This window comes from Trichoplax adhaerens, genomic scaffold (assembly GCF_000150275.1).
Source record: "Trichoplax adhaerens TRIADscaffold_1 genomic scaffold, whole genome shotgun sequence".
NCBI classification, from domain to species: domain Eukaryota; kingdom Metazoa; phylum Placozoa; class Uniplacotomia; order Trichoplacea; family Trichoplacidae; genus Trichoplax; species Trichoplax adhaerens.
The window spans coordinates 8,103,310-8,168,711 of NW_002060943.1; the positions used below are offsets into that span (position 1 = coordinate 8,103,310).

Below are 65,402 nucleotides of genomic sequence, written 5' to 3' on the forward strand. Positions count from 1 at the left end.
CATAGCCCTCACTTACCAGTATATTAGTATTCATTAATGAACTCGTCATAAACGGATAATCCTATCTTGATCACTAGAAATTATCGCTGTACTGTAAACCAAGAGATTGCAATCATTTTCAACACAATGTGAACAAGGACGACATTCGGTAGGCCATAATGTCACTCAAAATAACAGTTATGATAGTAGTCTTGACATGACTATACCGCCTATTCATTATAAATTATGATCATCACTCCACTTCTACCTTCTTCATAACTTTATATATACAATACTGTAACATGTTTATGAATAACTGTAAACAGATCTTGCTGACGTTTCCACTCCAGTATTGATAGAATGGAAATGACTCATCCTATCTTGCTAATGTTTCTATTTTATACCGATGTACTAACTTGTTTATTACTATCCTATTAGAAAGCCCATCTCGATCCCGAGATAATATTCACGAAATTAGAAAAGATTGGTAGAGGTTCTTTTGGTGAAGTATATAAAGGGTAAGAAAATTCTCTCTTTTATAACATGACGTATCTTGTAAGGTAAATGAATAACAACACTACGCTTTTTATCGATGTACGCCTATACAGTGTTTAAAAGCAGTTGATAAACTACCATAACACAGGATACATCTACACTATCGCCATCGTGATATTTATCCACCGTCAAATAGCCAATGGATACACTACGATCCTACAGTCAATGATACATATTGATGATGTATGGATACTTGTGTTTACAAAGCCAGTTATAAATTATTATTGCAATGGACTAATTTTTTTATACTATATACCGACTCAAATAGTAGATGAATTGGATAAATTAAGGCAGTAGAGAATTCCCTGCGCGGTAATAATATCGATATTGATCCGTCTATTTAGCCTTAATTAGTATCAGTGCCAATGTTCAATATATACAACTTTTTCTTTGTATTGAGATATGTTTAGTGCGCTCGTTATGCTATTAAACCACCATTCATAAAAAGTATTTGCCGCAAGTTTAAAGCTGCAAAATGACGCAATAATTTGTCAAGCTAGCTACCAATCTATTGTCAGGCTTATAATTGTACATTAATTAATGTAATTGATAATTGCCTTTACTCATAGTCTACGTAGCATAAGATAGTTCGCTCAATGATGACAATGGATAATCCAAATTGATTGATGTGAAATTTTCTTATTATAAAATTGCAGTACAATCCAACGAGCTGACTTTCGTAACACTAATCGAAATCTCTGTGTATACTACTCTATTAAGCATTACGTAATTCTCTATCACTGCCATACAGTAAAACCTCTTGGATCAACAGTAATATCTGATTCCTACAGTTTTTATAGACTTTAAGTCAAGATTGCAATTAAGCAATAGGCAATGTGCCTTGACGATCCAGCTCTTACTGTTACTGATGATGTCTGCTCTATAACTATAGTAGGTAGAAAAGCGACTACCAAATAAGCTTTAGACAACCCATTTTCATTAACTTTCCATTATTATTGAATGGCGACGAATTTATACTCTCATAGTATCAACAGTACGAAAATACTATCCAAGTCTATCAAAATTGTAGGAGTCGGATATTACTGTTGATCCAACCCCTTTTATAGATTAGTTGACTATAAAGTTAGGATACATTCATAAGTCACATTGGATATGTTCCTTTTTACTTTAAACGATTGGGCCCGTAAATGCACTAATGTCATGCTTGGGTACTTCATTTCACTACTGGTACGCGTTGCTATTTTTTTACGCTCAATCTTTCTTATGTGATTTATTAGGTAATCAATACACAGTATTGCCACGACAGTGTGTACTATAGTGTATTTGTGAAACAATTTTAGATGCTTGTTGCTAAAGTAACAAACATGTATTTGCTCAACAACCGTAGACGACTTGTGCTAAGTTAAGTAATCAACATGCACAGTGCAATACCTAGATAAGTGATGCGATGAAATAACTTCTACTGTACTGTAATTTATACTACTATCATCAAGATAGCTATTATTGGCTTATATTAGCAAACATTACAGCATACAATTAGTATCGTAAAAGTGGCTGCAAGATATCGACAGTTCGATAAATTAATACTTAAAAATACACCAATAGTATTATATCGGAGACTTTTAAGAGAAAATTTCTCTGACAAATCCCTGATTTATATTATGACGGGCATGGAATTAATAAATATGACATCGGTAACAATAGACCCTACTACCGAGACTTTGTTGATTTGTGATGACAAAAGTTCTTTTATTATACCTATTACGTATGGTAGCAAAAACTCTACATATTCTTTGCATTGTCAATATTTTAGTATAGACAATCGCACAAATGACATCGTTGCTATCAAGATTATTGACTTGGAAGATGCGGAAGATGAAATCGAAGACATACAACAAGAGATCACTGTTCTTTCGCAATGTGACAGCAACTTTGTAACGAAATATTTCGGTTCCTATCTCAAGGTTTGCAGTATAAACTTATTCATTTATTTATTCAATTTATAATTCACTGTTAGAAGATATACATGTACCTGTATTCATTGAGATCAAAATCAAGTAACAGCAATATAATCAGCATTGTACTATTAACATTTATTCATCCAAGGTCAATGACATAAATAGAGCACCTGCCGATAGGTGATGCTTACAATCTACTACAGACAGCTTTATATAATACAGTATCTCTATTAATTCTGGTAATCAAAGTAGTCATGCATCTACGTAGAATGTTAGATCGAACGAAATGGATGTGATCAATCCATGTCATGTAGTGATAAATAACCATCATTCTCTGTATTATAATACAGAGAATTGAAGATAACGTAGTAATTATAAGAAGGTAATAACATGCGAATACTATAATGTTGCGTGATTGAAATGCGAAGGGCATTTCCAATTTTAATCCTATTAGCTTATGCAGTATGTTCAGGCAGTTGATGTCCTATTTATGAAGTAATATCACAAGTTATTAATCTACATCGATCGTTGATAACCCTTTGCATAACCGATATCATTCACTACCTGATTTTGTTTTATTTTTTATTCGCAATTACTATTAATGCATGTTGTTATACGGCTATTGATGTACCTAGTAGCACAAATGCAGTACGTATCTTGATGATATACCAAAAGCATAATAGATAATTTTTGTGCATTGTACGTAATTTATGCTCTATTACGATACTCCTGTTAGCTATTAATCGTTATACCTATGATATTGTATAGATTTTGCTTATGATTGTCCTCTGATGATAGAAGACTGTACAGCATATTTGTTACTATTCATTTTAATTGTATTATACTACTTAATTTAGGGTACCAAATTATGGATTATAATGGAGTACTTAGGCGGTGGTTCTGCTTTAGATATGGTAATACAATTAGTTCGATTAATTATATGCGCAAAATATAATTACTGCTGTAGCGGCTACTCATTAACCATGAACTACTTAATTGCTAGCGATTATATAGTTAGCCGCTTTACAAAGTGGGAATCATTTCTTGCTCACATGTTTGTTCTGCGTTTAGATGAAAGCTGGTTCTCTCGAAGAAACTTATATAGCATCGATCCTACGTGAAATACTTAAAGGTTTAGACTATTTACATTGCGAAAAGAAGCTTCATCGAGACATTAAAGGTTAATTTATAGGCTCTCTTATACGATCGTTTAATCTGTTAAATACGAATCTTCGTTAAAAACTAAACTGATATATATATATATATATATATATAGTTAGTAAACGAGTCTTACACTTGAAAGATACTTTTATAAGTTAAATTTTTCTACTTTGAGAAAGTTTTGATAGTATCTAGTGGGTAAAATTGTTTAGTATGCTGTAATCGCTTTTAAATAGAGCGAATATAAAATTTTACATTAAGTAGATTTATAGTGATTTACTGACTACACAAGAGAGCTTACTTGTTTCTTATTGTATCACCTGATTGATAAGCGACTTAGTATTTTCTATGTGATATTTTACTTTAGCCGCCAATGTACTTATGTCCGAAAGCGGCGAAGTCAAATTAGCAGATTTTGGTGTTGCTGGTCAACTAACTGATACCATGACAAAACGGAGCACGTTTGTTGGTACTCCATTTTGGATGGCGCCTGAAGTCATCAAGCAGTCCTCGTACGATTCTAAGGTGAAATTTGGCAGCTTTTTACTGCAATTGGCCTGTAGATTGTAATACTACATTTACAGTGAATGGTATCTCATGCTTTTTTAACTCCTTATAGGCGGATATCTGGTCTCTAGGTATCACTGCTATTGAATTGGCAAACGGAGAGCCACCACACTCAGAGTTGCATCCGATGAAAGTCTTATTCTTGATACCGAAGCATAATCCTCCAGAATTGGAAGGAAATTACTCAAAAACTTTTAAGGAATTTGTAGCTGCCTGCCTAAACAAAGATCCAGCTGATGTAAGTGATTCTATATAGCTTGAGGACCTTGCTTGAACTTGCATATGATCATCCTTATATAGTAATACAAAATTACTACAGCACAGTTATTTGATTCTTATGATTGATAGCGGCCTACTGCTAAAGAACTTTTAAGACATAAATTTATTAAAAGCGGCAAAAAAGTATCTCATCTGGTTGAGCTCGTTGACAGGTACAAAAGATGGAGAGCAGACGGAGGAGATACCAGTAGCTCTGAAGATGATGCTGAGCCGTGAGTTATTTTGGACTATTTTACTTTGTATATATCTAGAATATGTTACTATCGGAGGCATAGCTTTATTCAGTATTGAACGACTATTTTATGGATGTATGATAGTAATGAGGATGGGGATGATGTTGAAGAGTGGAATTTTGGAACTGTTAAAACCCAACGTACTGTTAATAATGACGCCACTCAAGCCGCTGCGGTTATACGTGGCTTGTCCCTTGAACCTAAAAAGAAGGTATATCTTTATTATAAATATTCATCCAGTATAATGAAAGATCTATCATGAGATTAATAAACATAATGCGATAATCTGATTTATTTTCAGGCCTCAGTTCGATTAGACTCTATTGTTATGCCTGTTTTACAGGAGGTGTGTTTATGCTTTTAGAATTTGGAATAAAATCATTATAATATCTACGCTACATTTCAACTATTCTTATATTTCTTTTCCCTATTTAGCTCAAAGACAAATATGCATTACAAAGTGGCACCATTGAGACCTTAAAGGCAGGATTTCGTGAAGCTGAAGCGGCTACTTGCGGTATAACTGATCAATTTATAGAAAGAATTCTTGTAAGAGTTGGACGGTAATTGGAAACATCATTTGGAAAATTTAATAAGAAACTGATATGCTACTTGAAGTTTTGTCTTTACCAATGTAAATATATCTATCAATTAAATTATTATATAGCCCTTGACCGGATGAATGTTTTAAAGGAAGACACACCAAATGCATCATCGTTGGATAGCTACTCACGCTCATTTTATTTGACAAGTTTATTATATACTGTACATAAAAATTGGACACTTCCTCTCTTTGATAATTGCTGAATCATAATTAAGTATGTGCTACACTATTAAAGAATTATAACATGTTATAACTATAATCACTGGTTATAATACCAATTTTTACGATTGGGGTAAGCACCTGCTGTCTATAGTTAATATGTCTGTATCTTAATTATACTGTATTAAACAACATTACATACGGCAGTTTTCTAAAAGATTATAATTGCACTCGTTTGCAATCAAAACTTAAAATTTTTCTACCCAATTCTCAATTAGGCTGATATTTTGTAGAGAAATTTTGGGATTAGTAAATTATTTGTTACATTTATCAGATTGGATTGATGTCTCTTCTAGTTGACTATTATTAGACTTGTTACTCATCACATTAAAGTCTTAATGTCTAATACAACACATGGCATATCGCTACCATGAATAGTCTTGATCACTATGACTATGTTCCTCTTTTGTATTCGCTCTTAAGTATATTCGGTAAATGATAACTAAAGATTTCTATTTATCTAATGGTAATCCATTCATAGTAATCTATAAAATGGACTAGCAAGCGAATTTTTGAGCATTGTACCTGTTATAATGAGAACTGTGTAGCCTAATTGGGAACCTTCATGTTCAGCACAATTTTACCCCACTTGATTTTAGATAACGCAATCAAGACTCTCAATCGAGCTTTTAAAAGTATAAATCTCTTAATACGAATTTTCACCGAGAATCATAGCTTATGTTCACGCAAACTACGCAGATAGAAGAACAGCATAGAAAATAAAAATCTTGCTGAATTTACGGCACTGTATGTTAACTAGAACATTGATACTTTCGAAGCTGTTAATACTAAGGTGACCCAATTTTTAACAGAGAATAATGCTGTTACTGATAGCAGTCAGCTCGAAAGACGATTACTTTAGGATTGTACAGTACATTAGTTATCATAGCGAATTTCATCAATTGCGTTGTGCTATAAATACTAGCTTAAAAAATTTGATTTAACAAAGACTATTGTGCAAGCGCTGCGGTATGCCTAGTATCGTAGTAGGCGATATACATTTTTGAATGAAAAGATAAGTACAATGGCACCATCTATAAAATATGTCGGTAAACACATGACAGATTTACCGCTGCTTGAAGTAGTAACTTTATTGTAAATAGTAACAATGTACTGTAAATATCATCCGTAAGACGTTTACCAATAGTGTAGGTAAATTGAAAGTCTTCGTATCGAGCTGGGTGCAATAAAAATAGTTTGATATATACATGTATACATACATATATTATACACAGTACACGAGTATATTCGTATATATTGTATGACTTCGATTAACCTTGTTTCTAGATTGCAGCTGCTAAGTGCAAATTAATTTAGTACGTATAGTTATAATGAACTCGCTTAACTTATTTTTCATTATATAATGTCCTATGATAAATGTAATTGTATACTATCACGCGTTGCGATATGCCGAAAGATTTAGTAGAAAGTAAATTCTAACATAAATACTGTACGTGTATAAACATACCGTACAAGCAGAGTCCTGACTAGTAAAACTGACTAAATTCACTAAAAATAGTTAGCGATGTAAACGATATAGATAAGTAGAGCATGGACTCCCGTAAGTAATAGAGGGTGCAATTAAATAAAGAATAGATAGTATTTCCCCTACTTGCGTAAGATGAAGTAAAGGTGCAGTTTTTAATTCACAGATATAACAATATCATCAAAAATAAATTCGTTTTAGAATGCCATCGATAAAATAAAGATAAGAAGCAAGTTGATCTCGATGTACAAGTTTGTTAAGGCGTATTTCAAACGAATTAACTTATAATTATATCCAGTATTTCATAATAACTTGAGATCGTATTACCATAAATGTAACACAGTATACATGGATTGGACGTTAATACAGAAACTGATACTTAATTACGCTATTACCATCTGAAAAGCAATCATTTGAAAAAATTGCTAGTATCAGATATGATACGCACAGGATCTACAGTAGTGAGATAAAGTATACCTGAACAGGCACTATGGCGTATACTTACAAGTCGCTATGAGTTACTTTTTATTACTTTCATTGCAACATCTTTTTGTCGAGTTAAGAATAAGATTCCATATATATACTTACGTATACTATATATACACAATGGGAGAACAACTATACAGGGTAACTATCTAGACAAAATAACTAAATAGTTATCATCTATGATCTAGTGCAAAAATGATATTGGCAGTAAGCCGATATACAGAATAAATAGAATAAGCCGAAATTTGTTACTATTGCAGTAGCCATCAGTAAGCGTTTTACAGTGAGAATAAGCAATATCTCCGCGATAATATCAACCTTTTAGGAGTTCTCTCCACTGAATACAGCTCCAATTCTTCTACAGCGTTTATAATCTGATATTGGAAAGTAATCGATGGATAGTCTGGAAGCGTTAAGATTAATGCTGGACGATGTAGTCACGACGCGTACTATTAGTATTGTAATTTATATGTACATACAGTACATCGATTTTATTAATCTTTCAAAGACCTGATAAAAAATTGTTTGATGATCGATCGTATTTATTTTTAGGGATTATTACCTTGATATTAATTTTGCCTTATTTTTATATGTCCTATTCGTATGCCGTATATATATCGTTAAAAAAAATTGAACTAAATATCCAATATACCACAAGACCAGTAGTAAGATAATGTCTATCTAAAGCTATTCGAAGACAGGGGCGTCCTTCAATATTTACATTAACGAGTTGCATTGATTATTGCTTTGAGTGAATTCCATCTACGTTTAAACAACTTTAACGCGTAGTTATATAATTGTATATCCATAGAATTAATTTCTCGTATTTTATGTATAATCTCAGGGCTTAACTTATATAATACTTCAGAAGCATATGTTTGATTGAAATCATATTGCATGAATGGTTGAATAAACTTCAATCCAAATCTGTGCTCGAACATTACCTGATTCTCACGTTGATACTCAATTAGGCCAAAGTAGGCCATTCGTTTCAAATTGAACTTAGCACTATTTAAAAGTATCCTGTTACGTTGCTGCAGCGACATAGAACTATTTTCATAACAATTGACCAATCGAAGATCAGCTAACATTCTGGTTTGGCGATTATTAGCTAAATTATATTTACAAGCGATAAAATCCTTCAAGGTAACATAATTCCAGTTACTACCGTTATAACATGGTGGTAATTCCTTCACGGTTGGCAATCTGCCATTACATTTGTGGCGCGATTTCTTCCATGTAGCACCTCTTGTGACATGTTGATATTCACTAAGATATCGATTGATAGGATTGCGCAATTCTGTTATAAAGTGATATCTTCGATTTGAAATTTTATGACTACGATTATTATCGAATTTTCGAAAATAATGAGGCAAGCATTCCATTAATTCAGTATAGTCGGCATGAAGTCCACATTTCCAACCAGTCGAATAGCGTGAAAATAGCCAAATATCGGTTGAATTAGGTCGATGGCATTGGCAACGTAATTTAGATCTCTTTTTGAGTTTGCCTTTTTTATTTCTATTGCTGGCATTTTGTTTCTTACCCCCTTGACAATTGCAAGGCTGTTTCAATGACAGGTTTTGTACTAAATGTCGACCAAATGTGGTACCTCCAGTTTTCTGAATATGTAAAAAAACAATGACATCGCTATCACTGATATTAAAGGTTAAATTGTTATTCCAGAAATCGGTTGAAATATCTTCTGTCCGATCATCTTGGTCATTACTTGCTAGTGCGGTTGATAAGACAGCTTTTAAAGTAAGCCGATGATGCCATTCTGGCGCTACCATTAATCGACGATCGACAACAAAGCGATAAAAAAGTAAAATACTGAATCCAATGACTAGTAAAAACAAGAAGCTCCTGTTTAGCGCTTTCCTGGCCATCGAATCATTACCGTTGCGTACTGCTGTAAAGTGCTGACCCGTTAATAACGGTAAAATCACCAGCTAGACGCTTGTGAAATTCAACTAAAGATACTCGCAATTGGATAAAATTGCCTCACTTGACCAAAACCAAGGGTTACACTAGGATGTTGTTAAGAATGAATCAAGAGAGCGCTCTATCCTATTCCACAACAACAACAACAACTAAAATCGCGGGTTTGAAGTGATTTTTTAAAGCAAAGAGATGAAAAATTGATTAATTAACGGATGGATGCCTATTCAATTGGACACTATGTACAAGGCAGCAACGGTTATCCTCCAATGCTGTCCAATGTCGTCGTCAGTAGTTTTACTGGACCGTAAGCAATTTTCCAGTGTCGATGTCACTGGTTTTCCATGAGGAGTATTGTACTCCAGCGACACATACTAGAAATAACAAGTTTATGAAGTAATTTTTTCCCTTGACAAGAAAATAGATTCAGCTAAGTGGATTGGAAGAAAAGAGCTGAAAGAAGAATGGAATGTAGCATGGAAGCAATAGCGAATTTCAATGAATTTCAAGGCTAAAAGATTGATGGATATCCAATATGGTGTGGATCAGTTAGTTTGGTGAATTGCAATCCTCAGTAAGATATTATTCGTCTTACTGTCGCACGCCAGTAATAATGAGCAGGTAGTGTCTTGCACTGTTGCCGTGATTACTTGTTATCCCTACACAATAACAATCCTTATTTCATTCTACATAATCATATTGCAGCTTCAAGGATGCTATGCCATCTATTTCTCTTGAATAAATACAACCTTTTCAATCACGATCAATTTCACTAATGACTGCTAATTAATTGATTGGCGTAGCTGCTTGTATTATTGAACGGAATCGATTTGACGATCAAGGGCAGCAACAGTGTTAAGAGAAATTGAATTTCTTCAACGCTCAATCATTTCATACCATTCAGTCGAGTTGAATAGGCCAGTATGAGACACTGCGGTACGCTTGTCCGTCTCCACCTCCTTGCGATTGCCTCCTGGACAACTGGACACATGGACATGCGTGTCCAAGCATGGGCAGTAGCATTGATTTCTTGTTGGAGTGTTGAATATGGCTACACAAACACTCGCCCGTGTCGAGTCTAATCTAGAGTACAGCGCATGACACCCTGATAGTGTATTGTATCGGTTACGAGCTGGCGGGCCAAGCCCCTTCATCTGCAAGTGCGTACAGTACACTAGTGACCTTTTTCAGAGTCTCTACTGTACACTGTACACTCTGAGTGTACGTGCAGTGTCCTGCAGAAGGCGTTGGCTGTGTTAGGGTTAGGGACAGACAGACACTTTCCACAGTGACAGGATACTGTACTTGTACTGATTACAAAAAATGATGTCACCCATGGCGATCGACTTATGACTGTAGACGCCACCCAGTCGACATGATTTTTGCCAGCAATGCTTGAATTGCAATCCCTGCTTCTTCCATACAGTATACAGTACAGTAATGTACAGTATACTCCTTTTACTTCTATGGTATGCAGTAGAATGTGCCAGCAAAAATAGTGTCGTCACGACCTCTAGCCTACAGTACAAAGGCATCGCCAGGGTGACATCATTTCAAGCACTACACATACTGTACTGTACATGTACACTGTAGTTTCCAGACGGACTTTTTCAATCCCGTTCTGGACACGACTGTACTGTGCTCAGTGTATTCGCCTCTCCAGCTAGCCACCATAGTAGTTACTATACCGTCTTACCATCTCATCCAGACTTTTAAGAACAAGTCCATCCTCTTGAAGCGAAAAATAGCCGTTGTCTCGATTGTCTGTGAGAGGAGCTAACGTACTGGCTCCTGGCGTTTCAAGTTTCACAAGGAGAGTAGACGGCATTGCTTGGGCGAAAATTGAACTTGGGTTGAATTTATAGCGATCATTCTAGCGCTGACAAACTGACCATCTACATTAACTCATGTCGAACGAAGAAAAAAGCAAAGGTCATGGCCGATCGCCGGCGACAAAAGGAAGCTCTGGTGAAGAAAAGAAGACACTTGGCACTCGAATTGCCAACTTTTTCAATCCTAAAGATCGACAAGATAGTAAGTTCAACCATTTCAATGAAATGCCATTTGTAATAATATACTATACTATTGGATAGGGCTATCAAGCATTGATAAATGGAGTTTTATTGGATCAATAGAGAGATCTGTTACGGCTTGTAAATGATGTTATTACCATGAAGGATCGTCTTGCCTTGGATTTAACTCAATGATATTGTCGTAGGTGGTAAAAAAAATAAATTGAACATCTCGTATCCATCGAAATTCGAACATACAGTCCATGTTACTTTCGATCCTACCACTGGCCAATTCATAGTAAGTCTTGATCATTCCAATTTGAATACAACCATTTTCTTATACATGATACATCATCTCTTGAAAGAATAGAAGATTTAAAATCCAACTACTGTAGTACAGCCACAGTCATTTGATACGTCTACCTACTCAGGCGTTCTACACTATAGTCATACGCCAACCTAGTCGACATGTTTTATCGCTAGGGTAGTTGTATGGCGATGACTGAAAATGTACAAACTACATCTTATTATTCTACTTTGTTGGCTAAAGTAATAGTATACTGTACATGTGTAAATATTGCCGGACGAAGTAGTGCGGTTCACCTAAACTCATTAGGCCACAATAATTTTACGCTAATAGCTGCCGTACTACCAATATGACATCAACCGTACTAATACTTACAATCGAATATTGCAGTAACTTCTTCATCGACTATGTTACTTACAGCTGTCATAGCCAGTAGCATAATACATCATACCATAAACCTTCGCTTATGTAGTTTATTACTGACATAGTTTTGGGTATTTTTGTTAAACGTTTCCATTCTCTTGCTATATATTTCCGGCCAGGCCTGTGCTGTACATACATTGGTACAACCCAATCTTATTGTTTTGCTAAACGCTTCATCATCAAAAGGGGGATAACCGCAGACAATGTGAATCACTACTACTTTATTACTTGCTCGTTAGCCATCAGATTCATCACTAGTTATCAGCATCATCATTTCATGGACTTACTATGAGTGATCTGTAACGAAATTTTGATTATTCTAATGCGTAGATAATGCTATCAACCTATACTGTACAGTGTATAGTATAGCGACCATAGTCTCAATATCCACTTCTACTAGCAATCATTTTCTGCAGCCACAGTAATAATAACGTTTTAATATTGATGATGTACAGTAATTAGTGGCATAACAGTGTGATACAATTCATTCATCATCCTAACTCACAAGAGGAGCCTGCAAAAAGATCACAACTCATCGATCTTTTCATCTGTACAATATACGTACTGTTCGAGAATTGATTCTTATCGTAGTTCATAATAATCATTTTTACTTTGGACACCCAGAGAATATTTTACGTTGGGTATAAAATTAAGCAAACGAATGAACTAATTGAATATACGATACAATACATTACAAATTAAATAAGTTAATATGATAACCTTCAGCAAACAGGGATTGCTGTAAGCTGCCCTTTAGTCGTATACGTAACTAGTTCAAATCTTGACTGCACCTTATTAGTAGCTACGTTGTTTTGGAGCACTCCGTGTCGATTTAATGAAGATGAATTGAATTTAGAACAAAGATGGTAGAGGCCCCTCGTTAAAGTCTTCTCCCCCACACGCACAGTATACTGTATCTACTTTATTTTTATATGAATCGTGCACTAAAGTAGCTAATCCATTGCGAAATTGGACACATAATAACTTCATTCCATGATGGTGTTTACAAATGAAAGGTTGTATACAATTTTAAAATGTCAAGAGAACAGTAGCCATTAGTAGTACCATAAGATAGGAACAGAAACTTTTGCAGTTTGCGGCACAGTATCATCCGTCGTTTGCCATGAGTTCTTGGAAAGTACCATGCCATTGAACCAAATGGACCATGGTTAGTTGAGGTGTCTGTCTGTACGCACGTATGTGTCCTACAGTGCAAGTTCATGTTACAATAACTACTATACCGTTTTGTACTCTAGCATCGAAATGGAAACGAACCAATCACATTGCTGTACCGATGCACGTGCATCACCATCTACAGTGTACAGTACTATTGTAGCAGTGATTCATCAAGGAGTAAGAATCACTGGCTAGCTTGGCCTTTTTTGGTCATACCGTACAGTAATTTTACAGTCAATGAATGACTCATGATTGAGTCATAAACTGATGACTCACAGCAGTTGTACTGTGAGATCTGCGTTGCGAAACCATTGACTTTCGCTCTCTTTCTTTCTTGTACCTACAGTAGTCCCTGCAAAAATTGCACCATCGATTTACCTCGATGATAATTGTTACGCAATATTGAAATTGAATGGGAATATACAAAACGTACATCTGTATACTAAGTGCTAGATTTACAAGGCTTTAAGCAGTGTCGGCAATATTGCAGGCCAAAGACAAGGAGTAGTACTGTACTCCAATTGCAAAGCACAACTCTAGCCTTGTCTCACATGCGTCGATATCATACTTGAAATGAAACCTAATATTGATACTGATAGCATATTAGAAGGATGTTCATCAAATGGTATTCTTTACAAGGCTGTAATATAGAGTACTGTACACTGTATAGCATCCATAGTCCTACAGTATATTCGATAGTACACCTCGAAGGTACTTTCAATGATAAATACAGTACTGTACTTCTCTGACATAGAGTCTAATCGAACAACAACATCATAGCAATGTTTTCAAGTTAAGAGCTAAAATCGTGTTATCTTAATAAAAGTCACATTGTCTACAAAGTTGAAAGAGTCGGATATCGACAATACCAGTACAGTACTTTATATTGATCCTTCATACATCATCTGGCTGTATCGTATTATTCTACACATATCCATCGACACAATAGAAAATTCTATGTATACTTGCTGAATAGTTTCCTACTAAGAAAAACATCATAATTGCTTCAAATTATCTTTCAAAAGAAAAATAGTATTAAATGAGTACACAATGAAAGTAGAATTGGTAAAAATCTTTGCAATTGGAGCTAATTAGAAAAGTACAACCTTTTAATCTATTGCGGCACAATACATCTAAATCTTTAGACCCTCTGAACTCACAGAGGCCTCTACATTTTGATGACGCCATCGTAACAGCGATTGTTGATTTATTGTAGACGTGATAAATATCGAATATCACTTTACTATATAGAACAGTAGACTTGTTGATATCTGGCATTTTATTAGTTACGTAGTTAGTATGACTTATTAGGTGATCAATGAATTCGGTTTGCATCACTTTGTGCACCTTTAGGGTATGCCATCAAAATGGTCATCATTGCTAAAGACTGCTAATATTTCCAAAGCTGAACAAGAAAAGAATCCACAGGTACAACCCTTCATGACTAATGTCTCAGGAATATATCAATTATGCCTTCATTTAGGAGAAATAGTCAATATTCACTGCAATTACTTTTACCTGATGTGAGATTCGCCTTCATTAAAGCCATCAAACGGCGATTGTTCATTAAATTTTACGTAAATTTATTGAAAGCCGGACGTAATCTCTTTGATATCTACCCATGAAGTGCCCTTGACTACTTACCTACTAATGCTCCATAATTCTCAATAGGCTGTCATAGATGCTCTAGAATTCTTCGATGCAAAAGAAGTGAAAAATGATAGCAGCAAGTTCATGACCATTGGAAAGAGTATGTATTAACTGTAATTATATCTAAATTTAGAAAATTTATACAAACTATTGTCTCTCATAGCTCCAAAATAGTTACATAGTACGATTGTTATTGATAAATTTTTATGAACTATTGCTTATTTTTGACTTATTCCGTCATCGATACATCTGGTTTATTGCCGGTTAGTAATTTTTCGGGAATTAATATTAAGATTGCTGTAAATTTATAATATCTTACGTGTAATTATTCGTTATTGTTCTTCTTTAGGACTCACATAGAATCTAAAGTTAAAGCAGTCGTAGATGCAGATGAAGGGGTATAAATACTTAAATGGATCACTATCAATTCATTAAATTACTCTAAAAAAGAGAGGAAAAACACGTATTTGATAACCGTCAGTTTAGACGCGATTGTAAACAAGCAATAATTGATTTTTCCTAGGTGGAAAGCGCAGGGCCAGATGATGATGAAGAATTATCAACTTCATTGCCATATAAATCGGAACGTTCGTTAAATGAGACACCAGCGGAAAACGAAGTATGCGTCGATCTTATTTTAGCTTTAATCAAAGCTATCGATAAATATACTAGGGATGTTAGTTTCTATAAATATTCATTTTCATATTTTAAGAAAATAATTAAACAGCTGCCTGTAGAAGTCAAACCTAGCCCATTAGCTAAAGCCCCTGCTCCTCGTGCTGTTGAGCAAGCAACACCTGAAGCCGGTAACACTCGAGATATTCTTTGCTGTAAAGAGATTCATTTAATGCTAACTTTTCTGCCTTTGAATCAAATATTTCATTGATAGCTACTCCTCCAGCTCGAGTACGTGAAAAGAAAAAGAAAATGTCAGATGAACAAGTGATGGTAGAATTACGTAAGCAAAAATTGACGTAAATACTGTCTTATTGTTTCTAACTTTTCCCCTTTGCTTGCGGATAGGTAAAATTGTAAGTGTTGGAGATCCGAAACAGAGATATAAAGAATACAAAGAAATTGGAAGAGGGTATTTTATCTTTATAATGATAATTGACTGTCGATGTCTTTTTATTGATAAAGTATGATGTATTAATTTTTGCTTAGAGCTTCCGGTGTCGTTTACACAGCTGTAGAAATAGTGACGGAGAATCAGGTATTTCATCCTAATCTAAATTTTATCATCTAGACTTTATTATGATCCACTGATTCTTACTGAATAATATCTTTAAAGGTTGCTATAAAGCAAATGAATATTACGCAACAACCGAAGAAGGTATGTCTCGTGTGTTTATCTTCAAATCTTTGAATTGTTTTAGGCGTACAAAAACATCAAATCAATATTGCATCTAATAGGAGCTAATCATAAATGAAATCAAAGTCATGAAGGACAATAAAAATTCAAATATCGTAAATTATTTGGATAGTTACTTGGTGGACAACCAATTATGGGTATGAAGAGCTAGTCATGAGATAGAAATTATTCAGAAAAAAATAACTCTCATTGATTGTATTCAATCGCTATTGGCAGGTTGTTATGGAATACCTAGCTGGCGGTTCCTTAACAGATGTGGTTACTGAAACCTGTATGGATGAAGGCCAGATTGCCGCCGTGTGTAGAGAGGTAGTTATGCGCCAGCCAAAATTAATATGAACTTACAAACCTTGATGTGTGTAACGTACTCTTTTCAGTGTTTGCAAGCCCTAGAATTTCTACATAAACAAAATGTCATCCACCGAGACATTAAGAGCGATAATGTTTTACTTGGAGAAAATGGCAACGTTAAATTGAGTGAGACTTGCATAAATTTTAACTATTATATATAAACCAGTGTAATTGATAGCCTTACATAAAATCTACGTTTCAGCCGATTTTGGTTTTTGCGCTCAAATTACGCCTGAACAGTCGAAAAGGTCGACCATGGTCGGTACTCCGTACTGGATGGCTCCAGAAGTTGTTACTAGGAAAGCTTATGGACCCAAGGTATCGTATAGCCAAATATAAGTAAATTAAGATCGAAAGTGAAGAAATTGGCCATCGCTATTACTACAGTTCAACAGAATCTGCATTACACTGTCAGTAACTTGACATGTCGTTCGAAATTACCGGTTAGGTCGATATATGGAGTCTTGGAATAATGGCCATTGAGATGCTTGAAGGAGAGCCGCCATATCTGAATGAGAATCCCATACGTGTATGATATTTGATCTACATACGTACTCAGTAGAGTTATTTATAGCTACGCTACTTTATTCCTTATTATTATAATTAGTGTAATTTCGCAAATTTTTTACAATGCTATTCTTATAAAACAAAATTTTTTCTTAGTTAAATAAGTTTTTGTAACCGTCGTTTTTTTGACTTTAATGTACTTACGGAATGAAATCTGTTAACAAGCATTTTTTAAATTATGTAATTTCCTAGGCGTTATATTTAATTGCAACTAATGGTACACCAAAAATTGCCAATCCAGAAAGACTTTCAGAATCATTTAGAGACTTTCTTAACAAATGCCTTGAGGCTGACGTAGATGAGCGCGCTTCTGCTATGGAACTGCTGAAAGTAAACAATTGATTACTTATTAATAAGAATGACATCCAAATTAACACTCTTATTTTTTATAGCATCCTTTCCTTAAGAAATCAAAACCTTTATCTACTCTTATACCGCTTATTAAAGTCACTAAAGAAATAATTCGAAAGCGCGATAAGAATTATGGCAACTAATACTACTGTGTACATGCTCTATCAGGTCTGCCTTAAAATTTCACTGCTCCCTTCATCGTAATCAGTGCAGTGACCATTTTTATGTTACACAGTTTGATTATGTTGTTAAGGATTTACGTGTATAATACTTCTTCAGCAGTATAAAAACGCTTAATAATTCATATTCCAGTTTGTAAGGACTTTGAGTTATTTGTATTGTTAACATGATGATGAAGTCGGTAAGATAGCTATTTTAATTCAATTCGTGGGTCACTTTGAAATATGTGATTTTCCGACATAGCAATATTTTCTTGTGTTTACGTACCGACCGTTTTTATATATTATATCCTTGCACTCAACATATCGTATATTTTTAACTATGTAATGCGGTCATATGTTGGCCAATTTACGCTAGATTTAGTTACTTCTGGATAGTATCTTCTTTTGTAGCGCATAGTTTCTTACAACTTATAACTTATAGACTTGGAATTTATTTAAACCATATTCATATCCATCAACGATGAAAACAATAGGCAACTGGCAATATTATATTTGCTTAAGGAAATATTATCTTTTGAATGTGTTGGAGAGTTAATTGCGGTATTGTAAATAAGGTTGTTATGTTGCTGTTCATTGAACGAGCAATGTTGGTAAATACTGTATACATAGATTAGAATTTTTATTTTAGACCTTTCATGGTCACTGCAATTTTATAGTACAATCGTATACGTGATTATGAAATTATTAGCTCTTTGATACTACTTTGCTTAATTGCTTAGAACTTTGTTATTAAACCATCACTTAGGTAGTTAAACTCTTCTGTCCTACGCTTTAGAAAGATTAATCACGTTTAGAACCTGTCATTTTCGACCATAACAACATGTTCGTATCCATGATCAACTGCTCCTTATTCACGTTTAGAAAATAGAAAAAAACTTCTTTGATCAAACAATTCGCCTAGCTTTGTAATACTACTCAATATATAATTATCGTAATTGCCTTACCAACTGATTTCGTCTAACAAGACTAATTGCTTATTGCGAGATAAATCTAGTTCACAATTAACGCCATCTTAATTCCAAGTTAGTACAAAAAGGAAATTGTATGTTTCTAGCTACAGTAATTTATAAACGTACATTTGTGAATCATATGCCGTTGCAAGGGTAATGTTATCCTTACTTTGATAAAGAAAACAGTTTAAACTACTTGTAATTTCTTGACTGCAATTTGTACGTATGCTAATATTCACTATGGGACGCCATCAAAATATCACATTTCCAAGAAATTTATTATGTTTTACCAATGCGTTTGTACGATAGTAAGCGCTGCATTTGCAAGAAATGCAGTAGAAACTGTTTGCTTGGCTTGTGTGTAATATGACTATGTTGTGGAAACGTAAAATGATATCCTAATCCGTATTTGTAAACATTTATGTACGTAACTGGGCAATATACTTAGTTCTGATGAGTGTTAGACATGTCGATGTAATAACTTTAAACTTTTCTGCGATGTAAATGTTTTCTTACTTAGTAATGTGGTATTCTTATGATATGCCGGGTTATAGAATATTATTAAAAATTCATGTCGTAATATATTACGTCATCGAATATGTCAACTTTGAATCAACAGCCCTATACAATTCCTACTAATGCACAAACACTATCTTTAGTGAACTACTTATGCTATATACTGTGAGCTATTACTGCTATAAGTTGGTCCATACGTTACGCTGTACTGATCTGATCGATAAAATTATCAAAAGCAAACATCATTTATGGTACACAACCTGCATATACTGTTTGCCATGGATTGTAAATTAACTGGCACACGTATTGGACTTAACAGATGGCTAACGCAGCAGGCAACGCAGTATTAAAAAAATAAAATTTAACTAATGGTATGAACGACTAACCAACCAACAAAAATGTTATTGATTTGTATCACATTTATACGTAGCTGCGAGCTACCTAGATATACGAATATCAATATTCGTATAGCATGGCTGTCTATAGTTGTAAATATCAAATGTTAGCAAAACCTGCGTGCTGTCTGTATATTTATCTTGTGGGTGTGTTACGAGCTGCCGCATATGCAACTTCTGGTTAGTATTTGAGAAAAGCTCTTAAAAGATATACATTAGTAATTCAATTTACAGCTAATTAAACTTTACCGAACCTAATCAGTATCTATAATCAATTTATTGATAAAATTTACCTACCTCGATCGTCCCCATGATTCAATTTAAATATAGTAGCAATTTGCCCTCCCTTTGGTCGCGTAAATAATGTTTTAATACACAAATACAAGTACGAGCGTGATACGAGTACACGTAATTACTGTAAAATAATAGACCAGTATTATATATTAAATTATATCATTGCTCTCTGTTAACATTAACGCAATGTCTATTTAAATTATCTAAATTGCATTTCTTACGTTCTTTCATAATACAGCATACTCTCAGATTTACGAGCACTGTATATACGCATGTACTGTATTGTATTGAAAAATTCCCTTTTTTGTACAGTATACGTACGCTATTCCTCTTGATGAAATCAAACGAATGGCCTTTCAGCTGAACAAATCGCCGATTTTGTGCCAATTAAGGAGTAACGATATCATATGCTATTGTTACATGCGTAAAGATAGAACACAACATTTTGCATGCATACTACATCGTATTAAAACGCTTGTTTACCTAAACCAAGCTGGACGTACCTGACATGTCTGAACCGAACACCTAAAGTCCATCCTTTAAATATAATAGACTGCTGACTACGTAAAAACACTGTAATGTCATATAGTCTTGTCTTAGCCGATTTTTTTTACCTTCTATCACGATATGTGTATTTATTTACAAGCTGCTATAGACTGTATATTGTATAATGTCTAATTATACGGACAATATACATTAACAAATTCATGAAATGAGAAAATTATTATCGCACTAAATAGTAGGCAATCGACTTTGACTAGTAGAGTCCAGTCACAGCGCCTATTCGTTATGTTATTAGTTATGTTTTTCAGAATGCATAATTACCGTAGGCGCTGGCATAAGTAAACTACTGTAAGAATAACTGATTATATCAATCCCTTTTTTAAGGGGCTGACCGGAGACTTTGATAATAAAATATACGGCTATGCAGTCTTTTTTTATTTAATTATACAGATAGAAACGAACGAAGTTCGAATGTGTACCCAATACTATCAGGAACTGTATACAAAATAAAAAGTTTGTAAATATTATTTAAAACTCGAATACGGGTTTATACTCGTCGTTTATATCTGCGTACTACGTTGTATTGAATTAATTTAAATTGGCCATAAAGACTACGATATAAACTAAGAAAAGTATCATAAAAAATTATTATTATATAAACTGTTGATATCAATTGGAAAAAAAATTACGGGTGTGTTATAGATTTAGCATTAAATCAATCAATTCAATCTCAATTCATCCTAAATTGCATATCTGTATAGTACAGTGTACAACTATACATCTTGTGCAGGCGATAACCTGGTGGAATAACACAATTATATTTGTTGTTGTTCCAACCCGATTTTCGTATAACTGTTATGGGATCAGGCTGTGGCAGGGAAACGCAACGATAATTTGACCATTGAAATGCTGCGAAAACATTGCATATGAATGCATTGAGGGTGTGCTTACCTTTCCCCCTCCCCCTGGAAAAATAAAAAAAACGTGAAGAGCACACGTAATTGAATCATTTTGGCTGTGGACGTCAATTTTTCGTCATCAGCTCCTTTAGTCCTACGGGTAATTTTTGATGAAATTATTCTACAGATGGGCCTGATTGCTAGTAAGTCAATAACCAATTATAATTCTCGTACATCCAATTAACTTTATAATACGTGTATTTATTTTGTACGTTAACACAAAGCAGAGATAGTCAAATCATCATCGATGGCAGTAAAGTATATTGTACGAGGATAGTCATTGCATTGCAATTTGTATAGAATTCAGCTTCTGTACCAGCGCTTGCAAGCATCGCTCGTTCGCGATCATCGATGTTCTTATACAAACAATAGAAGGTAAAACCGGGTATACTGGTTCTGCAAATGACAATAAGAAAAAAAAAAGTAAGTTTGTACGGCAGACCGACGCACGCTTGTGGAAAGTTAACGATTTTCTTTATAGCATGTCCGCTAAGCTATTAGCAGTTCATTGCAAGGGCTACGTATGAGTCAAAAAGAAAGAAAACACTTTATCGTCTTGATTTTCAAGCCATGCAGAGTTTAGCAGCATGCAGACATGACGACACAAAGTTACCTACCATCTACGGCAATCGAGACCATCCCACCTGATCAAGTGATTAAAGCATTATTCGTACTGATTGATTGATTGATGAAAGAGGATAAATTAAAAAGACGGACGCAAAAGAAACGTATTGTGTATAAAAATTATCTCATTTATCATTGTTCGTCCAAGTACTGTAGAAATAATGCATGGTAAATAGACGTTATTAAAGATGTCGTATACTTTATCTCGATCGATGGGATATCCAGTGCAGTATTCAGGTCGTGAACAACCTACTGTAAAGTACAATGGGATATTTGCAGTGTTGTCACCTCAAATACTAATGTAAACCTTGGACGATCAATAATTAATCAAACTTCTGTCAAAGAGATGTTTAGGGAAACTTCTTTGCTCGCTGATCGGTAACGGCAATGCGCATATTGTGCACACACTACTAAGTCAAGGACATCACTACAAATCCCCACTGTGGGATTAATCCTTGACTGAAGGATCAATTCAACCGTATGATAAAGAGAAAATAAAAAATTTCAATTCTCATATCATTCAATTTCATCCAATGCTGTACTCTGCAGTCTACAAACTCTACACTATGTACAATACATTAGCACAGCTTGGCAAAAGCCATCGTCATTGGCTAGTGCCATACGATTCCACTGTATATCCGTACGATCAGTGGCATTATTTTTTTTTCATCATAGCGATCCGCCGTTGTTATGCACTATTATAATTACAGCCCAGCTACTAAGTTGACATCCTTCACTGCTTCTGATAGGCTCGTGCTTGTCGTCAAAATAAATATGTGCCCAACACCTGACCTCAGCATAAAAAAAAAAATTGACGTTATCAATCATGTCAACATGAGCAAGTACAGTGCAAAAAAAATAAAATAAAACATAATAAGGGTTGTACAACACTAGGCGATAGTACAGTACTTGTAGAACTGAAAGCTGTCAGTCAAGCACTGTACCACCGTCCCATTTCATCTCTAGCTATAGAGTGTAGCGCAGGTATAAAAGATCTCTGCAATTTGAGCTAGTTCCATTAGCTCATCATTGACTATCGTGCTGGTGAATTAAGCTGGAGACATTGAAAGTTAATCTAATTGGATCGCATAACATTCGCCTTGGCATTTATTTTGATACTTGATTGCATCTTCGATAGCAAACAACCTCTTTCCATTAATTAGATTACAGGACTGTCTTGATTGTGTCATTCTTGTTTCGTCAAGTTATTATATTGGATCACCTCAAAACATCATGGAAAACGGTAAAGAACTTTCCATCGTTGAAAGAATACAGAAATTCAACAAAGCTGTTAATAACATGGACTCAGTGGTCATGGTCCCTTGCCAGCTACTCGATGAATCGACAAAATGTCTTAACAGCGGCTCATATCGAAAATTTAGCACGACAGAATCGGATATGCATAGATGCTTTACTCTTCTAAAAAAAGCCAAATACTACCTGAACCAAGGCGATGCCCTTGGAGCGAACAAAGACAATTCCGTCGATGAAGAACTGAAAGACTTTGTCAATCATCTAGAAGGACTGTACAAATCCTTAGATGTTCTCACTGAAGTTGCAAGTGGAGTTGCCAAGCACTATCAAAATGAAGTTGTCAAATATTAGAAATGGGTTCAAAAGCTAAAAAAAAAACTACAACGGTTACCACCTGGGTCGAGGACAGTATCATATTATAAACTCTTGTCGCCTGTAGGCACAGGTATTCTAGATAATTAGTCTTGCGATAGGCTAGAATATTTGCCGTGGCACACTTGCATACACGCTTACAATTGATGAAATTTAAAATTTTTACTATTGGTACTTCAATCTAGATGTCACTAAGACTATAATCTCTCTCAAAATGTCTCGCAAGTTTTTTCCATCAATTTTTACTTTTGTTCATTCAAGCTTTATTATTGAGTAGTGCGAACTTTGCTAGTTATTGCATTACAATTCCTCTATTACGGTAGGGTAGAAGATTCTACTTTTGCCGGGTAACATTTGCATCCATTTTCATGACCTTGATGCAGTTTATTCTACACTTTTACTGTATTAAATCGAAATAAGTAGCTTAATATGCAATGTATGTAATTTAAGATTGATTTCACTTGTTATTCCATTAAAGCTGTCTACCATTACTGTATTGACAATGAACTGGTGAGCAACTCTGAATACTGAACGTCTACTGTTAGTACAGTAGACGTGGAATGAAATTGAATACAGTATCTAGCACGATTGGTAATTTAATTGAATGACGAGATTGAAATGTTAATCTTCAATCTTGACATGGTATAAATATTTCCGGTAAGATTAAATAAATTTTATAAAATTAGCCCCTAATTTTTTGAAACTTGCACTAATGAATTCATAGATCTACGCGTAGTTTGCGCTACTTGGTGTTGCATTGCACGTAATGCAGTACATGCATTTCTAGGATACAGTAATCATTCGTCGATTTTTATCTGTAACAACGCCTGATTATGTTCAACTGTTTTATTATAACAATTATTAATTAATGAATTCATTGATTATAATGATTATTATTGATTCTGCATCACTTACTGGGCGTTGAGCCTTTTTTAGACTGTCAATCTTGCTCAGTTGTTACTGTCTCTTTATGTTACTCTCTACAGTACCTGTATGTTCTGCAGATGCTGTAGCGACAAAATCGGGATAAGACGACTGCTAAACAAGCTGATACGATATCGATGTTGTATGTTATCTCTCTAGATATAGTATATAATAATACATCAGCAATAGATCAAAGTAAGGATGCTAATATAGTAGTAGTTTTAATGAATAAAACATGGTAAATAAAATGCAAAAATGGACCTAAAATTGAGTGATAATTGGGTATCATTGATACAGGACATGGCTAATGCTGAGCTCTTATATTGACTCTAGTAGTTTATTGTGTACGTCATGTCTTGACAGACTGACATGCAGTAAATCACAGCTCAGCATCAACAAAAGAGCTATCAAAAAGAATCACGAGCACGAGCACGGGTCACCCCACTAGCTCAACACAATGCCCCCTGGCAACAGACAGACATCGTATGGACTAGCCAGACTGTAATGGCTAGTGTCAGAGTGTCGGTACTAGGGATTGCACTGATGGCCATTTTGGGGCCCAGGACAGTACGGACTACAGCTACTCACAGGATCATTGGGGGCTAACATGCACGCCAAAGGGTCAAGCTGCCTATTGACTTTTGCCAATATGCCTGCAATCGGATTGAAAAATGGAAAAATATTTTCATGCATTTGATATAACATGCACAAATCAGACTATCGATAGTCATGATCCATTCTTGAAGTTGAATTACCCTGTGCGTAGTTGAGAAATTCCTCAACATGACAACAATCAGTTGGAACTACTATTCGTAGAAACATGATTCATTTTCAATAGACGAGTGCCTTTCAAAAATGGACAGATAATCAATCATGAATTGCGGACAAGAGATTGTTGTGGCCCAATCCATAAACATTCTTGCATGTTCAATCCAACCAGTCAGCAAGTCGCTGTAAGATCATGACCTGGTGGAAATGCTGTACAGTCGAGACTGTGTATGAGCTCGACTGTAGTGCATTTCTGCACCCTTTTTGGGGGCAATGATGAATGCCTGTTTAAAGCCATAGAGGAGTGCCAAGGAGTAATAGTGAGAAAGTTTATCAACAAGCAAACGCACAGTTTGAAGTCAACAACTTCCATTTAAATCTTCACTTATAACCTTCGTCTGCTGAAAATCAACACAACTCGCTCATTCATCTGGCCATCTGGCCCACGCACTTCCTTTCCCTAGCTGTCCATATGTGTTGCCAATATCGTCCATCTTTACAATAAAAACTATTCATTTTCAAAGCATATACCTTTCAACACTATCAGACCATGGCCTAAGACGCAAAAGAGATCATACTAATCTTACCATGATTCTTCTTTATTCAGCCGGTATACTGTATGATACATCAGTTGGGTCAAAGCATTTTGTATTTGTGGACAGTCGAGGCCAGCGTAGACTACCGTTGAGCATCCTCTAATCTGCCAGAACTATTCTAGCTAGTGGAGCGCGTTAAAGAGCTCAAAGTGCAAACTAATCCTGCCTAATAATTCAACAACTCTTACCATTCATTTGATCGCCATACTATCGTCATTGACCGCCATCATGAAGGTGTTTGGGATCGATTTTGCGCCACTCAATATTCCATTTCAACGACGTATTCAAACTTTTGCTACCTTAGTGGCGGTGGTGTTGTTCCTATTCGGTCATTCTGTCGGACTAGCAATGACCATTTGCGGTTTACTATTTCCACCATTGACTGTCCCTATACTATTCTATCTCGTCTGGATTTACTTCTTCGACAGTCAATGCCCTCGTCGTGGTGGTCGACGAATCGAGTTCTTTCGCAATTGGTCATTTTGGAGGTATTTTTCCGACTACTTTCCTTGTAAGGTAATCAAAACGTGCCAATTGGATCCTAGTCGAAGTAAGTACAGCGTCGATGCATACGGATGAAATCAATTTCTAGCCTGTGATGCATCGCCCATATCCCTTTCACGCAACCATCTGCTTACCTTACAGTAAATTATCTCATGGACGAGTTCGTAAATTTGTATCTATAATCTCCAGCAATCATAGCCATTCCTCTTCCTATACCGAATATACGTATAAGTTCTAACACTGGGTTCTCCATTTGAACACAGTATCATCATCATCATCTTGATTACTATTGTAAACATTCCTACTAAAATTATGCTCATACTCTATTGCTTACAATAACATAATCTTTGGCTTATGACCATCAGTTTCTTAATTGTACACTATTCTACGTATGGAAGATACGCTAGGTCTAGCCTTAGCTAAGTGCTAATTATATTATTATAAAAAAAGCAACGTTGCGACCTCATCTATTAATTCTAATGTAAAAATGGTGCAAAAAGCCTCTCACTGGATACCGATCCAAATTAAATCATATATAATCTATACTGTAAGGGATGCCATACAAAATACCTTTAGCACTGTTAGGCAAACAAGCGGAATATGTTGAAGAGAAATTGACAGGAATGAAATAGATGGTTAAATTGCAATACATCCTTCTCACACCTACAGTACCACCATGATAAATGAACGTATAGATAGCCTGATGCGATCAACCAATTCAGCTTCACTTTTAGGTGGCACATTACTATTCTACACCTATAATATTATCGCCAGATACAAATGCAACTGTACTTATCAAAGTACTACTAGTATATGTAGAATCGAAATGATCTCATTGTTATCACCGATAGCCTTTATTATATTCCTTGATGAAGATGCCTTGCTGCTAATTTTTAAATACTCTCTTTCTATATTTAACATGTTAAATTCGCCGCTTCCACCTGGATGAAAACTTATCCGCACCAATACACCTATTGTATCCAAAAATATCTTGTGCAACTCCAACACAACACCATTCATGATCCGTAAAGATTACTTGTTCGCCTATCATCCACACGGGTAAGTACTGCACCGTACAATTAGAATGGATAATTAATGAATTAATAGAACTCGGAGAATGATAGTACTGTATAGATTTCTAGAGACAATATTGTGTAATACTCGTACGAGTATATAGCCATTTCAGAAGCTACTACACTAGAACATTAGGACTAGGTCTAAATCAAAATTTTGCTACACTAGTAATACTGTAGAGTTAATTCTGTAATGACTAAAGCACTTGTCATTCTGCTGGCAATTATTCCATACAGAGACGAAAGATGTCATAGAGTACAGAAGAAACCTTTTACCGCAATAGCATACAGAGAATGAAAATAGTACTTTATTTACTGTCTTACAGCCTGATTAGTTGATTACTTGTTTATACATACAGTATTAATAGAATATTCAAACTATTCCCTTTATGAAATTTTCATTTCCATATACGAGAATATACCGAGTAGTACCAAGGTATCCAAAATATATCATACTCGATACTATACCAGCTGATATTGAAATACTATATAGCAAACATTTGCACCAATTATCATCACAGGTTGTACATTGTACTGTCACTCAACGAACTAAACTACTAAAAATTTATAATATTGTAAAAACGTAATCTATTGCATAGCACTGTAGTAAGTTATTGATTATAGGATACAATTCTTTCCAGTTTCTGTTGATGCTTTCAAATTAGAAATTACCATTTTCTCTCTAATATTACAGTATGTCAACCCTTGCAAAATCTTTTTACGTATTCCTTTAGCACTAAGGTACATTGATTATAATCATATACAGATTAATAAGCCTAGGGTTTCAGGTCACTTTTGTCGCCAATGGCAATGACTTTCAAGAGCAATTCCCCGGTATCATCGTACATCCTCTCACACTTAGCTTGGTTTTTCGCTTTCCGTTTATTCGCGATTTTCTCCTATCTGTGGGCGTCTGCGATGTAAGTCGTGATAGTTGTCAATACATATTGGAAAAGATGGGCCCTGGACATTCGATTGGTATTGTCATCGGTGGTGCTGCAGAAGCTTTAGATGCTCATCCGGGCTATTCTAGGCTAAAATTAAAGAATCGACGAGGGTTTATTCGCATTGCTCTTAAATCGGGGTACACGTGTTAATTTTGAACAATTTATTCGTATTATAGACCACTGGGATAAACAACTATTAAATTTGTGTAGTAGTCTCAGTTGTCGTTGCACTTCTAGATGATTCTTCATTATTAAAAGATTTTCCTTAGCTAAACTACAGTCCGTCCTTAAATACTAAGTAAAACTAACTATCTATATGCTCATAATTGACTGAACAATTAATTTATAATAGTGCCGATTTAGTGCCTATGTATTGCTTTGGAGAGAATGACTTATACGATCAAGCGAGTAACCCGCCAGGATCATGGTTAAGAAATTTTCAGATACGTTTTATGAGAGCTACAACGTTTATACCACCATTATTTCATGGGCGTGGTGTTTTCAATTATTCTTTTGGTTTATTGCCGTATCGCAAGCCACTGAATGTCGTTGGTATGTAACATTATAAAGCAATAATGAGATTAATAACTTTACTAAGAGTTTATTTATTATGCGTATTAGATTCAACTGCTAAAGGAAACTGCTACAATAAATCATATGTTGATATCATTATTAAATTGCTATAAATTATAAACTAATCATAAGCAAACCCAGTAAATGGACCATAAAGTTACATTCTATTAGTTTAAATAACAACTCGCGCTATTTTTACTACATTTTTACAGTTGGAAAGCCAATTTGCGTAGAAAAGGTTGAAAATCCAACGGAAGAGCAAGTTGCTGAATTACATCAAATCTATATTAGTTCACTTAAAGAACTATTTACACAATATAGAAAGGAATACAGTACCAATGAAGTCGAAGAAATAAGCCTAATATGATCAAATCGCAAAGTGGAAATACAAGTGTATGCATTGGAATAATATTTCAAGCTATACGTATAGTATTAAATTGCGTTTAAAGCTTTCATGAAGACAGTATGATCGTCATCATTGCACTACTGTACATTGCATAGAAAATACTGTTCTCTTCAGCATTGATAAAATTGACCCATTTTTTATATCTATGCATTAAAATACAAAAGGATTACTTCTATTATATTCTCCTGATCATGCTTACTATTATGGTATTCGATGCTAATTGCAGATAAGTTTTATTGATATATAATATTAAAGACTTAAAATTAGCTTAACAAGTTATCACATAGTTACTCCGTTAGAATTCTTTACTATACTGTACATGCAATAATGAAGGAAAAATACAAGGCTAATAAACTTCATCAATTATTGTTTGAAATCGAAAATTAAAATTGATGTAGATGCTATCTATTCTTGATTAATTAAATACTAGTTAATAGCACAAAATTTATTAAACTGACTTGTACTGTTCTAGCAAATTAGTTATAACTATCTTACTCAATAACATACCTGTGCCATGCCTATCTAAAAGTGCATTTTCTATTCTAGTGTATCATAATCAGCGTGAATAAAATATCATAGAATATTCAACTACTTAAGCAGTTTCTGTATTGCTTGAATTTGAATTATTCATCAGCTTTGCTATCTATACCTGTCGTAAATTTTGGGACTCTATCTTTCATTAGCTTATGTTAGAGTTACAATATTGTTGCTAAGAAAATATCACATTTATTGAGGTCATTAATATTGAATTAATGATCAATAAAGACTATTAAAATTTGTTTTTATCAAATTGGAGCATGGCGACATATCAAATTTCAGCATATCATTCATAGAATAGATATATTATGATCAGAATCATAAATTTATAACGTATACGTAGTCTACATGGTTCAAAATAGACCGTCCTATAATAATAATACGATTTTTGCTTTATAGAGATTAAATTTACGATTTACTGTAACAATTTTATCAGCAGATAACAATAAGAATAATAGCAATGGCTTGTGATTCAATTACTCATAGTTGTCACTTTCACTTGTTTATGTCAGTTTCCAACCTGATTTAACGTCATAATGTAATAATATGTATCATCAAATGAAATTAACTTACTGTATTGTATTATCTCTATTTCAACACATAAGAATTTTCAAATCCTTCATCACCATATTGTAAGAATCATGAAATTATTAATATCATTGCTTAAATTAAATTGTCTTCTTATCTTATTTAATATCAACGACTTAGAATACTTAATTTTTTAACAATAGCGTTCACGGCTGTCACAAGATACTGTAAGTTTCCCTATAGGGGCATATATATAAAATATGTATCCTTCTCTTTCATTTGGAAATGAATTTGAAAAATGCATGTTCAACTATTAACAAAAATAAAGACGTCTGTGTATAATAGTAAAAAGGGTTAGAAAATTACATTAAATTCACTATTTTCTGCTTCAACGACAAAGATGATTTTCATTTAGAATTTCTGAAAATTATTATCATGTAATGTTGAATCGATTAATCCAATTTCAACTACTATCTCGATGTATAAAACCCAATTATATCAAGTTAAAAATATCAATAATATCAATGAATAATAATGACCTGAAGTGGAAAAATTCTTCATCCGGTAGAAGAATTTATGCAAGTAAGAGAACGATATTTAAGCCTGGATAAGCTTCATTTAGGTACTGATTAAATTTATATGTAATATTGCGTGATTTATGCTATTCATCCTTAAGTGACTGACGGAATCAAAATTATTCGATAATATCAATGATTTTTTAGTCATGTACTAATAAAGTTGACGATAATTTTGGCCCCGTAAACAATTACGTACGGGTACGTGCGATATAAAAGCAAAATTGATCATTTATAATATGAAAATAAAATTAGAAAGAATGAGATCATACTGTACCACTAAATATAATTATTATCAAATATTACATTCCTTCTATTCTCTTATATATTATCATGCAAAAATTCGTAGTTATAATAGTGCAAGGCACACTGATTAATTTATTAATGTATTTTTAGGGAATTTATTTATAGCTATCGTAACAAATTTGGGGAAAGGTGTGCTTAGAATAGAAATAAGACATCACTCTTAACTGATCGTTCAGTCAATAGGCAGTCTTTACAATCTTTTGATAAGTTATTATAGCTAAAAAGGCAATGATCTCTTTCTATGACCTGACCCCTTAATTTAGCATATTGAATGAATTATCACCCGTGTCAGAATAAATTGTCACTATTGATCGTCGCAATCATTACAACGCAAGAAGATTTTCAACCGTAAAATTTATACGCGTCGATTTCCGGTACCATAGAGACGATCTTATCAGTTGTTCTTCTTAATTAATAATAACTTATTTTGGCTATTCGCATGATACATCATATGCTTATGCCATGGAAACACCTCTTTGTTCCGTACTTCCTATAATTACTTTCACCTGCGTCTGTTTACGGTAATTGAGATAAAATGATTGAAAAATTATTCTATTCATCAATCAACCCATATGTGCATTAAATGATAAATGAACGAAATTGAATCAGACCAGATTGTCACGTAATCAATCTTATTTTTCATTTTCAAAATCAAATGACTGGTATTAAATAAATGCATCGGACATTAAAGAAAAGAAAATGTCTTAAACAATCATAAATAATAATTATAATTAATAAAAATAGATTGAGAATGGCTTACACAATACAGTATTGATGCACGAATTCTTACCTTATTTTATTAATGTATTTTTCTCTTTCAGTGCCCACATAACGTTGGATAAATCAAATCCAATAATAATCTATCGAAAGATTTCAGGGTACTCTAACGGTAGATCAAGTTTACGCCATACTTATCAAGATTAACCCCACAATATTTTATCGATTAATATGTATTAATATATACATATTTTATTTAGGTAATCACTTATTTTCATTATCGATAAGAATATGGTACGCTGAAGTCTCTATGAAGCTAATAGAATAGACAAAGTTAAAGGGTCATTGGAAAAAAATATCTGTGCAAGACAAATATAAAAGACTGTTATACCTCAAGATTTACTAAATTAAACGGTATATTGTAACCATACAAACGTTCGTCTCATTTTACAGCTTGTAAGTTATCAACAGGAGATCGGTGTCAAATTTAGCAGATATATAATTTGATACCGAATAATACAATATAATCTAGAATAGGTCACGATGAACTAATTAACTATTGTTATAATATATTTCTATCTAGATTTACTATCTCTTACTTAATAAATTTATTTTCTTTCACTAATAAATTAGAATATCACTTAAAATCAAGCCAATTTCTCTAATTGTAGATCACATTTTATATCTCTTTCTTTAAATATATGCAAAAATAGAATCATGAATGTAGTCCGGGTATGGAGATTTTGGCAATTTTACTTATTGATACTTTCTCCTACTGTATGGACCCATTGGGCTCAAAATCTCAACAATTCGACGCAAGTAATGTTAGCTAGGGATCATGGTGATATCGTTTTAGGTGGATTATTTGCTGCCCATTTCGAATATAATCCTCTCGATCGAAAATGTGCCCATACTAGTGAAAGGGGTATCAAGCATATTCAAGCTATGATTTATGCTATACAACAAATTAATAACAATAACCATATCTTACCTAATATTAAATTGGGTTACTATATTCGTGACAGCTGCAATAGCCCAAATTATGCTTTAGAAGAAGCTTTAGACTTTATTATATCAACGTATAATACTAATAATGGCGTTCAACGTTCTCTCTTACTGTCAAACTTTTGTCATAGTCAACAAGCATCATCAAGTTCGACTACTGATAATAACCAAAATCGTTTACCAAATATTTTCGGTATTGTCGGTGGGCGAGCAAGTCGTGTCTCCATACCAGTAGCAAGCTTAGTTAGTAATTTCGATATTGCAATGATTAGCTATGCATCTACGAGTCGATTACTGAGTGATAAAGCTCAATTCGGATCATTTTTTCGTACAGTACCATCGGATGAATTTCAAGCTGCGGCTATGGTTGATATTATTAAACATTTCAATTGGACTTACGTTGCTACTGTTGCTACTGATGATAGTTACGGAAGGTTAGCGATATCCACATTTAAAAATATTTCTGCCCATGATGGAATTTGTATTGCTGTTGAAGAATACTTCCCCATCTTAAATAATCAACAAAAAATTACAGAAATTATTCAACGTTTACGTCGCTATTCTGATGCTGTTATTATTGTAATGTATTGTGCAATTTATGAAGCAACATTAGTCTTAAGAGAAGCAGAAAAGCAAAATCTAACTGGTCGAATATTTATTGGATCAGAAGCATGGAGTGATTCACCAAATCTCGTCGATTTTCGTCAAGATGTTATTGGCGGTATGTTATCGGTTGTTTTAACTGGTCGTGAAACACAAGTATTTCGGCAATATCTCGATCAACTTGATTTATGTAACAACCTTATTAATCCATGGTTTAAACAAATGTGGATCTCTAAAGCAATCCAACGTGGTTATAATATCGATCATTTATTATCCAACTGTTCTATCCCTACTGATTTAAGTGGTAATAAAACCGATCGATTTTATGACAGTAGTACAGTAACTGCTTATGTTATCGATGCAGTTTACGCCTTCGCTTATGCTTTACACGATATGTACCAATGTGATCATCACCACTGTCAGTTTTCAAATCATCAGTTTGACCGGAAAAAATTTTTATCCTACTTGCATAATGTTTCCTTTTCAGCATTAAGCAATCCTGATTTCTCATTTAATAGTAATGGAGATGTTGTCGCTCGCTATATTATTAAGAATTTACAAAAAGACAAGCAAAGTGGCCATTTAAAATTTACATCGATAGGTGAATGGATAGGATATGGCGATAAAGAGGATAGATTAATAATAAATGAAACATTAATACGATGGCAAGGTAATCGCAACTGGACGAATATTCCTGCATCGAGTTGTAGTCGCGATTGTAATCCAGGAACCTATCGCAAAATGTATCATCAACATCTATGTTGTTGGAAGTGTTTACCCTGCGAAACTGGTCAATATTCTAATTCTACCAATGCTGACAGTTGTTTACATTGTACAAATGGTTTCCAACCGAACCCTAAGCGATCAGCATGTGTTGAGATCCTACCAGAATTGCTTGAAATTACAGATCCATTAACTATTAGCATTACAGTCACTATGATGGTATTTTTAATTATTGTTGCACTGGTTTGGTCCCTTTTTATTAAACATCGTCAGTCATCCATTGTTAAAGCATCGAATTATTTATTATCCCATATATTATTATTTGCCATAACTGTTTGTTTCCTTATCCCACCTCAATTTCTAATTCAACCTACCAACACCATATGTAATAGTATATTTATCTCCTTTAGTCTTGCAGTTTCCCTTGTTTTAGCCACATTGTTAGCTAAAACCAATCAAATAAAGCAAATATTCTTTCGTCATTCCATGACTAAAGTAAGAAAACAATCATACTTGATGAAGAATAGCGGCCAAGTGATATTTATTATCGCTTTAGTATCTATCGAAGCCATAATATGTTGTATAGCTGTTTTGCAGAATGAAATTCATGTTCGACGAGTCGTATTCGATTCGCGTATCTATCTTATATGCGATTCTACTCATCATCTTGGATTAGCGGTAGCTATGGGTTATATTGGCATTCTAATGATTACAATTACTTATTTAGCCTTTAAAACTCGCAATCTACCAGAGAATTTTTGTGAGGCGCGTTATTTATGTTTTACTGCTGTGGTCTTAACTTGTATTTTAGCATCATTAGTACCGACCTATGTTATTACACCGGGCCATTATCGCGTTGGTGTAGCTACTTTTGGTACAATGTCATTTGCAGCTAGTGTTCTAATTGCTTTTTACATGCCTAAAGTGTATATTATTCTACATAAACCAGAAATGAATTCAAGACAGAAAACTATGCAAGATATTACTAATTTTACCTTTACTGTTTCTAACTTAACGGAAGGAAGACGAGAATAATTTAATACTGCGTAATCAAAGAAGAGAACACCACTCTCTGGTTTCTATTTTAATATATACTTAACTAAATTTGACTAATAATAAAAAATTACTACCTAGAGAATATTTGACGAAGGTATATCTTTTTAAGATCTAACGTTTATTCCCATTCCAGTTCCTATATTATATACAACATTAAACTTGACTAATGATAGGATATAATTTACTAGAAGATACTTGACGACGGTATACCATTTAAAGTCCAAAAGTGATTTTCTTTCCAATTTCTATACTGACATTGAATTAAGCTTAACGGACAGTTGTCAATACTAGAAATGGATTATATTTGACGACAGCATGGCATTTTATAATCTAATTACTATTTAGCTGTAATAGCATGATAATTCAGGCACAGCGTCGCTAATTTGAACTCATTAACTTTATTCCTTCTATTACTTAAACATCTAGCCATACTATACGGTGTTTCAATACATCATAAAAATTGATAGCACAATGATTATATTATGTTACTTATCATTAAGTGAAAGTAAAAATGGTCCTTAGGATATTTTGAATGCACTTTATATTGATAAAACGCTATCATATAATTTCCTTTTATTCTTTATTATGCATCTGAGATATGTTAAAGTTTTGAGTTTTAAAAACAACAATATTAAAATCGACTAATCAACACTACTGCAAATAGAACTTGTCTTGAAATATTACTTACGTTATTAGCATTTTGTAACGGGTAATTAGTAAATTTCAACAGACCATGACAGTCTTAAATTCAAGTGAAATGTATTTTATTCGATGTTCATCATATCTTGGACATATATTATAAGTCATAAGCTACAAAACATTCTTTAAAAATTAATTTGCCTTAGAATTAAGTCACTGAGATTACGTACAAGGCATCCTATATATAATGTATCATAGTAACATTGTTTGTATTGGAAGGAAGGAAATATTCTACTCCATATACCATATACGAGTATGCATTGGATTCTTAGCTATAAGCTAACTTGAAATAGGAGCTGTATCTTGAAATAAGTCACTGAAGTTATGCAATATGCAATTATTTGATGCCTGTACATAATAGCGTGGTATCAACTTTACTTTATTAAACGAACTTACACTAAATTAAGCTATTAACACTTTGCTATGCTCAATTATTAAATATCTATGTATCATAGTACTAAAGTCTAAACTAGAGGAAAGGAAATATTTTATTGTTTACTGCAGGGTAAACGAACTGTAATTTAAAAAAAATAAACTTACATATAAAAGAAGTCATGAAATATCTGCAATATCTAATTATTAGATTTTAATATACTAAGAGGCTTCTGAATTAAAAAAGAAATGAAATATTAAATTTAACAAAAAGTGTTTTATCTTTCTTTAGCTTAATATACTTTGGCAGTAACCGTAATATATATGGGTAGATTTGGATGAGGAAGTTAAAATATCGTCCTAGTCTACAGTATTACGGTAGATCTCATAGATTTTACTAGCATTCATTGCGTTGCAATATGCAAATTTAGTTGCTGACATACCGCGGTGTTTTTGATAGAAATCTTGCTTTATAACCGGATAGCAAATATAATATTATATGTTGACTAGTAGCATATTACTAGTGATCTAACTTTCTCTTATCGCAGTCACCTATGGCTATCTACCCCTTAACTACAAACACAAGTAAAGGACCAGTATCATTTTTTAGTAAAAAAAGAAATCAAATTCGTTTCTTTCTCTTTAATATTAATAATTTACTAGACTAAAATATTCTAGTAAATTATCAACATACAGGTTGATATGAATGATCGCAGATATTTATTATAGGCTGAGCTTTCATTTTGCTATCGGTTCTGGAGACATATTTTAGAACCATTTATTGAATCGTGAAGCCGACAAATCTAAACAAACGATCCCACCCAAAGTATGAGTATTATGACCACTCTTTCATTATCTAACGTGGACATTTAATTAATTGAACAGGAGAAAATATCTCGCTCTATAATGTTTATATAAATCATAAATTAATTGTCTATTCAATATTAATAATAAGTGTAAAGTAAATTGCCTATATATTGTGATTAACCTATCACGGAGCTTATTAAAATTTTTTCTACCGGAAGTTAAATGCCAAGATAGACTCCTTTGATAAATTTGGCCATACTAATAAAACAAATGTTTCGGAATCCTGTCAGGTAATACCTGCACTACCCTAATGATAGTCTAGATATGCTGTTATAAGTATAACTAAAGTATATCTGCTCCAGTAAAATACTAACCTCATTAATTTACTATGTTATTATATCTGAAATATAGATCTATATATTTCAGTACCTATGATTATAATGTGGCATTATTAGAAGGTTATTAAAAGTTGATATTATAGCTGACTGTTTGTCATCATATCTGAAGTACAGGTCTATATACGAATATCCTAGTACCTATAATTGCAATATGGCTTTATTATAAGGCTATTAAAGCTTGATATAGATCGCTGTCTATCATTATATCTGAAGCATAGGTCCATATATTTTAGTCCCTATGATTATAATATGACCATGTTAATAGGTTATTAAAAGATGATATTATAGGCCGCTGTCTATCTCCATATTGAAATTTCAGTGTCATGATCTATAGTTACACGGTTAGATAATTCTACCATACCTGGTGTATGGTCTAAAAATTCTGGCATTAATGATAGTCCTATTATTAGTAGAGAACTAAACATCTTCAGTAGAGTATCGTCATGAGATCAGAATGTATGCACAGAATATTATTAAAGCCAGTCACGTGGAATACTCCACCGCTTTTAAAAAGTGAAAGAAAGCATTTACTGAGCATTAATATTGCGTGATAATAATTATAATTGAAAGTAATTTACAATTGATTATACCCTATACTAGTGCTCTTCTTTCTTACTCATTGTCTCGTGTCTAGTATAATAACTACGGTAGTAATTTATACAATTATATTTTTTAGTGGTATAAATATGATCGATTCGTCCATAAGATCATTGATTAATAGCTTCTCACATTCAAAGTAAAACTTTAACACCTGCAAATGATTGTGTATATTCTAATATGTACACAGAAAACTATAATTTTTAATAGTTTACTTTCATGATATCATGGAAATTTCGTATTACTGTGTTTCAGCGGAGCAGGAAGATACGTTTAAGATAGTTATTCAATTTACTTAGCGGACAATCCATTAACTGAAACACCATACTGTTTACTTTACAAATCGAAGACAGTATCTATTTTAAGTGCTATGATATGATTTTCTAGCTATAATAGATTACTATACATAATTAATGCACTATCGGCTTGTAAAATAGTACTATAGGAAACAGAGCGATTCGATATCAATTTGTAGCATAAACGCTGATGATCCATACATTTTATTTTATTATGGCAAAATCATTTTAAATGGATTGTTATGGAATTTGTAGAGATTGGTAAATTAAAGTATTCATATTCTGAAAAGTACTAATTAAATAGCATACGCAATCTAATTTTTTTCTAATTTTCAATATTAGCTGATGAATGCACTGCGATATTGGCAGTTTTGGGAAACATGTGTTTCTCAACGTCATCAACGGCTATAATTAAAATCGATACCCTAATCGGTACCAACAATAGAAAATTAAGTATGCCATTTTAAATAATCCCATCATAATAATTATCAATGTTGATCAAAGATTTTAAAATTTATTGATTGCGAAGGTTATTCAAATATGTTTTATTTGTTATCACCTTAAGTATATTATGATAACATTTTCCCACTAGTACCATCATGCACTTTAAGTCAATATTTATTCATTCCTATCTTAATGGTAACTTACGAGCCATGTCTTACTGGTATAAATGTTTCCATCCATTAGCTTTCCGATAATTGCACCTCTTGAATATTATTACAATAATTTTAATACTAAGATAGAAGGGATACTTAAGAAAATGATAAAATAGTGTCTTTACATGTACCCTAGATTAACTAGACATGGTTACCTTCTTTCTAATGTATAAATCGCGTGCAGTAAGCTATAACGGATGCATTGTTATAAATCGATGACATTTTATTTAATCCTTTCTTTTCTATTGCATGCTAGAACGATGGGATATGATGGTTAGGTATCATTAATTCATATTCAATAAAGTATTCATGATATGTTTTATTCCACATCAATCATTAATGGGAGAAACTGAAATAGTCTTTGATTGAATGCATCAATAGATCAAGCGTATTTTCTTATAACTGTGACTGTAACGATTAAGTCTACTAAAAAAGTTCTTCGTTGAGATATGTATAGAACATAAGATTTGTTTAATCGGCCCTTAAAAAATTGTTATTGTTAATGCTATTTCATTTTCCAACTTATACAAGCTATATTCTATTTCTGTATTAGTTGATCTTATACTGTAGATAACTGTCTTACATAATCAAAAAATAGCAAAGAAACCTAGTCTTCACTTCTTAATTAATTATCGCTAACTTTACTGTACTATCAAAAATGTCAAAAAAGTTAAAGTTGTAATTCGTTTTTAATATTTTTTCTGCCGCGATTTTAATAGAGAAGTGATTTTTATAGCAGTAACAAACTAATATGTCAAGGTAGGAATCAAAGAAAATTAACTGATCTAAACTGACAAACTGAAATGGATATACACATAATATTTACAGATTATCGTTTCAAAAGCCGAAATAACCCTCTCAACTCCTTCCTTTTTTTTAAAATATGCCCTTTATGATTATATGGGAAAATAAGGGAAGTTTCAGATAATATATGACATCACTTTAGGTCTCACTTTCAGCTTTGAACCATTTCATTTATCTGGAATATTATCAATTTTACTGCAGATCTTTTATACCATACTGAGTGAGGATTTTAAAAGTACTGTCGATAATTAAGAGGGGCTTCAGACGATATATCCCATCACTTTAGGTTTTAATCTCAGGTTTGAACTCTGTCATCTATCTGAAAAATTATCAATTTTACCCTAGTTCTTGTATCATATTAAGTGTGGACTTTGAAATTACTGTCAAGAATTATTTAAGAATTCGCTTGCCTCTAAATGGAAATAGTGTGAAATAGAGAAATTTGTAGACAGCGTTTTAATCTCATTGAGATATAATAATCTTTTCCGATGGGATAAGCAATCTCTGTACATGATAAAGAAATACTATCTATAAAGGATTATATTTTATACATAGTACAACTTAAAACTACTAGAAAGTCAATCATAGTACTAATCCGCAAACATATAAATAGAAGGAATTTTAATTAAAAACATGGAAAAGAAAAGTTTTCTCTTTCAAGAAGGATATTACGGTACTGTAGTCGTTTAATTAATTCTTTTTTACGTGATAAATGGTTGAATACAAGTTATAGCACTGTTTATTTCAAACTGAATTCTTCTTAAGCTAGAATACAAGACGATAAGTTAGATACCCGATTTAATTTGATTGACAACATCATTTTAATCAATAATAACTAGGTTACAATAGAAGCAATCCGTATAGAAAATACATCAAGATACATTAAAGATAGAAGTATTTAAATTAAAACTAATATTTTTACTTAGAATTTGAATTTGTTATAATGGTTTGATGGATATGAATAGTAAATGACGGATTTTAATGCTGGAATCAATCTTGACGTAATTTCACCTATTCAACTGAATAATCTTACAATAAAATATTGCAATTCCTCCTAGAAGGAATATGAGCGGATATCTTGATCAGAAACAAGCTGTAATCCTTTTCATACAGTCTGATGGCGTAGGTAGCAACTTCATATCCATTCTTCTATGCCTATAGTTGATGTATTATTAACTCTATCCATAGGATAAAAGAATTTTAATATTCCCATTTCGGTAGGTAAAACAATTCAGTTTAAACTCTTTTACTTTTCACTAATTTAATTCATTGCTGGCATTTTGGTTGACGCTTACGATAGCATTGGACATACTAACAATGAATTTATAGAGCAAATCAATGCATCGTTTCTTCCCTTTACTGTATATTATTAGTATTTCAGTTGGTAAAACTATTGCCATCAACCTCTTTTACTTTTCTCTCACTTCATTCATTCCACCCATTTTTGGTTACTCTTACAATAGCATTAGGCTTATTAACCATGAGCGTGTAGATCAAATCAACCTATTAATTCTTCGCTATATACTGCTATTATTACTCTTTCAGTTTGAACTCTTTTCCTTTTCTCCAATTTAATTCATTACTCTCATTTTTACTTACTCTTACAATAGCATTGAACTTATTAAAGGTGAACATGTTGAGCAAATCAATGTATTGATCCTTCCCTGTCTATTTAAAATGACAACTGTTTAAAATCGTCTATTTATTACGTGTCGTGTAGATAATACCTACAGTCATGATGGCATAGAAAGAATATAATGTTGCACCTGCTGACTACCAGTTATGTTAGTATTGAAATGATAATAATAACATGAAATTAGCGATTTGAAAGGATATTATGATTGCTAATTGATTATACCATTCTGCTAAAATCAATAGGCAAACAATGAAAATGGAAAGTCTTATTAAACTATTGAATTCATTCTTCATATGAGTCAAATACAACTACTTCAACTAAACGCATGATTATAATTGCCATATGCTGCACCCGAACAGTAGGAGGGAGGATTTAACATTCATCTTTATTTTTTGCCTTGATGGGGATCTTTTTCTATTCAATCGACGCATACTGATTAGCATATCTAAAATACAATAACAGGAAGAGATTGTTATTTTATTCTATATTACCTTGGCATTGAATCTAGCGGATGTTATCATCCATCATCATAGCTATACTGTCTTGCCATCATTATCATAAGGTTGCTATAAGTAGTTAGACACAGACACAAAAAAAATCCTGACATTAAAATTGTTTAAACTTGTTGTTTGACTGGCCCTTTGTTCAATTCTTGAATTCAAATCAGTGCTTTTGTAACCATATTCAATCTATTTTATGATGTTGAGAATACTTTAATCAAGTTATTCCGACAGCAACATCGTTTAGCTTCAACAATTTATCTCACTTTGGGTACATTTACTTCTTTATTTTTTTCTAGCTTTTTTTAAAAACTTGACGAGAACGATTAGTCCGTATTTAAATCGATTCATTGCTTACCATCGATTTAATTTAATGTCCTTAATTGTCGACTTTATCAATTTGCTTAGCAACAATAAGAATATTAATAATGTAGATAAAATTTGAACTACTGTTCGTACGGATCTTGACACTTTCTTTCCTAATGTATATTAATCTTAATGACGTTGGCTTGTTAGCTTAAACGATTACAACTTGGGAATATAGGCCATCTTTTCCTGGCTCATTTTTTTTCTTCTTCCAGAAGAGTGAGTCATGATCGCTAATGCTCTCTTTTTCTTGTCAATCTTTTTAATCACTTTAGGTATGTTTCTTATTGATCCTAGTCTGTAGAATAGATGCTGACGACAACCATTGACATCATCAATTAAAGCCTATCTCTCGTATCGCTATAATGGTGGCCATTACCTTTGCCTACTCGCCAATACATATCCTTCCTATTCTGATTATCAGTTTATTATGGCCATGGGTATACTCCAATCAACTTGCTTTTGTCTCCAATGCCAATTATTCTAGTGATATTATTGCTTTCCAAAGTGGTGATGTTGTCCTAGGTGGACTATTTTCAGTTCATTTCCATTATAATCCACTCAGTCGGAAGTGTGGTTATATTAGTGAACGCGGAGTGAAATGGGTACAAGCTATGATTTATACTATCGATCAAATTAATAATAATCAAAATATTCTACCCAATATTACTATTGGATTTGATATACGTGATACATGCAGTAGTGCTAGTCATGCATTAGAAGAAAGTTTAGATTTTGTTATTTATTCACATCTTGAAGATAAACGTCGACGAAATGCATTATTAGGCAATATTTGTGGTAAAGATTTTACTCCCTCGAGCAATACTTATTATCAATCACCAGAGGTTCGCAATCAAACAGTAGCAAGTTCATTTAGTGCTATCCCTAACATTGCTGCGGTCATCGGTGGCCGTAGTAGTCGTGTTTCCATTGCTGTTGCTAGCTTATTAAGTAATTTCGATATTGCTCAAATTAGTTATGCATCAACAAGTCGATTACTAAGCGATACTATTCAATACAAGTCGTTTTTTCGCACAGTACCAACCGATGAAAATCAAGCTAAAGCCATCGTCGATATTGTGAAACATTTTAATTGGACTTATGTTTCCACTGTGGCTGTCGATGATAGTTATGGACGTTTAGCGGTGAGTAGCTTTCAGAAAAAAGCAGCTGCTCATGGCATTTGTATCGCAGTCGATCAACGCTTTCCAAGTCAAAATAATAAACAAGCTATTCGCGAAATTGTTGCTGCATTAAAAGCAGCCAATTCCGCTAAGGTAATAATCTTATTTTGTGCCGAATATGAAGCAATCGACTTCCTAGAAGAGGCAAGTAATCAAAATTTAACTGATCGTATCTTTATTGGTTCTGATGCCTGGGGTGATTCTCCTAAAGTTGCAGCACTACGACGCGAAATTGTCCAAGGGATGCTTGGTGTTGTCTTAAATGGTAAGCATATACCCAAATTTGAAGATTATTTAAAAACATTAAATCTATGCAATAATCAACGTAATCCATGGTTTCAACAATTATGGTATGCTAAAAGTCAGCAAAATGATATTGCATTTGATCCAAGTGATTGTGTTATCCCACCTGAGTTTCATTTAAATTATACCGATACTTTTTATCGAGAAAATAGCAAAGTTGTCTATGTCATGGATGCCATCTATGCAGTAGCACATGCTCTACATAATATGCTGGAATGTACCACTACCTATTGTAAAGCATTCAACAACTCACAAATTGATCGTACTGCCTTTATAAAATACATCCAGAATGTTACTTTTAATGCCATCTCGGTCAAAGATTTCCATTTTAGCCCTGAAGGCGATGCTTTAGGCGTCTACGAAATTCGTAATTTACAGCCAAGTTTAACCGATCCCAATCAATTGCAATTTACAACCGTAGGCGAATGGGATATGTCGCAAACGAATGGAATGGAATTAACTTTAAATAATAAGAAAGTGACATGGTCGACCGCTAATCCTAATCGAGTCCCTAAATCACGTTGTAGTGAGGACTGTCTACCGGGTACTTATCGAAAATTTAGCAGTATTATATCATGTTGCTGGGAATGTCTTCCCTGCTCTCGCAAAACCATTTCCAATTTTACGAATGCTGGCAATTGTGAAGTTTGCCTACCAGGTAACATGCCTAATGCTAATTTATCTGATTGCATCGATAAACCACCGGTTATTATTCGATGGGGTGATATCTTATCCATTATCGTTTTAGTATTGGTCGGTGTTACATTTATTTTCATTTTGTTGACATGGGCCATCTTGATTAAATATCGTCATTCACCTATTGCTAAAGCATCCAATTTATTACTATCCCATTTTCTGCTGATTGGTATCTCCATTTGCAATCTTACACCGATTGCTTTTATTGCCCCACCGACCGTTTTCATTTGTAACTTGACATTATTCATATTTAGCTTTGCTATTTCACTAGTAATGTCGACGATCATGGCTAAAACCAATAGAATATCCAAGATCTTTCATAGTGCATTAAGTTTTGCACGCAATCCATCCGCATTCTTGAGAAATAGCACTCAAGCAGCATTTGTACTAATTTTAACCAGTATTGAAGCTACCATTTGTACCATCGCTACTTTTACTGATAGAATCGAAGTCATTCGCCATTTATCTTCGACTGACGACGTATACTTGCGCTGTGAATCTAAAACCAAGATTGGCTATAGCATCGCGGTTGGTTATCTTGCTATCTTAAATATTATTTGTGTCTATTTAGCCTTTAAGACTCGAAAATTACCAGAGAATTATAACGAAGCCAAATATGTTAGTTTTACATCGTTAATTATGATGTGCATTATTTTTACCATGATACCAGCTTATTTTGGTACATCAGGCCCATTCCAAGCTGCGGTAGCCTCGTTTGGCATGATAACATTTGCTATTGCTGTCCTCTTATGTATGTTCTTGCCCAAGATTTATATAATTATCTTTAAGCCTGAATTAAATACCAAGGAACGCGCTATGATGGATTTAGCAAGTTTTACTTTTAGCAATGCTAATAACAATAATTATTTGTCGGCGCCTAATAGCAGGCGGCCTTCAGTTAAAAGATCATCGGCTCCAGCAACTTTAGTGGGTAATGATCTTTGCAATAATCATGAAATGTCGCATTCTTCACCTTATTATTTCGGTAGTCGAGCACTCCGACTTTCAATTAGTGATCAGCCTGTTATAAATACTAAACAACTTACACCAGATTCTGCATCTATACCCACGATCTTGGTTGAGGATAATCTTGAATGCAAGACCGAAACTACAAGTGATTCATCTACATGATTTACATTAGAGCTTGAAATTTTTAAGCTACGACTAAAGTCTTTATGAAGAGCATCACTGTTTACTTTTAAACTATCTTCAGTATATTTTGGAAATTCTTAGAATCAGGATTATTTCGTACTAAATTAAGTTCAGTATCGGCCTGATGATAACTTGGATATCAAGCTTAGAACTATTCATACTACACTTCTGAATCTCAAACATATCGGTAGCATATCATAGAAGAGTTATGTCCATATCAAACAAAACTTGAGTATCATGCTAAAATGGCTTGCGATGTTTCGAATATCGTATTTTAAATTTTTGAAGTAGATTTACCTCGTTATAGAACAGATTTTGAAATTGGGCTGGAAATGGTTGGTTAGTTACCTTTATAATGGCCATACTTAAAGTCTGTGAGCGATATCAAGCTAGAAGCTAATTACGCACATCATAGCAATGGATCTTTTTAGTTTTAGAAACCTTTAAATAATGGTAAATCAGTATCATAACCCAAAATGGCCAAAGATGTCGAGAACGGAAAATCCTCCTAGCCTGTCAACGTTATGTTGTTATGATTTGAAATAACAGCATGGATTTTATTCCACCTTCTCTATGCACACATATACATTATATGTTATACGATCAATACTAAGGCAGAATCGACTTACTACTCAATATGGTTACCACGGTTATATTTCCTACTTGAAGCTCTGCTTTAAGTTGGTTATGATAGATCATTAAACCTATTCACAACCCATCATAGTGGCTTGGTAAAAATTAAGTTTCATATTGAACAGACTGATTTAAGTTAATTATGGTCAAAATTAAGGCAAAATATGTTTACTATTCGTCATAATATTATGGCAATAATTGACTTCATTACTTTGATATATTAATATCCTTAACGAATCAATTCCAGTGGTAATCAGCTCGATTTTCAACATCATTACAAAAACTACCAGTACCGCATTTGGTATTCAAATCTCTTATACTGACGTATCCATTCCAATCTATCTTGATATTATGGTCGCAATAAAATGTTGGTAATCTGGCAGCATGAAATTTAGACAACACTAAAGTAGGCTCATATCTTGATCTTAAACACTATAGTTCTAACATGAAGCTGGATGTAAATTTTCAATATACTTCTATATAACTTATGTAATGTAACTGAGATCGGATGGAAGAAAAACTCCGATGAAGATATCGAATAATCAACAAATTTGGCCTATATTATTGCTGGATAACTCCATAAATCAGAGCAGTATCAATTTAGATCTATTTAATTGTCACATGTATAGTTTTATAATGGCAAAGCATTATGGCATAGTAGCCTGATAGTCTGTTAACATAAACGTCATACGCTACTAACGACTTAAAGTGGACATTTAAAATAACTGTCAAGTAAATTGTTAGCCTTGATATGATTATTTTTTTATCACTTCAGAATTAGCTATAAGGACTTCTATTTCTTCAGATATAGAGGGTTATTTAGTTAGATAAGATTTCTATGATAGGCTTTTAGATATTATATCTCACTAAGCATAAATTAGCTTTTCCAGTCTATTACAGGGTAGCAATATATTGCTTGAATATTCTATCTTTTCCACAAAAAATTATCTAGCAGAGATATAATTTATAATCAACGCAAATTAATGATAAAATGTAGAGATACTTTGTGATAAATTAATAACTTTAACAAGCTAAAGAAATGTACTGTATAGTATTTGTGTTTAATACATTTAGTTTTCTCTACTATAACCTAACCCGACATTGCACACCTTTTCATTTCTAGAAGTCTTTATATGTAAATGGCGAATTACCTATTTTAGTATCAATAACTGATACACAGAAATAAGTAAATGACTTTATTATCATTACATTACCATAGAATATATTGGACTATGTCTTTCGGCAACCAGAACTTGGAATTAATGAAAAGTTTTTCATCGTAACATAATCTCTTTATTTCTCTGTTCAACTTATACTGTATTTTGGAAAGTAATTTTAAGATTACAGCGGATGGTATAAAATGTATCTTTCGCTTGAAATAAAGTTAATATATTGTTATAGCGATCATGATGATATAATTAAGACATATTCGATATATTCATCATATTTCGCTAGTAGTTAATTTATGTTCTACTCAGTTCTATCTGTCATTTTTAACAACTCTCATACTTTTACTTTAAATTATTGAATTGCCAAGAATTGATTAAATCTTCTTCTAACGACTTATCTATACTATTCTCCTTACGGAATAATTTCGTTTAATATCATAATGTTGTCAGCTAATTTATATTGAATGAACGATTTATTAATTGGTCCTGTTGAAATCATTTTATTATTAATTTTTACGCTCTATGCGATTACTTGTACAAGATCATTCCCAGCAACATATTAGTCACTATTAATTCTATAGTCGTTAAAATTATTAAATCTCAATAAAATGATTATTAAGAAATGAGTAAGAGGCGAGCGATATTGACTTGGCTACGATACCAAATTTTAAAATCTTGATTTTTGTTTTAAGCCGAACGATGTTGGAGATAAAGAGATAGGCATGCTAAATGGAAATAAAGCCGCTAAGTATCCAAGTTCTGGGAGATACTTGATAGGTATTTTTTACTCTATCAAGAAATGCATAGGAGGGTAAGGATGCTAAAATATCCTGATTTTTATATTAAGTATGGCGATGGTGCTATAGAGAATAGTGAAATAGCTATCACGAATATAAGTAAAACTGCTAAGCATCAGGAAGTTTAAAAGTGACAGATATAATAGTATACTTTATCTATCAAGAAATGCATAGTAAAAGATGAATAAGATCTTTTGGCCACGATACAAAATATTTAAATCTTGATTTCTACATGAACGTAAACGATATTAACAATACGGAATAGCCATTTCGAATAGGAGTAAAATTGTCAAGTATCCGAAATCCTAATAGACGTTTGATAATATGACGACCTTTTTGCTCTGTCAGGAATGTACAATAAGAGAAGAACAAAATTCGTTGGCTAGGATATCAAGCATTAAATTTTTAATATCTATATTAGGCCGAACAGTTTTAAGAATAATTGAATAGCCATTCCAAATGGGAATAAAACCGCTATTTATAGCATCATACCATAGGGATTAGGGTTGAATTAGCAGTAACTAGAAACATTTGTGGAAATTACTGTCCCTATCAATTACGTTCCTTTACAGTATGTTAAAATTTTTTATTTAGAAAAAGCAAGGGCTAGAATTACTAAAAGTAGCTAAAACTTTGGTTTACCAGGTAAATAGATTTAATAAAAGGAATGTCTGTTGGGTGATGCCGAATTTTCCTTTATTTATTAGCTTTGATCTAGTGAAAGTCCTATCGATCATGATTTGGTAGCATTTTATATTTAGATCAAAAAATTGCCTACAAGTTTGTTATTAGAGACAGAAATTATGGAAGAAGCTTCAATCTTTTCCTATTCGAATACTTTAACTACAGTATAAGAGATATGCACAATATGCGCTGTCTATCCAATATCATTCCTGATAAATATTTTAATTTCATAGTATTTTTATCAAACAGCAATTAAATTTTTCGATTGAAATTTATTTAAGAATTAATCATGATGTATCCTTAGTTTCATTGCTCATACAGCATCTAAATCCTAGTATTAAATCTAACCTGTATAATTATCTTGATGCTATAGCTCAATTTCTTTGTTTTTTAATTGAATTTCATTTTCTCCTTGGATGACTTGGATATTTGTTGATGGTTCAAGACAGCCCTTAGTAACCTTGCTCATTAATTATTACGATAACGGATGCCTAATCAGTATTATAGTCATATCCTTAAATTAATGAATGAACTAACTTATTAAAATAAAACAAATACCGAATAGTTTTGTAGATAAGCTCCTACTTTTCGGTTTAGATGGATCCACTTTGAATAGAAATTTTTGTATTATTTCTAACTTGACGCTTGCTTTTGTTTATTCATTATTAATTCATATCGTTCGTCTCCATTATCTTTTCAATAGATTTTGTTTTATACTTTGTAAACTATCACGTAAAATATTTGAATCCATCGTTATAAGTACTTGAGTTGATTAGATAACAAGCCGTTAATATCGATACTAGGGTAGTCTATTCGATGGTTAAAGATTACAGTATTGGAAAAAGATTATTTGTAGGAAACTATCTTATGCTATAATGAATTTTAAAATGTAGTAAACCTGTTTATGAACTTTATGTAAATTACTTTATACATCAAGTTATATGTCAAATTACGTCTTGTATAATAAACATAACCATTAACGCTATTAGATCAACTCTAGTTGTAAATTTAGTACATCTACTTCTTGCTATATTAAATGAGATCAGTAAGCATTACGTGGGTAATTTAATTCTGTAAATCAAACAAATTTGCCTATTGATTCATTTAAGATCATTTTATATTCAAGATTGAATACAAATAGTATCCGATTACTTGGAGAAAATGAAAATATTTTCACAGATAATAAATTACATAATCCTACTGTGTATTTTATATATGGATTAAAATTTCATATTGAACTAGGGTAATAACTATTTCCGTATCACTAAAATTAGACTATTTTCGAGTAATCAATAGCAATTATCCCCATATCGAGTTCTTCTAGTTTAAATCTTATCGAAAAAGATACTTCGCTAGTAAACAATACGTAAAAAGCAAATTATATGTTTCTAATTAAGAAGCTTGTTTACTTCTTCGATACCGGAATTGTAACCTATATCGTACTGTATATTGAAGTTGATCTACTGTATATCTATTCTAAATTTATTAGAGAGCTAATATCGCTGTGAGTGATTAATTCATTTGTATTTTCCATATATTACATGGCTTCTATAATGTTATCTAAACGTATTTACACGTATTTAGGTTTATCGAAAAAGTTTCGTTTTCTGACATTGATGTCCTTGAAAGATGCCATTCATCTTAATGCAGTAAATTACGTAAATGATTTATGTATTAACTTTGGCTAAACCGTGCGTAAAATTATACATAGCTATGTATACTTGTTAAATATTTACAGTAGGGACTTGAAAATTTTGTTCATAAATGTATTTACGCATATTTAGTTTTCAAGATCATTACAGTAAACTGAAGTAGCTATTTCCTGATATATAACAAATGAAAAATATCAATCAAAAGATATAATACTGAAAGCAGACAAGTATCCACGGTACAATAAATATAGTATCCGACTTCAAAAACAATGTAAGTATACGGAATACAGCGTATAATCATCACTTATTTATCAGTTAGAAACTGAAATGAGTAATTATGAATACAGTAATTTTAACTTGTATCGGAGTTTAGGTGAAATAAAACGATTTTAGTGAATTTTCTAACGGGCACGTATAACCGTAAAGTAAAATTGAAATGTAGTAAACTCATCTGTTAAAATTAACAAAAATCAATAAATAAGGTTAAAGCTCGGAGTAATATTTTCGGAATGCCAGTAAAATCTAGGTATATTACGTTATTAATATCTTGTTCACAATAACCTGTATTTATATGAATAATATTTACTGTTATGAAAGATAGGTTTAATACAGCAGAATTATCCGCTAGTTTTCCGACAATAAATACGCATGCTGGATGACGTTACTATTGATGATGGGTTATTTTCGTAATGCTTTAAGGGTCAAAAGGGCTATCCCTATCCTATATTGATATTTTGATCTATGGAACGAATCAAATATGATCTAGATATCATTTTTTTTCGGGTTAAGAGTCTCCCAGATAATGATACAAATTGTGATTGTATTGATATGGCTGTATTAGAACTCGATTTAATGTGACTATAGAACAAACCAGTATGGACATTACCGTACCTTAACTATTATAACAAGCGGAAGGATATAAGTCTCAAAATTAAAAGGTATACGTGATGAATAATTATTCAGTATCAGTAACTCTTGTACCATATTAAAAGTAAGATGGAGGGTAGAAATAATAGTTAATTACCAGAGTTAAAAGATATAGGCAAACAACGATCATAATACTGATAGTTTATTTATTACCAAATGGATATTATTGAAAATTCGCATTAAAACTTCAAATATCGATAAAGTCGTGTCACTTAGTGTCTGTGAAGTAGATCATAAATATAGAATAAATTCTGTTATTATCATTCTAATAAAGGAAAATAGTGGTATTGAATTGTATTTATAATGCACCTGCTGGTAGGCAAATATGAAATATTATTGTACTTTAAAATTCATGAGGCATTAATAAATAACTTACTCCTAGAGTTTTCCCTATGATTTAAAATTATTGCGCTGGTAATACTATTATTCTCTATGCGATTTACAGTGAAATGAATTTAAGTAAACAATTTAATTTTCTCTAAGCTATTTAAGTATTCAGCCGAAAGAGGTGAAAGAAAATAAGGAAGAAAATTTTTAGTGCTGCCATTGCGTGCTACCTGATAAATTATGGTATCGGTAAAATACGTTGATTGAATTTATGTGTATATCAAATGTAATCTTACCTATATTCTAGGAAGAAATGATCAAGTACAAGATCATTTTAAAATATATAAAGTCATCTAATAAGTCTATCGATGTTCGTCATTGAAAAGCTTATATTAAATCTATCCAATCTTTAAGTGAATTATCCGAATCGTTATCATCAAGGAAATTTTTTCAAATAGTTTTTAGAACCTAGATTATAACATTCCATATTACCTTGACCAATTGGATATCTATTGAATATTGTGATCTCGACGATCATATAATTGCTATCATTTAAACCACTAAAAATGGATATTAATATCATCTATAGGAAGATTGCTTTACTATCATTGATTGGATTTTGCGTTATAGCGAAATGTCAAAATCTACCTTACGTTACTAACGCCAATTATTCCCGTGAAACCAAAGCAATTCAATATGGTGACGTTGTCTTGGGTGGATTATTTTCAGTTCATTTTGAGTATACGCCATCACAACGTCGTTGTACTCATATGAATGAACGTGGTGTTAAATGGGTACAATCGATGATTTATACAGTCGATCAGATTAATGATAATCCACATCTTTTACCCAATATCACCATAGGTTATGATCTACGTGATACATGTAATAGTCCAAATAATGCCATCCAAGAAAGCTTGAATTTCGTAATATATTCTCATCTCGACGACAATCAAAATAGTGATTCTTTAAAATCTGTACTTTGTGATGATGAAGCGAATAATTCTATTTTCAAGCCAAAGCTTTTTTCTCACATAAAAAAAGAACAACTCGTGGAGAATAAAAGCCAATTTAGCTCAATACCAAATATGATCGGAGTAATTGGAGGTCGAAGTAGCCGTGTTTCACTGACTGTTGCCAGTTTATTGAGTAATTTTGACATAGCACAAGTTAGCTATTCATCGACAAGTCGTTTATTAAGTAATATAATTCAATATCGTTCCTTTTTTCGTACTGTGCCAACAGATGAAAATCAAGTTCAAGCAATGATTGATATTGTTCAACATTTTAATTGGACTTACGTTGCTATCGTCGCGGTTGATGATAGCTATGGACGCTTAGCTGCCGATAGTTTCAAGAAAAGAGCAGCAGCACTGGGCCTATGTATCGCAGTAGATCAACGCTTCCCCAATCAAAATAGCCAGCAAGCCATGCAAGATATTGTAACTGAATTAAGTCTGATACCAAGAGCTAAGGTGATTATCTTATTATGTGCTGAAAATGAAGCTGTGGATTTTCTCTATGTAGTGCAAAGGCAAAATTTAACCGGTCGGATCTTTATTGGATCCGATGCTTGGGGTGATTCGCCAAGAATAGCCACTTTACAACATGATATTGTCGAGGGAATGCTGGGTGTTGTCTTAGATGGTCATCCAGTACCTCAATTTGAAAAATATTTAAAAACCTTAGATCTATGCAATAATAAGCGTAATCCATGGTTTAATCGATTATGGTATGAAAAAGCTCGGATGGAAAAGATACCGCCTGACCGTAATAATTGCTTAATACCATTTGAATTACTGCATAATTATACTGATACCTTTTATCAAGAAAATAGCAAAGTTGCTTATGTCATGGATGCTATTTATGCCATTGCTTATGCTTTGCATAATATGTTACAATGTACAGCGACATCTTGCAAACCATTAAAAACCATCGACCGTAGTACATTTTTACAGTACTTACGTAATGTTACTTTTAATGCCATTTCAGTTAAAAATTTCCATTTTAGCCCTGAAGGTGATGCATTAGGCATATACCAGATTAAGAATTTACAACCTAGTTCCACTCATTCCCGTAAACTTGAATTTAAAACGGTAGGAGAGTGGGATATGTCTCAACAATCGGGTTTAGAATTACGAATTCAAACTCATAAAATTGTATGGACTGCACAGCATCCAGATCAAGTTCCGATATCACGTTGTAGTGATGATTGCTTACCTGGGACATTTCGAAAATTTAGCAGTGTTATCTCATGTTGTTGGGAATGTATTCCATGCGTACGCAATGCAATCTCCAATTCTACTAACGCTGAATATTGTTATAATTGCTTACCTGGTCAAGTAGCCAGTAGTAACTTGTCCGAATGTATTGATAAAGCTCCTATCACCTTTCAGTGGAATGGTCCTTTATCAATTACAGTTTTTATTTTAGCTGGAATCGTTTACTTAATGATCTTAGTGACATGGATTATTATCATGAAACATCGTCAATCGCCAGTGGTGAAAGCATCCAATACATTATTAACCAATTTTCTTCTCATCGGTATAACAGCTTGTGCTACTTCAGCGGTTGGATTTATCGCACCGATATCACTTGTATCCTGTAAGCTTGGTCTTTTTATATCTGTTATTTCACTTGTCTTTATTTTATCCACCATTATGGCTAAAACTAATCGAGTATCCAAAATATTTCAAAGTGCCTTAAGTCATTCTAAAAATTCTTCTGCATTTCTTAAAAATAGTACACAAGCATTTTTTGTTATTTGCTTGACTAGTATCGAAATCGTTCTTACCTTTAGCTCGTTAGCGGTCGATCCGATAGAAATCAATCGCTATTTATCACATAATAATGAAGTCTATTTACAGTGTAACACACGATACAAAATCACTTTTTACTCAACAATATCCTATCTTATTGTATTAAATATGGTTTGCCTTTATTTGGCTTTTAAAACCAGAAAATTACCTGAAAATTATAATGAAGCAAAATTTATCAGTTTTACATCCTTAATTATTACTTGTTTTTTATCAACAATTATTCCAGCTTACTTTTCTACCATTGGTTCATTTCGAGCTGGAGTAGCATCCATTGGTTTATTATGTCTATCATGCGCTATCCTTTGCTGCATGTTTTTACCAAAGGTCTATATTCTGCTATTCGAATCGAACACAAACACCAAAGAAAATGCTATCCTAGACTTGGCCAGTTATTCATTTGGTAACGCAAATACTGCTTCATTCTCAAGTAATCGAACAGCGTACAAGAATACGGCAATAGTAGTTCCACTATTGACCAATAGCAGTCAAACTTCGTCTGGTACACTATCATCATCATCATCACTCCATATTGGTCGCAGAAGTATTAAAGTTGCAGGCTGTGATTAAACGTGAATATTTGTTCTATTTAACGCTACTCGCCTTCTACTTAATTTCCTTATTTTACTGAATGACACGACACCAAACGATTGATTTCATTTTTGGCACATGTGTATGTGTGGAAAGTAAATTTCATACTTGGTATTAAAACTGTTAACACGAAAGAGTTCATTGTATAGTATTGCCTTCAGCATGCATTTGTTAACCTCACTAAACGTTATATAAAGAAAAAGCGTCGAGATACAGTCAATAGAGGACCTGAAGAATATGCCAGCATACATTATATTTCTACCATATTTAGAATTTGTATTCAGTAAATTTTGCGAACATTTATTAAATATCATTTTACGCATCTATCACTCTAATAGCATCAATTGCACTCGTATTATAGTATATCGGATTTTATTACGAAAATGATATTTTACTAACTAGATAGCCATTTTTAGTGTTTAATTAATCCTTCATTTTTTACAAAGAATGATTAAAAATCATGACTGGTAAAGTTACTAGCGTTAATAAAATCCGAATTTCGCACCTTTGATGATAAATAATTTTTCGTTGCATGCAGTGCATTTGTTGTTATTCCTATGAATTAGTACACGAGTATATAGTGTACTACTATGGCGAATACTTAGCTTACTTAGCCAGTAGTTTAAATATCCATGCATGAGTAGATACAGATAATTTTTAAGCAATTTCAGCGCATCTAGTGAACAGTACATTCTTAATTGGGCCATAAGTTGAATACAAAGTGCAGTAAGACTTGCCTGCAGTAGTTGACTGTAGTATATTTCACAAGATGTGATTAGTTCCAGTAATAGATAATAATTAATATTCATACAAAGGCCATTACTATTACTATTATTGCCTTACAAAAGATGAGTAAATGAGATATCAGGAGAAGCAAAATAATATACGTATACAATATGGCATAATCTCAACCGCAGCATCACTTGTTTTGAGTCTCAAATATGGCAGAATTTACAGTACACGCATGACTTTATGAAATTATATCTTCTGCCTCCGTCCGGTTTTTACTGAATATGGTCACATGTAGGGGCTATCAGTAATAGTAGTAGCTCAAATTTTTAAGAGTTATATATGATATATGCAAGGACGCTATTATTCTCATACAGAATAAAGCAACGATAAATCAAGATATAAACGAGGCATACAATTTATGCAAGTAGGATAAATTTTATTATCAATGCAAGAAAAATCGTACTACCGTAGTAATTTTGATTTATATTACGACTGTGACAAATATATAGCAATGAACGTAAATTGTAACGTACATCTATACGGAGCCTTAATTTTTTAGTTTTTTAAAGCACGAGATGAGTGAATGAAAGCAGAGCATGGGCTAATACGATTACTCAAGTAGTAATTGAGCGCTCCAAAGTAGTTATAAAAAGCATCCAGTTATGTTCGTAGCCATACTTTCATTACTTATCTTCATAATTTGGCTTTCTCTTTTCTACGAATGCGGTCATACCTTCCTTACGGTCGTGCTATACCATAACACCAAATATTAGATCTTACCAATAAGAATCAGTTATACACATTACTCAAAGACTTACCACGGCAAAAGTTGAATGGAAAATAGTTCTTTCATACTTTAGACCCTCATCTAAGCCAACGTTGAAGGCTAAAAAGTATTGTGTACGTCGAGTATAATTGAAATATGAAGCAATAGTGATGTCGAAAGTTATGATGTAGTACCATCATAAAAGAAAACTGAAAGTAAGATAAATTTAATATGTATAAAATTAATCTTTACTACGTACAGGTTTGCACTGCTTGCTTGCACATTCTAGCAGCCATTTTAGATTGATTGGCAATTACTTCAGCAGTCTTAATAGCTTCATCTACTAGTACTTCTTTAGGAAAAACCTTGCTCACCAAACCTAGATTGAAACAATTAATGTTACAGTAAGTTAGAGTTAAGTTAAACTAGCTATCGTTACTTTGCTGAATACAATCGTATAAATATAACTAATATTCTTAACAAGGTAACCTTTTCTTTCAGCTTCCTGCGCATCAATCGGTTTGCCAGTGAGGATCATTTCCATAGCTAATGATTTGCCTACGGCTTTGGTTAATCTTTGCGAACCGCCACCACCTGAATACATCATTCGGTTAAGATAATTTATAACTAATTGATAGACAACTTTTCGCTGGTAGAAAAGCTTCTATTTACGGAATCCAGGGCAGACAGTATTATATTATAGAATACCTGGAATGGTTCCAATACTTATTTCTGGTTGGCCAAATTTAGCATTATCACCAGCATAAAGGATATCACAAGACATTGCAATTTCGCAACCTCCGCCCAACTATTGCATAGGTAATTGGATATTAGTTGTTGATCAGCTCCAGAACAAGTATTTACAAGGCATAATTATAATACCTTTTATTACTATAATAAAAGCAACTTACTGCGTAACCATTAATAGCGGCGATAATTGGAGTTTTGGTTCTATGAACAAATTCCCAGTTCGCGAGAAAATCAGATTTATAGGTATAATCATAAGTTAGGTTTTGCATTTCTTTTATGTCTGCTCCCGCTGCAAATAATATCAAGCTTATAATCTTAGACATACGATTGTGTTTCATACTAAATAAATCTACAGTATTGCTAAGTCCCCTTAGTACTTAATAGCTACTAAATATTAAAAGTTATTTAAGATTTTCTTATTTAGCGGGTTATTATGCTATAATTTATATAATATTTATCGAGTTAGGAATACACGGTATGATGTTATTCGATTGGATAATATAAATATTGTATAGTTGCTTTTAGTTCCTCTAATTATACCATTGATATTTCGTAAAGCTCGAGTTAAGATCTGTATAAAGATTACTGCTAGTCGATTTGGTAATAATATAAGTATTGTAGATTTGTTTTTAATTTCCATAACTACTATTGATACAAAGTAAAGCTAAAATAGCAAAGGCACTCCACGATTGTATAGCACAATGCTAAAGACAAAGTTAATTTCATAAATTTTCTAAAGTCATATAATAGAGATTTGACAGCTATAATGATACAAGCGTATTTGTTTGAAAGTTGTTCATATAACGAGATATAGTCAACAATCCAGTCATCGGATGTGGTTGTCGCTTTTTACCTGCGAAGGCCTTCTCAGAGCCGGTAAGAACGATACAGCCTATATCCGGATTCTTATCAAATGATGCGAGCGCATGAGTTAATTCCGCTATCAAAGAAGCGCATAAGGCATTTAGTGCCTTGGGGCGATGTAGTCGGACAAGAGCGACATTTTGTCGTTTTCCTTTATATTCAACAATAATTTCCTTGTAATCGTTGTTTTCGGTACCTGGAATAATGTTTAGATTATTAAATGTTATTGGGAAGGTGTTGCAGAAGTTTTAAAATCGTCTTTGCTAATCGGAGAGCAGTTTACAGACAGTCGGTAATGCGATTTTTAAGTACGAATTCAAAAATATAGTAGATTGTTATCTAACCTGCAGTTGAGTAGAATATCTTGCCGTGACCTGCTAATGAATACTTTGACAGTTGCGATGCAACAGGTCTATAACTGCGAGGCAATATTGATCTCGTAGCGATGGAGAAGATTCGAGACATCTGTAAGTAGTAATCATAATAAGCGCATACAAAGGAGTTCGACAAAAATGCGGCTAAAACAAGTAATCTAACTAGTTATTCTTATGACTATCCAAGTATCGTTTCTGTCTTGTAGTCTCTTTTTAATGTGTTCTGAAATGACTAGATATCAAGATAGCGCATAAGTCTATAGCAATGTTTTCGTCTTTAAATCTACGGTACTTCCGCAGAGGTTCAGCGTACGAATGGGAAGCCTGTAAGGGTATTTTGTGACCTCACTGAGGTATCAAATTTAAGTAAAGGCTGATACAAAGAGCATTTTCGTTGATATTATAATAAAAATAATGAACTGATTGCAGCAAGATTTAATGATCCGATTTAACATCATTCTCGTACTATTTCTTCAATAATATAATACATAATACGTTTACTAGTGTAATTAATTACTGCATATAGAAAGGCATACTTCGCAACTGTTCTCTATGATGCAGTAATTGTAAAGCGGAGATGGGATCAACATGTTGTTCCTAGGGAGGTCGTTTATTAACATAATCGGAAGCAGTTGATATTTATCATTTGCCTAAAAATGCTTGAGAGTATTTATGCTACTACTATGCAGAAAAGATTGCATGCTAAACTTACTTTAGAAGTCCGCAGATAGCTGGAAGCTTGCTTTTCTACTCTTCTTGGTGGATAAAAATGTTAGTCTGCAAGCAAACTGCCATAGGAACTAGCGTGCGAAATGAAATGTCGTCGCTCAAGTTATGTCTCCTGAAGAAGAGTTGAGAAATATGGCTAATATGAGACAAGGGGATGACAACATATTTTACAACAAAGCTACAGAGAGTAACAATACTTTGTACTGTACTGTACAGTATTGTACTATACTGTACTGTACACTATGCTATTTTGTCTTATACTGTACATTGTCAATTACTGTACTGTTTTGTACAGTTTTTACTTTTGACCAAAATAATGACACTGTACAGTGTACAGTACTGTATAGCGACGAAATGATACTGTACGCAATAAAAAGTCATGCTATAGTGACATCATTTTTGCTAAAGATTTCCTCTGCCATCCATACTGAGACAAGTAGCAGTTCTAGTACTGTACACTAATACAGCTAGTCCTTCACCAAGCATTATACTAGCCAATCATACCATGAAGTCCATCATTAATAAACTTATACTGACTATTACTAGCAAAAAAATTGTCACTATCGCTTACTTGTAGTTCTGCTTCCAGTACTAGCCCTAGCCCTAACCCTAACCCTGACCCTAACCCTAACCCTAACCCTAACCCTAACCCTAACCCTAACCCTAACCCTAATCCTTTCCCTAACCCTAACCCTAGCCCTAGCTAACCCCCTAACCCTCCGGCGGAACCCTAGCTAACCTACGTCATAGTCGTAGTGGATGTACGGCGTTACGATTTTAAAACCCTTATAATACACAGTACAGTATGAAACACCAGCAACAGTGGTGATCAAAATTGCTTTCTCGAACGTCGCATCCGGACTATTTTCATCTATTAAATACAGTATTAAAGTAAAATCTCTTATTTCAACATAAAAAGAAGCCATAAGTTATAAAGAATCATGGGTAAGAATGGTGGATTTCTTACTCCTAAGGCTATTGCCAACAGAATTAAAGCTAAAGGATTACAAAAGTTACGCTGGTACTGTCAGGTCTGCCAAAAACAGTGTCGCGATGAGGTAGGAATTGCCGAATGAATAATAATTATAATAAAAGTATAGTAGTAGTTGATACTGCAGTGAATAGAAAGCAGTACAGTTAATCAGCATCACTCCGTGCCAGAGATGATGCGATTAACTTAGTTTCTTGTTCCACGTAGAACATACATATTGATGCCCATCGTAGCTTTATATAGTCTTACCAAATATTGCTTAATCATGCCAGTTCATGGCACTTCCTGATGTCAGTCATCATTTTACGGTCTAATCAGTTTACTCACCTACACAGTATGTTTACAACGTCTCGATGGGCATCCGATCAAGAAATCTTATGCGTATACCTTCCGTATTATACTGTACATTTATAAATTAAATGAACGTATACTATGAAAAGATTGAAATGAATATAAGATTGTCATCCTTAATCAAGGGACATAGAAGTCCCTGCCGAATCAGACCATAATACTATGCTCGTAAATGTCGTTGGTGAATAAATGATACATTTTGTCCATGCTTATTGTATAGTATTAAACTTAATCATGAAGACTAAAACATGAAGGGGATCTAAATTTATTATAGAATGGCTTTAAATGCCACACGATGTCTGAATCACATCAACGTCAATTACTTTTGGTAGCAGATAATCCGGATCAATTCGTCGATGGTTACTCGAAGTAAGATTGAAGAGGAGGCGATAAACTTGTACAGATGCAAATTGACGACTACATGTATGTATATGTAACTGATACATTTATTGAATTTATTTTGACATATTATAGAGAATTTGAGGAAGATTTTATATATTTATTAAAAAGAAGATTTGGAAGTCGAAGAATTCATGCAAATGTAGTTTACCAGGAATATATTGGTGACAGACACCATGTTCACATGAATTCCACATGTGTACGTCTAGGATTTGCTAAGATTTGATTCGGATAGATTACTTCATTAATTAAATAGCAATTTACGTTATCTTAATATAAAATGGGTAGTTTAATGTGCAATTCCACTATAACGAAAGAATTTAATATCGTCAATACTTTGGATCATATGTATAGTGGGAAACGTTGACCTCGTTTGTCAAATACTTGGGTCGTGAAGGTAAGTGTGCCGTGGATCACACAGAAAAGGGTTGGTTTGTATCCTACATCGATCGCGATCCTGAGGTTTTAGCCAGGCAAGAAGTAAGTTTCTGTATAGCGCCTTTACTGTTGTATTTTACGTAATAATGTGAACTTGTTGCGCACTTTGATGGTTCACAACATGAAATATGGGATAGATTTGTCTGTGCTCACGTTACTGTCTAAATGAAATAAAGTGTGACATTGGCTTTATGTTCATTATATAAAAAATCTTACTTCCATAAATACAGCTTCTTAAATCCAAAGAAAAAATGGAATTGGACGATGCGGAAAGAAACGGTATAATTCCATAGAATAGTGTAGATGTTGGTGAAATATATCGATTAGCTTTGTTTTCTTTTCAATTAATAGCAAAGTATATTCAACAACAAATCAGCAAATCTACTAAAGACGCACCTGTAGATGAGGTATTATGTTCTGTAGAAATTGTACACTGAATGCGAATTTAATAAGTTGCTATTTTATTACCAAAGCCAAAACCAACCGAACTGAAACGTGAGGGCGATACTGATAAAGGTATTACGAAGAAATAGTATGGCAAGATGTGACTGTATTATCATTGCTAATCATTATTATTACTGTGGGAGTGCAGACTCAAACAATGACTTACAGTATTATTTTCGAAATTTTCTTTACTTAGTCCTTTTCGTAATGCCTAATTCGAGTGTCATTTCGAAGAAGAAAAGCAGCTCGCTCGATAAATTGTCCCCATTGAGCAATATCAACACCGGGAATTCTGTACCTTCTATTAAACGGACTGGGTAAATAAACTATTCTTACAACAGGTTATCAATTTCGATGGAATGCTTCTAATCATATATTAATCGTTAATTGCAGTGAAAAACGGAAATCTGCTTTAGAGGATATTATGGTATTAAGTAAAATTATTTCAAATTTGCATTTAAATACGTTTAAGATTACAGCATCCTTTGAAAATGATTGCAATGTAGGAAGAAGAGAAAAAAAAGTCTAAATTACATGGTTCAAATTGTTGGCTACGGAAAGGGATAATTGTAAAAATTTTAAATAAAGAATTAGGTGATAAATTTTATAAGAGAAAATGTCTGGTAAAGGTATATAATTTTGTGTATTCATGAAAAATTGGCTATCTTTTAAGGGTGATGTCTAATAGGATATTATTTTAATAGCGTGATGTTCTTCATCGTTCATCTTATACATTTAGGATGTTGTAGATCAGTATATTGGAGTTGTCGAGGTGTTAGGGTCCAGTGCTAGAGCGAAGATAGATCAGGCCGATCTCGAAACAGTATTACCATCATATGGTTCGTTTAGATGATGTCCTCTTCATTTACGCAACCTATACTACTAACGCTAACACAGACATAATTTGTGTGAATTTCAGGACGGCATGTTATGATACTGAAGGGAAAGTATAGAGGATTAACTGCCATATTGGAGTCTTTGGATTCCGATAAATACTGTGTCTCAATACGATTAGATGAGGTACAACGATACTTTATCAAGAGCATGACACATTATTAACTTGTACATATAATTTATAATTAATGTTTACGATTTATTTGATATCCTTAGGGCTCTGAGAAAGGAAAAACTTTGCATAATATGGCGTATGAAGCCGTCTCGAAGATACCCGAGGCTTAATATCTAAATACTTTTGCTGGTCTTTGAAACTGCTGATAAAATTTGTTATGAGTAGTGATTATTAAAGCAGCTCAGACGGAGGTAGTTTTGCCTAATTGTTTATTTTAAACTGGTAAACGTAGTTTTACGATTCTGGTTTACGATATACGTATTAAACGACTAAAAGATTCATTGTATCATACTACCGCCTAAAGGGTATATTGAAACAGTAATTGTCGTAGCCATTCATCATTAAAATTGGATAGCGATGTTATACTGTATATAGTGTTTTTGGATCAACATTGATCCATGTTTTCATTAGATGGAGCTGAAATTTCCTCGCTGCTGTTTAAGCTAACTGTTTGAAATTCATAATCAGTACTAGCAATTACTGACTCGTCTTGGCAGTGGTCTAAGATCAAGAATACAATGAATTCATGGATTGTGTTATTTAGGGAAATCATCTGGTTCAGTTGTGGCTATTTGTAGACGTTGTAAGTCAGTAAAGGAATATGATGCCGTTGGATAATTGATTCTCGGAAATGACAGTGTTAAGTCATGTTAGCATTGTCATGATTATGGAACAATTAAAAAAGTCCTATTACATACACATATGTCGTCGCTTTCGTTTCAGTAACATATGATAGATTAGTGGTATCAGTGTCCATAGTCTGCTACTACAGTATTTTTCATTAGCAGGAAAAAATAGGTCAATGCTCGTATACATTTAAGAAATAAAATATCCACTTTCTTTTTAAAAACCAAGATGTAACTTTAAAGTTGCATTAATTACATGATTCTATAAATTGTTGCAGCAATAAGTCGTAGGTTTTCCCCTTACTATTACACTACTTGAGATGCCTTTGGACTGCACTTATCGTCAGGCACTGTACTGTACTGTACAGAAATCGAATTACAGTCTAAATAAATCTACTGATCGCTGCGGTCAGTCAAAAACTGCTTAGTATAATATAATATAATATCATTTCTTCTTCCATCACTAAGATTGAAATTGAATTACAATTGAATTACATGATGCTATATACAGATTAGTCATGATCATAGTCTAGCTAGGACTGTTATACCGCCAATGATTTCGCTAACCATTGATTATAATTCATTGATAATCATATATAATTAATAATAATATAATCAATACATTAAAATTGAAAAGTTAACTGTAGTGCAGTATCTGTCAGCGAAGCGATAGGGACGTTGATTAAAATAGTTATAACTAATTAATGGCGATACATTGCAGAGTACTCCGTATGGGTTGAGCGATTAAACTTCAAGGCAATACTTGGGTATATTGGCACTATATGAATTACTCGAGTGAAATTTGATGTAATATTGAAATATAATAATTTTATTCACGACGCATCTATTAGTGGCAGCTGCTAAGTGAATCTTAAAGCACACTAAATTAGAATTCACTATCCATATACTGTACAAGTGAACTGTTCAATCAGAGCTTATGTATAATATAGACCAAAAATGAAACTTGTAAATGCTGTAGTTGCAATCAAGATTAGGGTGAAAAATCTCCAATTTAATTTCCTATCACTCACTTGCACTGCACTTTTAGCAGTGCTACCACTACCAGCCAATCACGCCAAGTTTGAATGCACTCGTGACCATTGTACCGTATATTGCACAGTACTGTACAGTACACTACTACAGTATACTGTACTATACTGTACTGTACTGTAGTGCAGTACTGTACAGTACTATACACTCTAACTACCAGAGTCTTTGTACAGTGTACAGTTAAAGTACTGTACAGTACTGTAATGCACGGTCCACGTGCGATACTCA

General features: G+C 33.2%; 9 protein-coding genes across 9 annotated transcripts in view; 7 read left to right on the forward strand and 2 right to left on the reverse strand.

The window, feature by feature from the left end:
• The window catches only part of TRIADDRAFT_49722 (uncharacterized protein), a gene marked incomplete at both ends in the record, with an annotated part of 5,462 nt that extends 202 nt beyond the window's left edge, over window positions 1-5,260 (forward strand). The window contains 10 exons of the mRNA XM_002108056.1: window positions 418-497; window positions 2,309-2,459; window positions 3,311-3,367; window positions 3,525-3,633; window positions 3,982-4,139; window positions 4,234-4,419; window positions 4,530-4,672; window positions 4,778-4,904; window positions 4,995-5,039; window positions 5,129-5,260. Coding sequence (XP_002108092.1) covers window positions 418-497; window positions 2,309-2,459; window positions 3,311-3,367; window positions 3,525-3,633; window positions 3,982-4,139; window positions 4,234-4,419; window positions 4,530-4,672; window positions 4,778-4,904; window positions 4,995-5,039; window positions 5,129-5,260 — 1,188 coding nt within the window. The remainder of the gene's footprint in view (window positions 1-417; window positions 498-2,308; window positions 2,460-3,310; window positions 3,368-3,524; window positions 3,634-3,981; window positions 4,140-4,233; window positions 4,420-4,529; window positions 4,673-4,777; window positions 4,905-4,994; window positions 5,040-5,128) is intronic.
• Window positions 5,261-8,210: 2,950 nt separating this feature from the next.
• On the reverse strand, window positions 8,211-9,281 carry TRIADDRAFT_19920 (uncharacterized protein; the record flags this gene model as incomplete). Its single annotated transcript, XM_002108794.1, has 1 exon — window positions 8,211-9,281. One exon carries the CDS (start codon window positions 9,279-9,281, stop codon window positions 8,211-8,213), a length of 1,071 nt encoding a protein of 356 aa, XP_002108830.1.
• A 5,422-nt stretch (window positions 9,282-14,703) lies between these two features.
• Window positions 14,704-17,629, forward strand: TRIADDRAFT_52215 (uncharacterized protein; the record flags this gene model as incomplete). Its single annotated transcript, XM_002108057.1, has 15 exons — window positions 14,704-14,775; window positions 15,019-15,077; window positions 15,347-15,395; window positions 15,521-15,673; window positions 15,710-15,803; window positions 15,887-15,955; window positions 16,021-16,084; window positions 16,162-16,210; window positions 16,289-16,330; window positions 16,411-16,506; window positions 16,586-16,678; window positions 16,747-16,846; window positions 16,923-17,038; window positions 17,169-17,249; window positions 17,480-17,629. The coding sequence occupies 15 exons, from the start codon at window positions 14,704-14,706 to the stop codon at window positions 17,627-17,629; spliced, it is 1,287 nt and encodes a 428-aa protein (XP_002108093.1).
• A 5,666-nt stretch (window positions 17,630-23,295) lies between these two features.
• TRIADDRAFT_52216 (uncharacterized protein) lies at window positions 23,296-23,667 on the forward strand (the record flags this gene model as incomplete). The annotated part of the gene is made up of 1 exon (XM_002108058.1): window positions 23,296-23,667. One exon carries the CDS (start codon window positions 23,296-23,298, stop codon window positions 23,665-23,667), a length of 372 nt encoding a protein of 123 aa, XP_002108094.1.
• Window positions 23,668-26,204: 2,537 nt separating this feature from the next.
• On the forward strand, window positions 26,205-29,443 carry TRIADDRAFT_63184 (uncharacterized protein; the record flags this gene model as incomplete). The annotated part of the gene is made up of 5 exons (XM_002108059.1): window positions 26,205-26,526; window positions 27,512-27,539; window positions 28,320-28,637; window positions 28,853-29,052; window positions 29,286-29,443. The coding sequence occupies 5 exons, from the start codon at window positions 26,205-26,207 to the stop codon at window positions 29,438-29,440; spliced, it is 1,023 nt and encodes a 340-aa protein (XP_002108095.1). The 3' UTR covers window positions 29,441-29,443.
• Window positions 29,444-52,750: 23,307 nt separating this feature from the next.
• Window positions 52,751-54,190, forward strand: TRIADDRAFT_19351 (uncharacterized protein; the record flags this gene model as incomplete). Its single annotated transcript, XM_002108060.1, has 2 exons — window positions 52,751-53,144; window positions 53,229-54,190. Coding segments are annotated over 2 exons (1,356 nt in total), but the record flags the coding sequence as incomplete, so codon positions are not given.
• Window positions 54,191-54,364: 174 nt separating this feature from the next.
• Window positions 54,365-55,369, forward strand: TRIADDRAFT_15193 (uncharacterized protein; the record flags this gene model as incomplete). Its single annotated transcript, XM_002108061.1, has 1 exon — window positions 54,365-55,369. A coding segment is annotated over one exon (1,005 nt), but the record flags the coding sequence as incomplete, so codon positions are not given.
• Window positions 55,370-57,006: 1,637 nt separating this feature from the next.
• On the reverse strand, window positions 57,007-59,168 carry TRIADDRAFT_52223 (uncharacterized protein; the record flags this gene model as incomplete). Its single annotated transcript, XM_002108795.1, has 8 exons — window positions 57,007-57,072; window positions 57,142-57,209; window positions 57,349-57,468; window positions 57,579-57,683; window positions 57,798-57,897; window positions 58,001-58,128; window positions 58,693-58,899; window positions 59,048-59,168. The coding sequence occupies 8 exons, from the start codon at window positions 59,166-59,168 to the stop codon at window positions 57,007-57,009; spliced, it is 915 nt and encodes a 304-aa protein (XP_002108831.1).
• Window positions 59,169-60,747: 1,579 nt separating this feature from the next.
• On the forward strand, window positions 60,748-63,608 carry TRIADDRAFT_19019 (uncharacterized protein; the record flags this gene model as incomplete). Its single annotated transcript, XM_002108062.1, has 13 exons — window positions 60,748-60,864; window positions 61,423-61,517; window positions 61,623-61,746; window positions 61,902-62,027; window positions 62,216-62,264; window positions 62,337-62,383; window positions 62,459-62,501; window positions 62,626-62,746; window positions 62,823-62,863; window positions 62,940-63,058; window positions 63,169-63,268; window positions 63,349-63,449; window positions 63,540-63,608. 13 exons carry the CDS (start codon window positions 60,748-60,750, stop codon window positions 63,606-63,608), a joined length of 1,152 nt encoding a protein of 383 aa, XP_002108098.1.
• Between the last annotated feature and the right edge of the window lie 1,794 nt (window positions 63,609-65,402).